Source organism: Lonchura striata, chromosome 3 (assembly GCF_046129695.1).
Source record: "Lonchura striata isolate bLonStr1 chromosome 3, bLonStr1.mat, whole genome shotgun sequence".
Classification (NCBI taxonomy): domain Eukaryota; kingdom Metazoa; phylum Chordata; class Aves; order Passeriformes; family Estrildidae; genus Lonchura; species Lonchura striata.
Genome location: NC_134605.1, coordinates 110637843 through 110708860, shown reverse-complemented (window position 1 = coordinate 110708860; position 71018 = coordinate 110637843). Strand labels below are relative to the sequence as shown.

The window sequence follows — 71018 nt, the reverse complement described above, 5'->3', positions numbered from 1 at the left end:
GGACTACTCCAAGTTTTCCCAGTGGAAATTCTAATTGGGCAAGATGAAAGTCTCTTCCAACCCTGATGATTCTGTGATTCTCACTCTGGTTTCCCCATCACCTTGATTTGCTGAGCCATTGCCTTACCCCAGTCAGAAGCTCTGAGACAGGAACAAGGGCTGTGTCCTGAAACCAGGAAGAAATCTCATAACTCTCATAAACCAGTAAGCAAGAAGGTGCCAGATCTCCCTTTGCAGTCCTTCCAGAACTGCTGAAGCAAATCCAGCTGGAATCTCCATCCATCAGAGCTCATCCCATCTCTTTTCAGCACTGAGTGTGATATTCAGGTGCAGCTCCTGCCTGTAACTCAGCAGCTTGCACCTGACTGAAACATTGCTTCAAGGAATGCATCTGCTCCCAATTTAAAGATATCCAAGGATGAAGAATCTGGGTTAACCAAGTGATTAATTTCCCATTGCAGTAACCACAAGACTGGGTGGTTTGGCTCTGCTTAGCAGCCAAGGAAGGCTAATTTTTGATAAAGACACTTTTATCACCAGGCATTTTTCTCCCCAATAAATTCTTCTCCAGTCACTTTTCATCTCCTTTTCCAGTAAGCCAACCAGACCAAGCTTTCTGAGCCTGCCATGCCAAGGTTTCCCCTTCACTCTTCAGATAATGTCTGCAGCCCTTTTTCCATGCCCTTTCTCATTTTTCAGGATCTTCTCTAAAGCAGCAATGTGACTCTCTCAGTGCCTAACCACAAATTAACTATCCCAGCACCCACTGACAGATGATCCTTCTGGTCTCAGCCACATGGCCTGGTTAGTAATGGCAGGAAAACAGTCAGGGTGTTTTATAAAGGTAAAGAAATACGGATGTTTTCATCTTTCTTTTCTACATTTTGAGATTTGGCCTCTTCTCCCAGGCAACAAGAGAGAGGACAAGGGGAAATGGCCTCAAGCTATGCCAGGAGATGTTCAGGTTGGTTATCAGGAAAAATTTCTTTGCTGAAAGAGAGGTAAAGCATTGGAACAGGCTGCTCAGGGAAGTGGTGGAATCACCATCCCTGGAAATGTTCAAAAAACAAGAAGACATGGCACTTCAGGACATAATTCAGTGGGCATAGTGGTGATGGGTGAAAGTTTGAACTTGGTGATGTTTGAGGTCTTTTCCAACCTTAATTATTTTAGGTTTTGTTCCTTTCTATTTACAGTGAAAACTGATAATAAAAAAATCACTGCAGAATCTGTATTTGGGGGAACTCATCTATCTGGGGTGTATGGGTGTGTCTTGTTTTTCACCTTCATTTTCTGAAAAGAGTGGGAAAGCTTCAGAACTGGGATCACTCCCTGCAGATTCTTGTCTATCCCCCAGTCACGGAAATGGGGTCAGGAACACCCACTGGCACTGACCCACATCACTCACACCAATGACATCAAAGTCTTTGCCACTGACCTTTACCCTTGGCCAACCTGCAGATGAGTTCCCCAAAAAGCAACTGAGCTTCCAAAGACCTGACTCCTACCTAGAAGATAAAACCAAGCCCACAGCAGTGCTGACCCTGGGCTGCAGGGATCTCTGAAAATCAGGCTCTTAAGAAAAGCTGACTAATTAACAGGAGAGCCAAATTGCAGCGCTGCTGGGTGGTGGGGAGAGGTGAAGGAGAGGGAAGGGGTGCTCAGATGAGGACTGGTGTGGGTGTTTCAGGGGAGCTTTCTTTACAGGTCCTCAGAACTTCTACCCTGACCAGATCCAAGGAGGACCACAACTATTTGTCTTAGAAGCAGAATCCCACTGATTGTTGGATGTGGGACCCAGTGTTGGTTTGGCACAGCAAATGTGAAACGTCACCAGAGGTTAAGGGGTGCTGAGCTTCACAGGCAGAGCTTTGCCCATCTGGTTCTAGAGCTGAAACACAACCCATGGAGTGCACAGAGGTGAGTGTCCCACCTCTCCTCCAGGAATGCTATGGAGAAATACAAAATGAGGGCAAGGACAGGGCAACGCTTCCCCAACACCCTCGTCCAGCCTTTAGCGCGTTTCTGCTGCGTGACATCCTGAGCTGGATAAGCTGATCTTATGTTTAATCGCCCTCCATAGAACATTTTCCCTCCACCCAACTGTCCAGTTGCTTTCCTGAACCCTCATGAACCTCCAGCTTGGCCTGGAGTTGATCCCATGCCCCGGTGTCAGGAGGCCAAGCTTCTTGCAGACGTTTGAGGACGCAGTGGGGGCCGGAGGAGCCCTATCAGCCTTACCCACCGCTGAACTCCCGCTGACTCCGAGAGGAGCCGGCCAGACTCCCCGGGATGCTGAGCACATCCCAAACAAACAGGAGGGAAAAGGCAGAAATTGGCCCGTGTGAAAAATGAGAGGGGGAAATAAGGGGCGAAGCAAGAAGGGAAACGTCTGATTCATTATGCACTTGTTTTGCTTTTGTCTTCTCCAAGGAGGAAGAGGATGGAGCGCCGTCGAAGACAGAGACAGAAGGATGTTTCCTGGCCTGGCCTGGGAGAGGATCAGATAATGGGCAGATAACAATAGAAATGATGACTGAGACGAAACCCTGGCCACTCGCTGTGCGGACAGAGCAGCCAGCCCACCTCGGGCAGGAGAGGCTGAAGAGGAAGAGGCAAGAGCAAAAAACAGCTTCAGTACATGAGCTAGCTGATCCAGGTAGGACCTCTGCAAGCTCAGACCCTCCAGGACTTGTTTACTCCATTGCATGAGCCTTTCCATACATTTATTTGAGGTATGAGGATGCAGCAGTCCCAGAAATGTGGGTGGGGATGGGCAGTAACCATTTACCATGACTCTGCCCACCCCAGTTTGTGTTTCTACTCTTGCTGTCCCTTCAACTGCACTTCAGAACTGTCACTCAAGAGCTCCAACTGAACTCTGTTGAGTCCCCATCACGTGGAATTCTCACTAATCTGATGGGTGCAGAGGAGAAGGAGCAGTAAATGAAGTAAATTATCTCTGAAGTTCTTCTCAGAAAGGCCTGTTTTAGTTTCTCTGCTGCAAATAAAACATGGTCTTCCCTCATCTCCAGGGCTCAGCATGCAAACAGTCACCCAGAATATGCAAACACAGATGGAAAAGTGCTGGAAGGCAAATGCCAAAGCCCAGGCTGAACCCTGTTGGGGATGGATGAAAAGTCCAATTGTTCCCCCAGCACTGCCAGGACTACCAGTAACCCATGTCCCCAAGTGCCACATCCACAGGGCTTTTAAATCCCTCCAGGAACGTGACTCCAGCACTGCCCTGGGCAGCACATGTAGGTACCACCCAGCCTCTCCTCTGGGGAGAGCAGAAAGGATGAACCTCACGTGTCTGCACAGGATTTTCCTGGGGCTCTTATTTGCAGTTCACTGTAAATTCCTCTGGTCTCAAGGATAAATTTTAAAGGGATGCAAATGGGTTCTGATTAGTTTTTTGGAGCTCCATGGACTCCAGAAAAGCCTGAAGTCTGACGGTTGCTATTAAACAGGAGTACAGGTGTGTACAGCAAGACATGTGATTGCTTGTTCTTTCACAGCAACAAACCTGCTGAGCTGACCAGAGCCATTGGAGTGATGGATTTGCAGCAGGCACCAGTCTAGAGTCACAAAACACAGCCCCTCACTCACAGTGAGCCACCCAGCAGCTGAACCCAAAGTCCAAAATCAATGCTATCCTCTGCTTGGTCACCCTGTGAACTGGGCACCAGTGAAACAGCAAAGTAGGAGGCAGACTGGGTTTTTATTAATGGCACATGTGCAAGGAGGAGGCTCTAGAGAGAGCTTTAAGGGGTTTATGAAAAGGAGAAAGAGGGCTTTTTTCTATGGGCATATAGTGATGGGCAAGAGGGAATGTGTTTATCTGAGAGAGGACAGGTTTAGATTAGAAGTCAGGAAGAAATTCTTTAATCAGAGTGTGGGGAAGCCCTGGCACAGGTTTTCCAGAGAAGCTGTGGCTGTCCCACCCCTGGAAGTGTTCAAGGACAGGGTGGGTGGACTTAAAGGAACCTGGGGTAGTGGAAGGTGTCCCTGTCCATGGCAGGGGGTTGGAACAAGATGATTTTAAAGATCCCTTCCCACCCAAACCATTCTGTGATTCTGTGATTCTGTGATTCTGTGATTCTGTGATTCTGTGATTCTAATTCATATATGGTTCCTACAAGTATGAGGGGGTATCATGGCAGCAGCATCTTTACCAGGCCTCTGGGCTTGAGTGAAGCAAAATAAGAAATTATTAACTTAATTAAGAGAAGATGAAACCTCAAAACATCTTCTGGTCCTACCTTCACACACAGAGACAGGAGGAAAGGACAAGCATGACATCCCACCAAGGAGGAAGCAGAGAGTACCTGATGAGGTCCACCCTCCTCACACCAGAGTCTGCTCCAAGAGGGAGTCACAGTGAGTTTGAAAACACTGATTTTGGTCAGTATTTGTTGCTGCTGACTTTGGCCAAAGCATGGGTGCCACATGGGCTGGGGGAGCTGAGTGAAAGCAGGCCATGATGGTAACAGATGATGCTCAGATGTGGCTCCAGATGTTCTGTGCCCTGCCTTGACAGCCTCATTGCTGCTCTTTCCACTGCTGAATAAGCCAGATCGAACATTTGATCCTACCTGGCTGTAAACCTCATGATGTTGCAGTAACAGAAATCCAGTGTGCTTCTTTCTTCCTGGGCAACAGCTGAAGTGACTCTGCCCCTGCTGTGTCATGGAGGGAGGTCCTGATGGTTTAAATTTAAAATATCCTCAGTTGGAAGGGACCCATAAGGATCATCAGGAAGCAAAGCTGATGAGGCCACACCATTATGTTATTATTTAATGCATTAGGATTCATTTGTCCTTTCCATTTAACCCCATTTTTTTTTTTAAGTCATTTTAAGGATGCTTAGTTGCTGGTAGGATTTTGAAAATAGATGTTTAGAGATGCAAAAAATCTGGGGGGGAAAAAGCCCCTGAGTGTAACAGCCAGTGAAAACCTGCCTAAGAAAATGCTGTTGGGGATGACCCATACTACAGGACATGACAGGGCTCAAGATGCCACCAGCAGCTGGGTCAGCCCTAATGCACAAAGCCAGGTCTGCACCTTCTGGGACTTGCAGAAGGACCCAGAGAGGACATTTATCCTGATGAGCAGACACCCCAATTAAAAATATTGTCTAGATGGGAGGAGCAGGAATTATGCTCATTATTATATTGCTGCTTGGAAAAAAAAAAAAAAGAAAAAAAAAAAGAAAAAAAAAAAAAAAGTCTGCTCAATTTGGGCTGGTAGCCCCCCTTCACCACCCAGCCAGCCCTCCCTCCCTGCTCCATGCAGGAGAAGGGCTCCTATCTCCTGAGAATCCCGATAAACCCTCCTCTCGCACCCTCCCCTTCCCCCCCCCCCGAAATAAAAGTGAGCTGTCTTAGTGCTAGGATGCAGAAACCACTTCCAAGCCAGCATTACATCAACATTGCAGCTGATAAAGGGATGCACAATGGAGTGTTAGACTAATAGAAAAACACAGCTCAGATAAGGCAGGCTCCTGATAGCCTGGGCTGATGTAAAATGCCATTGTCTCCCTTTCTGTCAGCTGAGTCACTGCAGCGATAGGGAATTCCAGTGGCAACGGGCAAGTCAGGGGTCAGAAACCACAAACCTGGGCAAGGCAAATCCCCCGGTGTGGCACTGCTGGGCAGATGGGGCTGGGGGTGCAGCTGGTGGCAAATTCCCTGTGGCTGAAGGGACAGGGAGGAGGATGAAGGATGGAAAGGGTCCAGCCTGCAGCACTGTGCCAGGCTCTGTGTGCAACAGAGATCCCTCAGCACCACCACTCCTGGCATGGGACCCACCGCTTTCCATGGCTTTTCCTTGCTGTTTCACCACCCTCCCACTGCCTCACCCATCTTCTGTGTTTTTCCCAGGTGTTCTGAAGTCGAGGAAGAGTGGGAAATCAGCTGGAGAATGCAGAGGAGGGGATGCTGGTGACCCTGCAGTCCCCTAAGTTCTTTTGGGTCCAGAACATCCCTTCCACATGACTTGAGCAGGCACAAGAGGAGCCAAATCCTGTCTCCAGCTGTTGTCCCACACTAGTCTGAAAGATAAAAGTGGGAGAGGCATGGAGAAGGACACCCAGCTGGTGCCAAGGGCCAGAGGATGTCTGTCTCCATCCCTCCTGTGAACAGGAACTCCCAGAGCCCGCCGAGGGCTGCGATAGTGCCCTGCCTGACGGGTGAGGGTGTTTTTCCCTCTGTGGGCTCCGCTCTCCTTTTCCTGTGCTGCCCTTTGATCTCGTCTCACACGGCCCCGGTGCGAGGCTGCCCCAGAGGAGGAACTCCAGATTATGTGGTGGGGTTATGTCATTTTTCCAGTGGACGTGCTGGCCTGGCTCGCAGTGCAGAGGCTTTTTTTAGTGCCAATGCTGCACTCGATGGGAAGGCAGGTCCTAGAGAAAGGAGTGGGGATGCTGCTAAGGCCTGGTGTCACAGGGAAGATCTGGGACCCAGCACAGGAACCAGCCTTGGTCATTGTGTGCTTGCTCACACCTCTGTGGGAATACGAAAACTTCAGAGCCTGCCACGAGACAGTGGGTGCAAAATCAGGCCTGGCTGAAAACTCAGTGTAAAAGCAGAAAATGGGTTTTATGCTGAGAAATGGGTGATGCTTTTACCCAAATGCTCAGAGGTGGAGCATATTTATGAGGACATGGCATATTATAGGGGTAGAAAGCACGGAATTCCACTGATGGAGAAGGAAATCTGGCTGAAAAGCTTCAAAGATTGCCCTTCTGCTTCATCAGAAGTAAAGACTTACAAATAAATAATATAAATAAAGTATTTTTTCGACACTGTTTTCTTACATGTTTTCCTTCTGAAAAACTTTTGACCTTTCTCTTTTCCCAAGCTAGTGGACTTTCTTACCCATCTGGTCAACTTGGGGACCATTTCCTTATTATCCAAAGATAGAAGCAAAACCCAAAATATTGAAGAGTAAAAATAAAAAAATTAAAAATAAAAAAAAAGAGGATGAAAGCCCATCATTTATGTTTGTGAAGAAGCTAAAATGCCCAGGGAAAGCTGCTGAAGGTGGAAGATTGTGGAGGAGACCCTGTCATGTAAAAAGCTCTGACTCTTTCATCTCCATCTCTATTCTCTTTGTTTCAATAAACTGATGCTGACCAGAAATACCCCATGACAATCCCAATGGACCTCTTGTGAGGAAGGAGATCCAGTCTGGATCTGGTTTCTAACACCAGCTAAATGGTTGGAGTGCAATTTCTTGTCGTAATGCCTGGATTTAGTGTTGAGGTGGACCAGGAAGGAGAGAAAGTCCTCTCTGTTTGAAAAGGGCAGGGTTGAAGGCTCAAATCCCCATGTTCATCAGGACTTCTGTGGGCACAGTTTGTGCCCTGGGTTTCATTGGTTTGTAGAGGTCTCTGGATCATAGAATCATCGAAAAGTTCAGGTTGGAAGAGACCTTAAAAAATCATCTCATTGCACCCCACTGATATGGATGGAGACTTTCTTCTAGACCAGATTGCTTCAAGCCCCATCCAGCCTGGCCTCAAGGTAATCAATATTTCAGAGGTTGACCTCTGTTTTCTCAAAAGTCAATATCCTGCCTGAGGGAATTGCCTGAGGCAGACATGGGCCACGCTCTGCACACATGGGCATGGGTGAGGGATTGCAGTCTGTCTGCACTGATCACCTCTGGGACAGAGCAGGAGAAGAGGGGTTTGCATGGAAACTCCAGCGAGATGCTCACAGGAGAAATTAATTATCTGATCTGGAACATCAATGAGCACTTCTGTTCCCATGGGGAATCTTTAATGACCACAGATTGGGAAATTTTCCAAGGAGAAAACACCATTCCACACAATGAAATGCATCACCCCTTCAGGAAAGAAGGAATCCCTGAAAAGCCACTCTCTTCCAGAAGAATCCATGATCCCTTTGACTCAAAACTACTTGAAGAAGGGCTCTGCAGTGTTGATGTGCAGTCCACAAGAGGAGGGCGATGAAAGCTGCTCAAGGATTAAAAATCCAGTTTGTACAACCTCAGTGCTGACCCATTTCCCTCCCCTGACCTCACTGGTTCTTAGATCTGGTTCTGAAATGTGGAAGCTGTGTTGTGGAACTGGAGAAGTGGTTGGGGAAGAGGCTTCAGAAGCTCAGGGAGAAGGGATGTGTGAGGAAGACTTGGGATTTCAGGGAGGAGAACAGCCTGGGTCTGGTCTAAAATTCCTGCAGATGTCCCATGGCTGTCTTTTTTCATGGAATCACAGAATCAGTAAGGTTTGGAAAAGACCTCCAAGATCAAAAAATCCCACCTTCCATTTTGGAAATGCTTTGGTGGGAATAGTTATGAAGCACAAGAGTCCCCAGACCAGATCCTCAAAGACCTTCTGACACCAGTGGGATTGATGTGGCTGTGGGAATATTGGGGTCTTCATGGAACACCCTTTGCCTCCCACAGTACAAAACCTCCAGGGAGATCCTTTAACTCAGCAAAGGCACAGCGTTTCTCATCCTGGGTTTATTACCCTAAAATATTGCGATGGGATTCAACTGCAAATTCCAGGAGCCTAAATTCAGGGTTTAAGATGGTTTTCTTCACTGAAGAGGCACCACAGCAGCCAAGATGCCCTCATGGGGCTGGAAGGCAAAGGGAACACGAGTAACTCACACTTTTCTGTCCAGCAACTGGAGATTGAGTGGAATATGGACTTAATGATCCCTGTCTCTTCCAACATGGAATATTCCATGATTCTATGATACCCTGAGGCTGGGAAATGTGTTGGGAGAGGAACTATGAGGATAAACTCTGGAGAGGGCAGCTGGGCTGCTGCAGATAATTTGGGTCTGGAGAGGCAGGATCCCACCCTTATGGGATCCTCATCCTTTTCCAGGAGAGACAGAGACTGCTGAGTTTCTGCCAGGGAAGAAAAATACAGTCTGGCACTGAACCCTTGAAAGGTTTCCGGCCCTTGGATTAGGTGACCTCAGTATGCCTTTCCCATATCTGCTACCACAGATATAAGGCTTACTGGAGTCTGCTGGGAATTCTTAGACAGAACTACTCTTTTTTTCTATTTTTTTTTTAACAGGGAAAACCTATTTGTTTTTTTATTATTATCATTATTACGGTTGTTACTCTTTCATATGCAAATGTACTCATTGCAGTGATTCCTGTAAAAATTATCAGTGCTAAATGGAATTTCTTCTCAAAATTATCACATTTCTCATGCAATAGTTTCGAAGACATTTACAGTCCCAATCAGGCATTTAATTCTCCATTTCTCAGTACAGGATCAGTTTTGATCTCATTTTACTGTTTCTCCGTGACAATCCAGGGCTAGGCACAAGGCTTGTGACTTGTTGCTTATAATCAAATCTTGTCAAATCAAATCAAATCTTGTCTCCCTTCTCCAAATCCTTTGTAGGTCCGTGGCATCCTGTGTACCACCACGACCTCTGAAGGAGATATGGGAAAGGAAGACAGCTGTGGTTTGGATCAAACTCTGGTGCAGTCCCAACTTCTCTCCTCAATTATTCAAACTTGAATCAGTTTTCTTCAGAGGAAAGTTGTTGTCACTTGCAGGTGGCTCCTTTCCATGAGTTCTGCCTGCTTAGGTGTGAATATAAATCTCTTGTGATGCTCTGTAATGCCAGAAGGTTTCCATAATATTTATGAAATCTGGAATTCAGTATGGAAAACAGGCTGCCTTAAAAAGCTGACTTTGTTTTGGAAGTGATCAGCTTGGCATGCCCTGAAAACACCTTATTTTCATACAGCACCAAACACATTAATGGAATCAGGGAATCATGGAATGGTTTGGGTTGGAAGGAAACTTAAAGCTCATCCAATTTCACCCCATGCCATGGGCAGGGACATCTTCCACTACCCCAGGTTGCTCCAAGCCCTGTCCAGCCTGGTTTTGAACACTTCCAGGGATCCAGGGGCAGCCACAGCTTCTCTGGGAACCCTGTGCCAGGGTCTCACCACCCTCATAATAAAATATTCTTTCTTATATGTACCCTACATCAACCCTCCTTTAGTTTAAAACCATTAACCCTGGTCCTACCTCCTGCTCTGAGATGGGAAAATTGTAAATTATGAAGTGGTCTGGAGTCCAATCTTCCCAAAACCATTACCAAATGTCTTGGCCCACCTCAAGAAACTGATTTTCCTGAAGGAGACACTTCCTGGTCTGATCATTGCCACCACCAGAGAACAGCTGTGGGGTTAGGAGAGATGTCAGCAACCAGAAACCTACTTTTTGCCCCCAAATTGTGGCACGGAGAAATTCTCCATGCGCCAATCACTGCCATTAAAAATACACCCTTGTAAAAGCAGGCGTGCAAGGATGCCAATATTCTACCTGAACACCAGCAAACTGAAAGGTTCAGGCTGATTCAGTTTGTTTTGCTTTTCAGGGAAGGGAAAGGAGTTTCTTTTTCAATCTGCATCTTCATGCCAAAGTTTGGACTTGTAATGATCACTTGTGGCTTGAATCAATTTGCAACTAAGGGAAAAGGAAATTTTTCACCCAAAGAAATTCTGAATCAGGTGTGTTTGTTTTATAAATGTATTTTGAAGAAAAGCAATGACTCTCGGAGCATGTCTTTCCATGGGAGCAGAAGGGTTTGTATGCTCTTGGGAAATATTACTGCTGAATTCTCCTTTTTTGGTCCCAAAAATTCCATCCCCACTGCAGAAAAAAAACAGGGGGGACACAGGATGGAACAGCTACAGCATCACTTTGGGTTGCTCCATCACCCTAATGGGAATATCATCCTCCCCTTCCCGTGCTGCCCATGGGAAAGGGTCCCAGAGCTGGAGGTCCTGGCATGGAAGGAGACCAGGGCAAGCACGCAAAAGGAGGGGGGATGAGGATGGAAAGGGCAAAAGAAAGGGGAATGAGGATGAAAAGGCCAAGGGGAGAGGTGAGCTGCATCGATTGGTGTGTGAAAGGCTTCCCGGGAGCCCCGTTGCTGAGAGACAGCCCTGGGAGATGCAAGGCTGGAATTAATAACTGCTCCATTGGGGCCCTGTTTGCTCTCCTTGCCCAGAGCCCGAGGACTTTGGTCGCAGCTTATCGCCCCGCCGAAAGCCCCAGGAATGCAGTCACAGGCAAATGTGCTCGTTCACACGACATCTATTAATCAAACGACTCCCCCACCCTTTAACCCTTCGCAGCTCAGGGAGGGGGAGGAGGTGAGCATGGCTCTGCTTTTTCTAAAATCAGGGTCCCAGGAGTCTCCTCAGAGATAGGTGTAAGTTACTCCAGTTAGGATACTGCTCCCTTACTCTACAGCCAGGGTTTTCCCGAATTCTTATGGAATGTTTTGGTACTTGCACCTGAAGACATCCTATTCCAGCTAGGGGCCAAACACCTAACCACTTTAAAATGCTTTGAAAGCCCCAAGTATTGTCACTGAAAAATTACCACGGACTTTTTTTCTTCCTCATGACTCTGTTTCACACTTCAGGCGCTGCTTGCGCTCACACCACGGTGGTTCTGCAGCTCCCCTGAGCTGAGGTTCCTCTGCAGCTGGGCACATCTGTACTGGGATTCTCTCTGCTCTGAGTGGCACAAAGCCCATCAGACACACCCTGGGGACACAAAACACCACAGGCAAACGTGTCTGCTGCTGCTTGGAGCAGGCAGGATTTACCCCAACTTCACAGAATCATAGAATATCCTGAGCTGGAACTTGGTGTCTCCATGGCAACACCAACAAACCCTAGAATTATGGAATCATGGAATCATTAAGGTTGGAGAAGATCTCTAAGATCATCGAGTCCAACCATTAACCCAGCAAGGCCAGGCCCACCTCTGAACCAGGTCCTGGAGTGCTTTGTCCCTCTTGTCTTGCTGCTGGGTGTTTCAGTCTTTGAAATGTGCAGAGAAATGTGTTCCTGCCTTCAGACTGAGGAAAATTTCCAGGCTCTTGACCTGTAAGCAGTTGTTTAGCCAGTAAAATTAACCAGAGAGGCTCTGTAGGCCCTCTATGGTGAGAGAAGAGACAGTGGCACCTCCTGAGGACAATTCAGCACACCAAAATTGGGCTCCTGCTCTGTAACCCCCCCTGGAAACCATCACTTACTGCATTAAGAGTTGTAAACTGGTCAGGATGGACATTGCTGCATCGGTTACCCTGAGATGTCACCTCATCCTTGTCCACACCCTGAAATCCATGGACTGGATCAACAAGTCAATCGAAAACACCCTTCAAGAAGGTAGCAGGGATACCCATAGGAGATGGCTCCTACAGAGGAGCCATCTGGAATGACATCCCAGGAGAAGCAGCTGCGACAAGAATACCACCCATCCTACCAATGGACTCTGAGCAGCCTCTGGTGTGGTGACCCAGAGTGGAGCTGATGCTGCTCCTCCCTGTCCTCTGCCCCCTGTTCCTGGATAAACAGTGCCCAGTGATAAGGTGACCATTTGTGAAAGGGGTGGGGACTCAGCAGCCTCAACAAGCATTCTCAGTTCCCCAACACCTCAAGTTTTCCACCCCACCTGCCATCTCCTCACCCAGTGCCACCCCAAGAGCCATGCTGGGTGATAGGGTGAGGCCCTGGCTTTTGCCCCAGGCCAGACCAGGCTGGAGGATGGGGTGGGTGACTTTTAGCCTTGCCACACCAGGAAGGAAGGATGGATTTTTGTGCGTCACGTCCTGAGAAGTTTTTAGCCCTGGGTCCCATCTTGTTGGCCTCGTGTCAAGAAGGAGGAGCATGAGCTCAGGGTTTCTGAAGGAAAGCAGAAAACACCATGCCAGAGGTGGGATCTGGGGCATTTTTACTGCTTTTGGGTTCTTTGCCTAATCAATTGAATCTCACAAGGCAAAGGTGCCAGGATCACAACCCCCTTCTTGTCAGGGCAGGTTTCACCTGTTCATGAGAGTAAAATAGAAAGGACATTTTTATTATCTGGCATTTTTAGGCATGCAAAGTTTGGGGGGTTTTCTAGCTGTCTAAGAATGAAGTATATCTTTTGGGATTGAACCAGTTCATTTCTCAAGCATCACCACAGTCCAACCTCTGTCTTGAGCCTTCAACATTTTCCATTTCAGATCCAACTGTGCCTAAAATCACAGATTTCTTTTGGATTAAATCAATCCAAAAGATGCACTACAGCTCCCCACGGGTCTGTTTTCTATGGGATCAGATTAAGCCCCTTCTGAACCCTCTGCAGTGGGGCCATCACATGCTCAAGACCAATATTTTGGCTGTTTTGTCCTACTCCTACATGGCCACCTTTCCTTCTGCTCTTCCACAAGTTATTGAGTAGGATTTGCCACGTGTCTGTGCATCAAAGGGACCTGGTGGGGTCCCTGCATGAAAGACAAGCACTAATCAAAACTAATTGATTCCTCATTCCATTCCTTATTTCTGATTGCTCAATGAACATAGAAAAAGAAATACAAGCAGGAAAAATAAAAGTATTATGAGTTCTGCAGCTCAAACAACCTCCAGCAAACCAGGTATTGACAGGGAAGAGGGAGAAAAAAATAGCACACAAAGCAATTGGACACTTTTACTTGTAAATAATTATTCATCCAAACTCCAGTGATAAGGGCATGACACTCTCCAAGTAGATTAGGACCTCACTGGAAAGGAAAACCCTTCTTGTTCCCCCTCTTCCCATATTGTTCCCAAAGAGTTAACAGCAAAGCAAGTCTGCAATTACCCGGGAATAATGGGGTGTGATTGGGGCACTAAAGAGGTGGAATTGATTTTTTTTTTTCCAGGCTTTCAGTTCTAGAAGCCCCTCCCTGACTTCCTGGTAACTCAGGACCAGCAGGGTCAATAGAGCAGAAATCCTTCTAAAGGGCCAATCTGTATTTGAATTATTTAAACAATGTAGTACAGCCAAGTTAAATGGGGCTTATCAAATGTTACACCTCTCCAGGCACAATAGGAGACAGAAGGATATTAACTGCTGAGCACTCCACCGATGGCATGGAGAGAGCTGGGGAAAAAGGGGGAGAAAAAAAGAAAAAAATGGGGGACAAAGGCTGATTTGGGCAAGGGGAGAAGCAGGTGCCTGCCCAGAGATGGTCTTTTCTCTCATTTCTCTCCATTCCTATCCTGGAGATTGGCTTTACCATCCTAATAAACCCCCCCCAGTTTGGGGTTTTTTAACTCCTTAATCTGCATCATCTCCTCCCCTTAGGATGAGAGCAGCTGGAGGGATCTGGAGGATCTTTCCTTCATCCTTCTGGAACGGAAAATAAGGAAGGAGCTGTTTCCATGTCACATAGGCTGGGGTTTATTATCCCCAAGTGTGCACTTTGCCCGGGGAGGGCTGGGACTTGGAGCTGCCTGCAGGGCACAATGGAAAAAGAAACAGAAAAATAGTAATAGTAATAATAATAATAGCAATAGTAATAATATTAGTAATAATAATAACAATAAATGTATACATTATATATTATACAAAATATCTTACATAGTATATAGTATCTATTACATATTATATAGATATTATTATTGTTGTTATTCTTTTTATTGTTATTATTATTGTTCGATTTTCCTTCAAATTTGTGAACCAGTCAACAAACTTTCATCAGGAACCAACTTAACAAACTTAACCTGAAAGAGGTTAAGGACCTTGCCCAGAAGCCCTAAAATGTGGATGAGAGTATTTTTCCCCCATAAAATCATAGTTTGCTTAGGTTTGGGAGCTGAGAATACATCCAGGAAAACAGCTCTTGATTATTTTATGAATGTGAAGGTAAACAAGAATCCACCTGGGTGTTTTCCTGGCCATTTATCCTTCTTTACTTCAAAATTTCTTGGTGTTTCAGGTGACCGGGTGTGCACTGGGAAGCTCAGGGGGTGCCAGGTGGGATGCAGGGGGTAAATAGTTCACAGGTAATTAATGCACTGACATTTTCACATGACTTATTTGACCTGGAGAGAAAACAAATGTGTTTGCAAGTAAGAAACAAACTGCAAACAGACCCCAAAGGAGCCTAAATTCACCAGATGATGTATGGATGGGTGAGAAATAATTTGCCCACATACAGCTCTGTGGTAAGGATAAAGGGGGAAAGGATTTGTAAGGATTCATGGATCAAAAATGCATAAATATTGGTTAAGTGAGCCACAAAGGTTTCAGCAGAAAGCCTCAAGTTTAAAGCAATTGAGAAAAGAAGGGGAAAAAAAGATTAATAACACTGGCTTAAGGATACACATCCTTTACTTACACAGCTACTGTGCTGCCTCTCAGCTAATTAACCCTGTTAATTAATGGAGGTGCAGGTATCAACCCCTGGGAGCTGATTTTTGTGGGGGTAGGGGATCTTTGCCCACCCTGATCTGAGCTGTCATGCCCAGGCTGGACCTTCAGCTGGAACGTGCAGCCAGAGCTGGCCAGGAAAACCCAGAGGGAAACATTTCCTGCTGGGAAAGGCTCTCCCATCCAAACTGGAACATTTCAGGAGACATTGCTGATTTCAGTGAGGTTGTTTTTTTTTTTTTTAAAGAAAAATAATGAGGGGAAGGAGAGGAAAGTTTTCCTGACTCTGTTCCATCCTTTTTATCAGAGTTAGGACTATAAGAAGGTGCCTCGCGGCTCAAATCCAGGCCGGTGCTATCTCAGTATTTGACATTATTTGTCATTTGGGGAAGAATTTCAAAATGTTTATATTTCGTTACGGTTCAAAATGAAGCCCCAAACTCAACTTTTCCTCCCCCCTCCTCACCAAGCAGTGTTTGCCACCCTTCCCCAGCCGCGTTTTCAGGGACTGCAAAAATCACCAAAATGGGTTTTTTGGGGACAAGGTCTGAAACAGACCCGGGCACTGCGTTTGCTCACTCGGCTCTGTCGGATCCAGCCCCAGGCAGCCTCTGCCTCCCCTCCACGGGCAAGTCCTGTCCCTGCCAGCTCTGGACGTCACATCTCCAGCGGGTTCTTCCACCTTGGATGTTTTGCTGAAGGTCGCGGTGGCCAGCAGCCCCAGCTTTCGCACGCTGCCTTCGCCGGGCAATGCCGGGAGGGGACGGGATGGTCAAAATATTGGGAAAGCTCAGCCCAAGCAAGAGCAGGGTTTATAAACTCCTGGCCTACCCTGCAGGCTTGCAAGGTCGCCCCTTATCTGAGTTTGCAGAGGGTTTGCAAAGTGCTGGCAGCCCTCCAAATATGTTTGGGAGTTTTTTACTCGAACCTAAGGCTGCCGGACTCCCACATTTGACATTTTCCAAGTGCCGCGGGACGGCGAGGGAACAATGTGTGATTATGGCAGCTGGCTGGGATCGGGAGAGACGCTGGCTGAGGCTTTCCAAGGGCTGGAGCAAGTGTGAAGGCTCGGCAGCCCTGCAGGAGCCACCTTCCTCAGGGATGCTGCAGGGTGGAGGGTGTGTTGGGCAAAGCCAGCGCTCATCCTTTGAGAGCCTTTGAATTGCAGATGGAATAATAAAGTTTTGCAAAGGGGGGAAATACCTGTATCTTTGCCTGCACCGTTGTGTTGTGAGACCCTGCAAGACCCCGTGTGCTGCTCAGCCCCATCTCACAAACAAGACAAAAAGTGGCCACGTGGATGATTTGGGGTCCTAAAGGAGCTCGTGGACATGAACCAGGGTTTCTCCAGGTCTACATTAACACCTGCATTGACACTTTTTCCCTTTCATGCCTTAATTAATCCATTAGTAGCAAGGCCTTACCATAATTAAAGAGCTGGATTCACTAATGTAGTGAATTTAAATGAGCTGAGGTGCCCTAATTCTCAGCTGGGACTATTTCCATTACTTGGGGGGAGGAAAGGGAAGAGTGGAAAACCACGCTGAAGTCAGATAAAAATACAAACTCACTCGTTGTTTTATTTCCCCTTTTTCTTCCTTTTATCTCACTGGAAAACTGAGTGTGCAGGACAGGGAGTGAAAGAAAACAAAAGAAAGAGGAAGGAAAACCAAAAAACAAAAGTGAGTGTTTCTCCTTCTTTCTCAAGAAAACAAGTCCAGTAAACTTCTTCCAAAACTGTTTTTCACCCAACAGCCGCCGGCACAGAAAAATAATTTTTTTTAGAGGAGGAATGAAAGGAGAGGAATGGCTGGGGAGAAATGGGATGTGCTTAAATACAAATTGCACTGGAAGTGCAAAGGGGGTTATTAGTCAGATAGGGAGGATTATTTTACATCTCGACCACCTCCACAACCACGTGTGCAAGCGCTGCATGAAATGTTGCCTTAATCATCCTGGTCAAAGTCCTTTGGCTACAAGCAAGGCCTTGTTGTACTGGGGATTAACAGTGGGGAAAAATAATAAGGGATTCTATATATACAATTTTCTGGCTTTGGTTGGAAACCCCAGGGTCAGAGCAAAGCTCTGATTTCAAACAACTGTATTTTGAGTGATCCTGTTTATTCCAAGTGTCTGCTGAGGCTTTGACTCCGAGCTATTAATACAAAATAAATAATTTTCGCACGAGCTATTTTTGCCTCCCTTGCCAGAAAAACGAAGCAGAAGTGACACGTGTGAATGGCAGAGAGGCAGAGAGGTGGGGCCGTGGGCTTCTGGGATTTTTTTTGGCTGCTGGATGACACATGGAGCACTGCTGGCTGAAGATGCTGAGAAAAAACATCAGCCAGCCCAGTTAAAGATGCTTCTGCAACACCCATGGGATGGTGGGGGCTTCCCAAGGTGTTTTATGGCATTTTAACTGCTGCTGTTTGAGAGAGGGTCTGACCCGCCCCTCTGTGTGCAGTGTGTGAGCCCAGATGATGCAGATGTGCTGGGACAAGATCCGGGGGTGTTGCAGCTGCATCCACAGGACTGTGCTTCTGTGGGGCTCAGTGAAAATGTGTTTTTTTGGGAAGCAGCATCCCTCCACAGGGATCCCCCGAAGAGTCTCATTACCTGTGGTGTGGGACCCATCGGGGCTGGCTGGAATGCACTTGGACCCAGAGTGTTTGGATGCTCAGGGCAGGGAGCAAGAGGTCAGGAGACAAAAGCAGTGAATCCCTGCTCAGCTGTGTTCCCAGCAGATGCCAGGGATGAGCTGTATTTGCACACCTGGGGCCGAGCCCCCTCCCATGCCAATGGCTGTGCAACCACAGCCCACTTCCCTTCTCCAGCAGCTGCTTCCCTGCTCCCCTTTGTGCAGGCTGATGTCATGAGCTCAACAGGTCTCTGCACCTGGATGCAGGATTTCAGGTCCAGTGATGGAGTGAAATGGCAGGGAAGTTCAAATGGTGCCATGCACTCCACGAATGAGGGCCTCAGGGACAGGAAATAATCCTGCAAAGCCTCTGCAGAGGCCACTTGGCTACTAAGGTGTACCTGAAGGGCACTCTCCTGCTGTTGTTCTCCAAAAAAACACTTAAAAGTCTATATCCATTTGTTGTGCACCTCGTAATGAAGAGGCTTCATGAGGGCTTAGGGGTTCAGAAATGAGGGTGGGCACCAGCAAGGTGAGGAGAAGGCAGCTGGTGAAAATGCCAAGGGATTGCCTTTCAAAATCCCAGCCCTCAGGAAGAAATTCTTCCCTGTGAGGATGGGGAGGCCCTGACACAGGGTGCCCAGAGAAGCTGTGGCTGCCCCTGGATCCCTGGAAGTGTCCAAGGCCAGGTTGGACAGGGCTTGGAGCAACCTGGGAGAGTGGAAGGTGACCCTGCCCATGGCAGGGGGTTGAAACTGGGTGAGCTTTAAGGTTCCTCCCAACCCAAACCATTCTGTGATTAACCTGTGTCCATGTCAGGAATTCCAATCAGCCTGGAAAAAGAGGGAATCCCTGCTCCCACCACAGTCCCTCCACCAAAACAAGCACCAGAGCTCTCCCACCTCTGCTGGATGTGGATCAGGGAGGGCTGCAGCTGACCCCGAGGTGTTTTCCACACTCAGACTCACACAGGTGCAAGGAAGGATTTCAAATCTGCTGTACAAGGACCTGGTGTCCAAGGCTCCCTCCAGAGCAGGCAGGGGAAGTGGCTGCTGCAGAGGCTGGGGAGGCACTCGCTGCAGTCTGGGAGTCTGCAGGGAGAGCAAGCAGCTGGAAAAGTGCCTGGCATTCATGTCTGGGTCCTGGCCTTTGGTGCTGGGTTTGAGGGATCTATTGAACTATGTGTTGATCAACAGAGAAAACTACTTTAAATTACCAGGTTATCGAAAAAAATATAATATTTTTTAAGCTGTAAGGTCTTCAAGACAGAACAGTGTCCCACAGTGGTGTAAAATCTCTCTTAAACTGCCAGGATGCTGAAGCAGACAAGGCTTTAGATACCCAGGTGAATCTGAAGGGGAAAAAAAATTGAAGGTAAGGATTTAAACACATCCATATTGATTCTGGTTCTGGATATCCATTGCTTGTAATCTTTTATATTCTTATATAAAAATATAAGTTTATAATTTTTTATATTCTTAGATATAAATGTATTACATTTATAAATCACTGCAGGATCAACTCCATCTCATCTTTTCCCACCAATATCTCTTTCCAGTTTGGAGGCAGGAAGTGTGAGCACAGTTCATCACTGTCACAAGATACACATTTCAGTTTTCCATGTTTGGCAAAGTCAGGGCTCAGTTTAACCCTAGTGCAAAGCACCAGCTTGATTTCATTGTCACCCTTGGAGATCCCAGCTGCCATGTTAAAAAGACCTGGATCTCAAACACAGCACCTGGACAGAAAATAATGTAACTAAACACCAGTAAAATCATGTGGATCCTGCCCATCATTCCTGACACAGCTCAGGATTTCCAAAGGAAACTTGGGAATAACCCAAATCTGGGGTCCCACCAGCGCCCAGGCAGGAGAGCAGAGGGGCCAGCTGGCTTTCCATGAGCCACAGGCATCTGTTAACAACCAGCTTTGGGCTCCTCTAAGTGTGCTGAGCCTGACTAGGTTTTATTGGCATCACCCATCTCCCAGTAAATGTGATAAGAGAGGCTGATTAGCCGTGGCCATCAGGCTGGGATGGAACAAGTCTCCAGCTGGGCTGTCTGAAGGCTCCTGGCCACATGTGCTTCCCCTGCCACGCTTCCAGGCCCAGGAGGCTCCAATGAAGATTGTCCCTGGACCTCATTGTTTACTTTTAGGCCAGCATCAGAATTAAGACCAATTTAGCTGCCCCTTCTTTTCCTTTTGTTTCTTCTCCCGGCTCAGTCTAAACAGGCATCTTCAGAAAGAGACTTTTTTATTGCCAAGACAACACGTGATAAGGAAAGATCATCTGTCTGCAAGAAAACGACTTCTGTAGGGTTCATAAAGTGGTCCCAAGGGGCTGATTCCAGCACAGGAACAGCCCCTGGGGAACATTAAGGAATTATAACCCTCACGATAAGGCACTTTTCTTTTATAGTTTTTTATTTCATAGCAATAGTCACAGCTTAAAGATAAGGGCAACATACATTTTGTTTAACTAGGCTCTTGTTCCTTGGTGTGGGGCTCAGAGTGAGCTGGCATCCATCAAACTCTTTTGTGATTTACATGAATACCTGATTCTTCTGATAAGGGAAAGTGTAAGTCAACACAGTTCTGTTGTAATTGGGTGTTACCTGTTCAGATACTGAGCTGCTATCTCGGCATCAGCTCAGGGGAGCTCCACTTCACCTTTCCTTGCTAGGTGCACAGAGAATGTCTCCTGCTTCTGCACTGGGCCCAGGTGTTGCAAGAAGCTGCTCTCAGCCTCGAGGAGGTGTCCACAGGATGCTGGTGTTGCTAAAAGTCCATGAGCATTTAAACAGTGACCAGAAAAAAAATGACAGTATTAAAATCCCCAGTTAAACCTCAAATCCTCACTTCTGGTTCAGCACAACCCTTGGCACCTCTCTATGTGTTCTACCAAAGATGTGCTACCATATTCATATTTTTCTGATATAATTGTTTATCTTAGTGATCAATATTTAATGTTTATAGTATAAAACAAACATTCCTAAAGTTTGCATGCCTGCAGCAATCTCTGCCCCTCAGCATACCAGGACTCCTTTGCAGTAGGTGATGGGAATACTAAGACAACTCAAAGCCTGAAAAGTTTTCAGCCTAAAATCAAACCAGAAACAGATCCCAATAAAGGATTTGATGAGTTTCAGAAACCAGGACTTCTCAGAGGAGAGATTGTGGCTCCTGCTACCTTTAATTAGATGTCACTGCCTCAGGAGAAAACTGCTTTACTTCTAAAAGCACCTGGACTTCCATAACAAGAATGACTTGAAATGAAAAATCAAGGAAGGGAAGACTACAATCAGCCTGAATCTCCCACCTAAAGACTCTGAGGGCCAGAGGATTGAAGAAATTAAATGTAAATCATTTATCAAACCCACTCATTTTGGACAAAGAATGACCCAGAGGCTTCCCAGGGTTTCCTTTCTGCCTGACATTTTCAGGAGAGCTGAGCTCAGGAACCTGAAATGAGAAACAGCATGGAATTTGGCCAGGTTTTAATACTAACCTGCCACAATTCTGATTTCCCTGGCTTAAGTAACACAAAGCTGCAGGGCCCTCTCAGCAGCTGCTGATGGAGGGATCAGGAGACCACATCCCTGTGAGATGCAGACTGGGAAGACCCCAAGGGCTGTGAATGGATATTTGGATGTATCTCCCTCCCCAAGTCCAAAAATGAATCGGAGTGATTTGCCAGCTGCGAGCTGGGACAATACAGGAACACCCAAAGGTCTTTTATTAAACCAAATTATCCTCTTGACGTGGCATCACCTCCTTGCCATGAATGGGCTGCTCATGGCAGATGTCCCCAAACCCCAGTGATATTCCTTGTGCTGTGCAGGATTTTATGGCAGTACTGAGAAAGGCAGATGTGTAGATAGGAATTTATATAAAATGCTGACTGTGCCAGCACAGGAGAGCTCAGGTTTAAGAGGCAACTTCCTGGCTTAGTCTAATTCTCCTATTAGATGTTTTCATCTTCACACTCCACCTTCATGGCAGATCTCTCCAAACCTCAGTGATGTCCCTGTGTCAATCCTACACCACTGCCCACATGGAAGGAACATTGTTTTCTGCCAGCAAACACCCAGGGCTGGATGAATGAGAGGAGTGGCAGAGCAGATGCAGCCTTCCCTTCCCTGATGTGGGATCCAGGTCTCCAACAAGAGTCAGACTCAAAGCCTGATCCCTCCTCAGCCTCCCCAAAAGCTTCAGCTCAGTGCAAAGCCTTGATGGTGCCTCCTCATTTGGGGTATGCATCACTTAAAAACCCATTGTGGCCCCACCTGGCCAAGGCCCCTCTCTGTGGAGCTCAATATGGGTTGGGTGGGCACCTCTGGGCAAGGGGAGATCATGGCTCTGTTGGCTTCAGGTGTCCTTTGGAAAGGCTGGAAATATTTGCCACTGGGAGAGACCTGGAAAAATGCTCCAGCCCATGTGGCTGGAAAATCAGCATTGGCTTGGGTTTATGAGTTTAAAAGAATTTCTCAGCCTCCTTGCTAAGAGCAGGATTTTATGGCGGTACTGAGAAAGGCAGATGTGTAGATATGTATTTATATAAAATGCTGACTGTGCCAGCACAGGAGAGCTCAGGTTTAAGAGGCAATTTCCTGGCTTAGTCTAATTCTCCTATTAGATGTTTTCCTTCACACTAAGTGAAATTCTGACTGAATTAAAGACCCGCTTTTCCTCTTATCTGCTGCTGCTCTTATCTAACTCTGAGGAAAGGCTGGGAGCAGAGACAGCCAGGGCTTGCCATTTACAGCTCTCCTTCCCACTTTTCCCCTGGGCTCACATCAAATGCCTGGAAGATTTGTTAAAAACCAGCCTGTTATGCTCAACACAACCATACAAATGGAACAGCAATGGAAAAGCCACAAAGTAGGCCCATTTCCTGAATATATATATTTTTTTTTCCTAGGGGTATCTCCCAAAATCTCCTACAAACACCAGTGAAATTATGTCCCTGAGCAGCGACCATCCTTTCCATTAAAATATGAGTGAATATACAGATATATTCACTAGTGTGAGTCTCCAAGGGTGTCATAAAAAGGGAAAGAGTAAAAAAAAAAAACAATCCTGCTCATTACTTATTGTCACTGCTCCTTTCTGGGTCCTGAGCCAAGAGACCTCAGCCCCCTCCCTGGCTCCACCATGGACTCACTGCTGAGCCCTGGGCATGTCCCTTCACTTATTTTCATAAAAATCACAAAATAACATGGGTTGGAAGGACTTTTTGAAGGTTTTACTTCTTTGTCAGCAAAGTCTCTGTCTGGATTGTAGAGTTTGCCAGTTTTAAGGAAGCAGGATTTGTTGGTCCAGCACCAAACTCAACTCATCACCTCCTACTTCCAGCTGATCCTCTTCATGCCATTGTGAATGCTTGCTCCTAATTAGCGTAGCCCTTAACTAAGAACCATCTTTTACCCTTGGGTTTTTCTCTAGAGTCTTGTCCCACTGTTATTCAGTTTTATCCAGTTTTCCTCTAAGTCCTCCCTCGTCCCAGGCCTCTGCCACCCTCTGTGCTTGAGTGTCCCAGATTTTGCAATGGAGTTGGCTCTGCCAAGAGCTGCACTTCTCACTCAGCCCAGCTTTATCAGGGCTGCATTTCCACCGTGTGACATCTCTGTTCCCTAAATTCCCAACACACTTCCATGCACAGAGGCGTTTAGAGCCCTTGAAACCAAATTAGCCACTCTCCATTTTGCTCACATGAAGGTTTTTTTATATTTATCCATAATTCAGGGCTCTGGCAGCCCAACTCCTTGCAGCACTCTGCTCTCTCTGGCAACATCAAACCAAAAACAACCCCAAAATGGGTCATTCCTCACTGGATGTGGACATCCTCCCAGGAAGGGCCCTGCTCTGTGGTCAGCTGGGAATTGCAGCAATCTTTAGAAAAGAAGGCCCTGGGGAGAGCTCAGAGCCCCTTCCAGTGTCTAAAGGGGCTCCAGGAGAGCTGGAGAGGGACTTGGGAAAAGGGATGGAGGGACAGGAGAAGGGGAAATGGCTTCCCACTGCCAGAGGGCAGGGAATGATTGGATATTCTGCTTGTCCTCACAGCCTCTTCCCTCACCTCCTGACAAATTTTAGGAAAATATCCTGCTTTAATTTCCCCCCGCTATCAAACCCAAGAGAAATCTGCTTGCCCTGAGACCGTAGTGAAAAGGGATGTACAGCATGATAAAATGATGGCTCCTGGATGGACATGCCTCTTCCCACTTGGGACAGATACAGATCTGGCCCAAAATTTAAAAAAAAAAAAAAAAAAAAAAAAAAAAAAAAAAAAAGTGTATAAGTCTGAATAATACACTGATCTGATTTAAAAAGAAACAGAAACCTGGAGTAAAAAGCAGGTGGGTTTTATCACCTCTTTCATTATATAATTTGGCAGGAATGTCCTTTTAAGATGAATGAACCTTCTTGCTGACAGCAACTCCCTTATTTTTTGCTTACAAACTAAAACTGATGGGATTTTAGCAGATTTCCTGCTAGGAAAAAATAAAACACCTTCCTCATTGGAAAGTCTGCTCACCTGTGGTTATGAAAAGCTCTGGAAAACCAGAATAGCCTTCTGGGGTAGTTACACCATTTCAAATAGAATCATGGAATGGGTTGGGCTGGAAAAGAGCTTAAAGTTCATCTTGTTCCAATCTCCTGCCATGGGCAAGAACACCTTCAACACTCCCACCTTCTAGGTTGCTCAGAGCTCCACCCAAAATGGCCTTGAGCACTTCCAGGGATGGGGCATCCACAGCCCAGGACATTCCTGGTGTCTCCTGCCAGGTTTGGACAGCCAGTCCCTATAAATTGGGCCATGACAAGGACAGTTTTAGGGGTCCTGGGATCAGGTGAGCAGCCCTGCAGCTACATCAGTGCTTGGACCTCTTCAAAGTTCAGATGGATCAGATTTTGGGTACTTTGGTCAGTGCCATCCAAGTGTGCATGAGCCCCATGTTGGATCACCACAAACATCACCTCAGTGACAGCTGAGCACGGATAAACCTCTGGATTCCTGGTATTTGCTTAGTAAAGTTCTTTTTTAGCAGGAAATTTGTGGCTTAGCCTCTCCACAAATATCCTTCCAAGAACAGCTATGAGGGCTCAAAGTCCTCTATCCAGCACAGCATAAACTGGAGATCTTCAGAACTTTCTTGAACAACCTTAGATTCTTTTATTAGAAACTGAAATTTGCATTTCTTCTGGTTCATCAAATGGGCCTGAATAAAAAATACAGAAGCCAGCTACATATTTTCTTTAGTCAAGGCTTATCCCAGACAGCTGGAACCTGGGCTTTGCTTCTTCCCATCCTGTGGATTATGAAGGTTTTTTCTTTCTTAATCAATAGCCTGTGCTCACTAGAAGCCACCTCTGCATTTCCAGGGCTCTGCCAAGTGGACAGGAAATTAATGAAGTTTAAATGAAGAGCTGCTCCCTCTTCCAGCCATTTGATCCTTTCTTTTGATTCAGTAAAACTCTGGCAGAGGACTCCTGATCTAATCACGGGAGCTTGCACTTGGTGATCCAATTACTGCCAAGTTTTTGGATGTTTGCTTCTCCTCTGATGAGAACATTTAAAGGTGTGAAGTTTTCAGGGGCTTAGCTCTGCGATCTCATTTGGGAAAGGCAGGAATAAAACACTGGATTTTCTACAGATTTGAGCTGTCTTCAGCCAGTCTGTGAATCCTGATAGCCGGTGCTTATTTCTGCTCTTACCTCCAGCTCTCCACCCCTCTGCCAAGCCCAGCTTGAATGAATCAGTCAATGCAAGTGTCATCTGGAGGGACGTGCAGCCAGCACATGCACCCAACCTCATTCTTAAAGGGGAGGCTACGGACACAACACAGAGACTCTTTTCCAACAGCCTTCTCCAGCCCAGGTGTGCACAAATTTACAAAAAGCAGTGGCCAAAAACTAAAAGTAAGTTTAAAACACAAGAAGTTCCACCTCAAGAGGAGAAAGAAATTATTCATGTTGAGGGTGGGAGAGCATGGAAACATATGCCTAAGGAGGGTGTGGGGTGTGGACTCTCCCTCTCTGGATATGATCCTATGTTGCCTGCTCCAGGTGACCCTGCCCTGGATGGATGCTGGACTAATGATCACCAGAGGCCCCTTCCAACCCTAAAAATTCCGTGATTCTGTGGAAGTTGGGCTGAAAACTGATGATTTCACTTCATGAGAGAGTGCAGGACTTCTGCTCTGCCCACTGATTTTCCAGCATTGTTGCCCAAACACCGTCACGTTGTACCCGCAGTCTTTCATGTCTGAAGGTTGCCGCAGTCACTGATCCTACCATGTAGGAGAAAGAGGCTCCCAGGGTCTGCCCTGTGAGATAACATCACCCCAGTGACTCCCAGAGCCTTTCTTGAGGTGCCGCTGGCCAGTGTTTGCTCCTGTCCTCGCATTGTCCCCAGCCCTGATAACTCCTCTGGTCAAGGCTATCAAACCCATCAGCGCAGCAGCATCTGCCCCACGTTTGCAGGGAGGACACCAAACACTCTCTGCTGATAGACTTATCCCTAATCCCATTCAGGACTGTTTTGATCAATGGATAAATCTCTGTTTGTGAGGCCAAATCCCTCCTGCCTTGTCTGTGGGCTGGTTGTGGGGGTAAATGTCCTCAATGTCCCCCTGGGATCGTGCCATCCCAGATCCTAACGATGTGGAGAGCACGTCGCAGTCAAGGCTTAGCCCCATGAAGCTTTATTACCTTTATTTGAGCAGATGGACAGCTGAGCTCCCAAAAAGGCCATGGCCTCTGCAGAATCCCAGGACAATTTAAAATTGAGCTCGGAATTCCCAAAGTTTAAGGACATTATTCTCTTCCAACAGCACCGCACCAGCTCAGAGTGTTTTTGTGCTGGCAGCTGAACACAGAAGCCTTGGCCAGAGACACTTTTCTGTCTAAATTCCCAATATCTTTTTAAAGACGTGACCATTTGCTTTATTCACCCAGCAACCCTCTTCCAGTCACTGGGGAGGAGATAAGGACATAGGAGGAGACCTTGATCAGATCAGGACCCACCTGACAGGACAACAATGGGATGGAAAAGAAGAAAGAACAAAAAGTAAAAATAAAATCTCTTGATGATCCAGGCTCAAAGAGAGGCCAAATCTGAAGGGAAGAGCTCTCCCCTAAATAATTGTCTTCTATTTCTTTCACAAGTATCAGTACAAGGCATTTGGGTTTCAGCACCAAACCAGCAGCAGAGAGAAAAATGTTAGAGAGGGGACAAAGAGAAATCAGGAAAAAAAATTAAAAGTGGGGGGAGAGAAAAATAGGAAAAAGCTATATACATTTTCCTTCTTTTTTTTTTTTTTTTCTTTTTTTTTCCCAAAATGAAATTGGCTTAGAATTATGAAAAATAAAAATTCAGTGACCAACAGAAGATGTTTTCACCACATGGTCAATATTGGTGGTCAAGTACAAGGGAAGGAGACAAAGAGCATTCCACAAAAGGTTCTGCCCTGGACGCCCAGCTGGACCCTCTTCAGATGCTTCCCAGTGGTGTCCAAATCATTGTCAGTAACTGGTGGAGAGGGACAATCCTTGGAGGTTTCCAAGGAATGTTTGGAAACTCAGTGCTCTGGGCTGGGTGACAAGAGAGGGATTGGTCACAGGTTGGACTCGATGGTCTTGGAGGTCATTTCCAACCTCAGTGACTCTATGATTCCATGATTCTCTGATGTGAACTCATGGCATCTTAACTCCCATCACCTCTGATCTGGTGATGAAATCCCAAGGACGGACAAAAGGCAGGAAATGAGGCAGGTGCAGATGAGGCCGAAAGACGTTCTTCACACAACCAACCATGGGGAAATGGAAGATTCTGGGGTGTCTTCAAAAAATTCCTTGATTTAATACAAATAGGATATGAAATGTGGAAATCAAAGAACCATAGAACGATGAAATCAGAGAATGGTCTGGATTGAAGGGACCTCAAAGTTCATCCAGTCCCACTCCCAGCCATGGGCAGGGACACCTTCCACAATCCCAGGCTGCTCAAATCCAGCCTGGCCTTGGACACTTCTAGGGAGCAAATCCTCTGTTCTTCCTAAAAGTTCTTTGCCTACAGCCTCAAGGACAAGAACAATGAGACCCCTCTGTGATGCTGGAATTTGCTCAAAGAAGAGGTGAGTACAAGAAACATCTGCAAGGGGTGATGGTAGAAACAATAATCTAATACGAAAATAAAAAAAAGCATTGGGGACTTCTTAAATATCCTGGTATTTGTGATGGAGATCTGTGGTTCTCATATTTTTAATTTTCCATGTAAGAGGAAAAGTGAGGAAGAAAGAGTTAAATACAAACATCCCCATTGTTTTTTTGGCTTTTTTTTTCATCCTTTGTATATTTTGGTTTTGCTTGAAATTATATAAAATGTAACAACTTCTTCCCCTGCTGTGGCTTTCCCACTGTGCACTGTGCACAGTCAATGCTTTTTTACTGCAATAAGCAGGCTGAATTCTGAAAATGTTCTTTATTCTCTATACTAACCACCCTCCCCCAAAACAAGAAGGAGAAGAATTCAGATTTTTTCATCTTTGATTAGTAAAATTATTAGAAACATTTAAACTTCTTGCTTAGAGCAGTTCAAGCCCAGCTTTTCTTTTTATTGAATTTAAACAGTAATTCATCTAGAAAGGTCTTAGAATTTTATATAAAACAAGCAAACCAACCAAAACCAAACAAAAAAGCCCAAAGTGAGAGTAAAATCCAATCAAATTTAAAAGACAATTAAAAAAAAACCCCAACTATTAAACTTTGGAGCTTTGTCCAGCCAGAAACAGCAACTATTGAATGTTCCAGTTTGCTGTTTTTGTATTTCCACCCCTTCTAGATGGAACAGAAATAACATTTTCCTTTATTTTGGGAGGATTTTCCACTGAAAAAAACAAAAAAAAGAAATGTGTTCCTTAATGGGTTTTACTTCTTTCATGGGTGTTTTCCTGGAATGAACATTACACGTGTGGTTTTACCACAGACCTGATGGAAAGGTGCTAAAAATGAACCTTTTTTCATTGTCAGAAAAAGACAGTTCATCAAGAGCAGATATTTTGGGAAGGTGCCCTCTGTGGGGTGCCTGCAACCACTTATCCATGCTGGTTCAGGTATCTTTGGGTGTTAACAACTGGAATATGCTCCAATGCCTCCAGTGTCCTGCTGGAATTACAGTGAGATTTCACAGCTGTTCTGCCAAAACTCCATAATCCTGTGAAAAGGCAGGGGACTAAGTGCTTGGGTCCTGTCCTGGATCTGCTGTCCCCCACAAGGCCTTTAATCCCCCTTCCCCTTGTCTTCCCAGATAATAAGATCCACCTACCCTGCAGTGCTGTTGGGAGGCTTAAGGTAGTAATCTTTATAAGGTGCCATGGGATCTTTTGGAAAAGAGAAAAGAAAAAGAAAGGGGAAAAAAACAAAAAACAAACAAAAAAAAACCAAACAAAAAAAAAAAAAGTAGGACCCAGCCTGATTGTGTCACATGGGCAAGGAGTGATTCCCAGGGAGATACAGATGATCTATAAGTTCCCTTCCAGCCCAAACCATTCTGTGATTTCAGGATTTTGTGCAGACAAGCTCAGATCAGCTGTCTCTGCCCGAGTTATCACTGCAGAACCCAGCAGCCACCCTTCACTTACGCCCCTGGCTGCCAGTGAGGGTGACACTGCAGGGACATTTTTCCAGCCCATGGAAAGAGCTGCACCTTTGAGATGTCTTTGTCTTTCTGTACTGAACTAAATCTGATTTGTCCACCTTGTCCCTGGTGGGTAGGACAGGATGGAGCCGAGCCTGAGCTGCTCTGTCACACCAGCCAAAAGGCAATTTCTGGAGCAGGGAATTGTCTGGGGAGATCTTAGAACACCTTTCAGGGCCTAAAAAGGCTCCAGGAGAGCTGGAGAAGGACTTAGGACAAGGATGGAGGAACAGAACACGGGGAATGTCTTCCCACTACCAGAGGGCAGGGATGGATGGGAATTTGGCAAGGAATTCTTGTCTGTGAGGGTGGGGAGGCCCTGGCACAGGTTGCCCAGAGAAGCTGTGTCTGCCCCTGGATCCCTGGAAGTGTCCAAGGCCAGGCTGGACAGGGCTTGGAGCAACCTGGGATAGTGGAAAGTGTCCCTGCCCATGGCAGGGGGTGGAACTGGATGATCTTTAAGGTCCCTCCTAACCCAAACCTTTCATGATTCCCTGATTCTGTACAACAGCCAGAACTACACATTCAAGTCCAGAATTCTCCTGTCTCTGACTGGTTTGGTGGGATTTTTGTTCATTTCAACTAAAACCCTCCAAAACTTAAACCATTGTCCAGGATTCCTAGCTCTCTCCTGCTACACTGAAAGTCTTGGGAATCACATAATTCCTGATTTGTCCACTGCATGAAAACTCAGAGATGCATCAGCTGCCCAACTGATACCACAGCTTATTAATAATATCAACACTGCAATAATGATCTAAGAATGAGGCCTAATTACACATAAATTTGGCAACATACCTGAGTATTCTTTCCACATGCACTGCACTGGAGTTTTGCCCGATAATAATATAATTCCTGATAAAATGAACTTTCATGTCATTGTGCCTTTTACAATTACGGTCTGTGGTGTATTTTCTCACTTTTCCCCATGGATGACAAAATGTCACCTTCACCCAGGGTTTCCCATCCTGGACAGCATTCCTAGGTGGGTGTGAAGCTGTGGGAAGGGTCCAAAAGCCAAAGGCAGACTGGATTTCAGCAGATTTAAGGGAGCATCAACTCTGCTTCTCTTTGGTAACACTGGTGCATCAAAAATATTACACCAGTGATATTTTTCTTTGCAAACCCAGAAGAGGAGAAGAAGGAGGACCAGGATATTCCTGATGGTAGAAGGAAACTGGGATCTTTATTTGTGCAGCCATAGGAATCTCAGTGGCATAGTCTGAATTCCTGCTGCTCTGAGAGATGCTGGGGAGGGCTGCAATGTTCACTTGGCTGGAGAAAGCAGTGCAAGGGGGATTTTGGTGGGATATTTCTGGAAAACTGGGTGGATGTTAATTAGGAAATGAAAACATATCCCACGTTGCTGCCTCAGCTCCAGAAATTGTTGTGTAGATGACATGGATATTAATCTGAAGGAACTCTGGCAGCACCTAATAGAACCATGGAGTTGTTTAGGTCGGAAAAGTCCTCTAAGATCACTGAGTCCAACCATTCCCCCAAAACTGCCAAGGCCACCACTGAACCCTGCCCCAGAGTTCCACACCCACACACCTTTTAAATCTCTCCAGAGATGGAGATGCCACCACTGTCCTGGGAAGCCCTTTGAGTCCTCTTTTCCTTTGCAAAATTGAGGCCAGGGGATCTGGGAGAGGCTGAGTTCCAGCCTAAAGTTCAGGGAATTCATCTTCTCAGGGAATTCAACCCTTTGCAAATCTAGGTGAAGAAGGAAGATTACCAAAAATTCCCATCTGCCCCCAGTGTCTCTCACTGGGGGATATTGCCAACCTCAGGTCACAAATTTACCCTGCACCAGGGAGGTTTTTCCTTTTTGGAAAAGACCAGAGAATTTTTTACCTTTTTTTCCCCCAAGTTTTCATTTCTATAATTGTCAGTATTTTGTGGTTTTTTGACTGGCATTTTGTCCAAGGTCAAACCATCCTCCTGCATTACCACTCAGTCCCGCCAGCACTGCCTGCACATGAAACCCTGCCTGTCCTTTGCTTATGTGAGGGCATTTCATGTGGATTTTGGCTTGGAAAGTCAGTGCTTGGACTTTTGCATGAAAAATTATTTTGGCTTCATGGTTTAGTTTTATGTGAAATGTACCTCTTTTCTTTTTTGCTTTCCTCTCCAGAATAAGTGGATTCATTCAACCACTCATACATCAGTGCAGGGACAGAAACAATTTTTTCATCCCAGAAGGAACTCCACCACAAAACCTCTGTCCTGACCCTGCATCTCCGCAGGGGCGGAGAGGATTTGGGTCAGGACTGGTTTTTTTTTTTTCATCACCACATCCAACCTCGGCGCTGCATCTCCCAGCACCCGGTGCGGGAAGCTCGGAGGGAGCTCGGGGGCATCGCCTGGGGCTCCGGCCCCGCAGCCCTTCCCTTCCCGGCGGCGGCGGGGCCGCCGGGGCGCTGACCCCAGCGCCGGGGAGTCTGGAGCGGAGCCGGCGGCCGCCGTCAGCCCACACCTCATCAATAGGGGCTGACAGCCCCGGCCCCGCCGCCCCGACGGCACCGCCGCCGGCACGGCACGGCTTGGCACGGCCCGGATCCCCCGAAGGTGCGCTTGGAGGCAGCGCCGTCCAGCCGGGATGTGTCCCGGGAGAGAAGCGGCCAAGGCGGGGTGCAGAGAACCCCGTGGGGGTCAGGCTGCGGGTAACCCCACAGGGAACCCGGCATTCCCGCAGGCAGCAGCCCCGGGGGTCTGGGATAGGCGCAGCATCATTGAGAGGGGCTACCAACATCCCAGAGGGGGTCAAGGGGGCTGGAAGGGGGGTACAGTGACAAGGACACTCAGTGAGTGGTACAAGCGAGTAGGAAAGTAGACACGTTGGTGAGAGAGATACAGACACGCGGATAAATAGATGGATAAATAAATCGATATTCTGGCAAAATAGACTGGGACAAAAAAGCAAATAAGGCATAGAAATGAGTAGGGAGTTACAGAGATGTATGGATATAGGATATATGGCTAGATGATGGATATATGGATATAAGGATAGATGATGGATAAATATATATATATGGATAGGTTATGGATAAATATTTATATGGATAGATGATGGATAAATGGATGTATGGACAGATGATGGATATAAGGATATAGGGCTACATAATGGATACAGGGATATATAGGTAAATGATGGATAAATGGATATATGGATAGATTGTAGATAAATATATATATGGATAGATGATAGATAAATGGATGTATGGACAGATGATGGATATAAGGATATATGGCTACATAATGGATACAGGGATATATAGGTAAATGATGGATAAATGGATATATGGATAGATTGTGGATAAATATATATATGGATAGATGATAGATAAATGGATGTATGGACAGATGATGGATATAAGGATATATGGCTACATAATGGATACAGGGATATATAGATAAATGATGGATAAATGGATATATAGACATGGGTGGTGATACTGACTGAGGTTCCGCATTCCCAGGGCTCCATCCCAGGCATTTCCAGGGAGAGCAGCCTTCCCCGCCTGATGCACGAGGTTTTTCCAGCCTCTCCAAGAATGGGAAGGGGTTTTCCATCACCGCTGCTGTTCCCACCAGCCCCGCGGGGCTCTGCCGGGGCCGGTCAGCCCGGGATGCCGCCGCAGGTGCGTCCCACGCGGGTGGTTTCACTGTCACTGCGCCAAAGGGCGGTGACAATGACGACAGCAGAACCACACGTGTGCAGGGCGCTGCGAGTGGGCGACAAGAGCCCGGCGGGTGACGCTCCCCCTTCGTCCCCAGCGGTTCCCCCACTCCGCAGGTGAAGTTCTCCCGCTCGTCCCCGTGCTGGTGGCCCCGGGGGATCCCCCATCCACGGGTGACCTGTGCCCACAGATGTCACGCAGACTTTCGTCACACAGCCGTGACACAGCCCCAGTCCCCCGGGGAAGATCCCTCTGAGCCGGGCTTTCACGTCTCCGCACCGATCCAGAGAATCCCAGCCCGGGAAATTCAGAGCCCTGAAGTTTTAGGCTCAGTTCACTCGATTTTGGCAGTGAAGGTGACAGGAATGCAGCGCATTGATCCACGCTGTATTTCCAGTGTTCTCTGGGACGCATCTGTCCCCGCCACGCACACACAGTGGCACAGACACGCAGGGCACCACATGTCCCGTGCTCCCCGTTTCCTAAAAACCCCCGTTCCGGGTGGGTTTTCGATTTTGCCTGTCCTCAGATTTCCACGGCACTGACCCTCACTTCTCAGCCTCTCCTCTCCTGCGGCACCAGAGCACGGATCGCTGCTCCACGCACCGCCGCATCCCGCGGATTTGTCCCTGAGGAAGTCACTTGTGCTTATTTCCACTGGGGGTAAAAAAGGGTGGAAAAAAAAAAAAAAAAAAAACAAGAAAAAGCAATAATATAGTATTTGGGGGTAGAGGGGGTGGTCAGAAAGGATTTAGAAATCCCCCCGAAGCTCCGCTGAGCCGTGATGATGCTTGGCCACCCTTCTGCGAAGGGCAGTACCTGGCCTTTGGGATGGGGGAGGAGGCGGGGGGCTGGTGGCATTTTAGGACCACTGGCGTCCTGTAAACAGACGTGACGTTTGTTTGGGAAAGTGCCTCTGAAAGGCGTGACAGGAGCTTTGGATAAGCCGGGGCGGGGGTGGCAGCCACAGCGGGGTCCCCTGTGAGTGGCTCACGGTCCCTCTGCGTGGGGCTGTCCCTGCCAGCTGTGTTCTCCACAGCGTCCCGTGGGTTTTCCTTGTGCTGGGGTGTCCCGAGAGGTGTTTGAGGGCAGAGGGGTCCCCGAGCGGGGACTCCAAGGCTCCGCAGAGAGGAGGGTCCAGGATTTGCTCCCCAGGAGGGCTGGGGGCTCATCCCTTTCCCCGCATGGCTCCAGGAGGGGTTGGCGCTCGGGATTTCCCCCTTTTGCTGGGCCAGGGGAGGGCTGGGGAGGCAGCACCCCCCTGCCCGTGCCCAGCCGCCCAGACGGGTGGGAAGGGGGCGGGAGGAGGCGATGCCGTCCCGAGACGTCTCCTGGCTCGCAGGGAGGTTCGTCCCCCACTCCCGGCCATGCCCCGCTCCCAAACCACCCCGGTCCTGCAGCGCAGCCCCAGAAAATCCGGGGTGCAGCCGTGCCCTGCCCCCGGTTTGGGACCCCCCTTTCCCTCCCCAGTTGCACCGGCTGCTCTAACACAAGCCAGGGACAGCCTAGAGATACCCATAGATAGATACCTATCGATAGATACCTATAGATACCTATAGCTAGATACCCACAGCTGATCCATACCGCCCGCAGATGCCGCCCAGCCGTAGGCACCGGGTTTTTTTGGAGCCGATTTCTCCCCTCTCCGCTGTCCCGGGGAGGCCGATCCCCTCCCACAGTCTGTAACTCTCAGATTCTCCCCAGCCCCCTCCTCCAGACCCTTCCCGGCTGTAGCCAAAGCAAGGAATAAATAAAAGAATTAAGGCAATGCTAATAAAAACCCCAAATACTCCCAAATGCCCAATACGCAGCAGCGCCGGCCGCATTTATCCCTTTTGCTCTGCTGAAACCATATATCCCCCGCTGGTTTTTACCTCCATATTTTTAACCACTTTTCTTCATTATTGTTTTAAAAATTCAATTTTTAGCACAGATCAAAAATTAAATTCACTTTCTCCCCTCATCCCCTCTGCCTCTCGCCCCACTTCAGTTCCTAAAGTGTTTTTGAGTGATGTTTTTCTTTCTTTCTTTTTTTTTTTTTTTTTTTTTTGGAGGGGAAGTTTGGGGGTTTTTCCCGTGCATGCATCAACACCCGGATCTTTAACTCTAAAACCACCGTGGAACTAAGTTCGATACGGGGAAATTAAAAAAAAAAGAAAAAAAAAAACAAAAACAAAAACCAAAAAAACCCCCCTAAGAAATAGGCATCGTGCCGATATTTTTCCTGCCTGGGGCAGAAGTGGAGGCAGTAAAGGAGAGAGGCAAGGCCAAAGTTTGTCCCCCTGGATTATTTTCACACAGATTTCGTTAATCGCAAGGAAATAAAAAGCTCCACCGCGTGCAGAACACAGTTTTGGGTTTGGTTTGGGGTTTTTTTGTCGCTGCGATTTGCTGTGTCCCATCTGCTTTTTCCGGGAGAAATTGTGTCCTAAATCCATCCTCTCCCTGCCGGCTGTTGGGTCACGCCGGGCTGGGCTCGGTGCGGTTCCTCACCTCTCCGATTTTCGGGATGCGCGTCCCCGCAATTCCCGGCTCCGACAATTCCCGCAGGAAGAGGCTGGATCCAACCACACGCACGGGAAACAATCCACGGGAATTGCTTTTGCACCTTTTTTTCCTGCAAGTAGCAAAGCCAAAACAGGTCCTTGAAATCTTCTCTGATCCTCGTATTGCTGCTTTGCTGCTTGGGCGGGTTTAATCAGTTTAAATTGCATTTTCGCTTTTTGTGACTTTTAAAAAAATTTGTGTTACTTTTTTTTTTTTTTTTTAGTAAGGAAAGAACTGCTTTTCTGTAGGGATTCAACGAATCTTTAGGAAATCGTTGCTTTGGGAGAGAAAACCGTCAGGGATTTTGCAAAGGAAGGAAAGATGAGCGTCCCGAACCTGGCACATCTGGATAGGCAGCTGCTTCGAAGAAGGGATATCAAAAGAGACATGGATGTCTTTAATTCTCCTTTCTTTCCCTGTGTGCTGCTAGCCCCGTGTTCATAAGTGTATTTTTATATATACCTGTATTCATACATACTTTTAAATATACGCATTTACATGTTTACATATTATATATTAATTATTAAACATTATAGTTTATATGTTATATGTCTATTCCATATATTTCATAATTTACATATATACAAAAAGAATACCACAGGGCGTTATAAATTATTAGCAGTAAATTATTTCGTTATGACAGTACATCTATGTTTGCATGTAACACACGTTCCTGTGAATTATACATTAAGTCCCATCTAAACTTAATTTTTGTATCGAATACACACTTTTTATTAATTACATATTTCCCCCCGTGCGCTGAAATTACAAATACGCAAAGAGGTACCGTTGCTGTTTATTTCTTATATATTTCTGTGCCTATTATTTTATTTTATTTTATTTTATTTTATTTTATTTTATTTTATTTTATTTTATTTCTAGATGGGGTTATAAATACTTTCATCCCGATATTTGGGGTTATCTCCAACTGCGTTTTCACAGTTTTTGGGGTTTGGGGAGTTCCTGCGCCCCTTGGGTATTCCAGAATAACGTGAAGGCAGAGGATGAGGTGATCCCACATCCCCGGGGATTCATTCCCAACCCTGGAGTACCCCCCAAGTGCTCTCCTCACCCTCCATCCCCCTTCAATAAATCGCTTTTCCCATCCCTTCTTCCTCCTCCACCTTGTCTCTTTTAAACGGAGATTTGAAATTTTAATTCAATATTTTTATTTACAGGTAGCAAAATCCGTTGACATCTCCCCTGCTTCCCACAGACTTAGAGTAGGAACCCCAGATTTCCACGGGAAGCTCCAGAGTGTGGGAAGTGTTAATGGCGCGAGAGTTATTCCCGGGAAACAGGGCAGGGGGACACCCCGATGTCTGGAGAGACTCCAGGGTGAAATGAGCCCCTGGGGAGGGGGGGCTGTGGATGTGGGGCTGAACCCCACGTGCGACTGGGACCCCAAATTGCAGAGGGGTGCAGCACCCCCGCTGCACTTCATCCTTAACCTTTAAAGCCATCAGAGCATGGGGGGACAGGAAATGGGCGTCCAGTTAGGGGGGAGCACCCCAAAACTGGCTGGGACAGAGAGGAGACCAGCTGCCACCTACTCACTCTGTAATTTGGGATCACGATTTAGGGCAGAAGCACGGAAAAATCTCCCTTGTGCAATATCGCCAAGGAAAGGGGCTGACTCCAGCGGGATTGGGGGACCGGGGGGTGTCTGTACCCCTCAGAAAATCCCTCTGATTTTTTTTCTGGGAGCCGGGCACGGGCATCCCTGGGGTGCGCAGGCACGCCAGGGTGCCCTGCTGGTGGGGCCATGCCCGAAGGGCTGGTTTGACTTTATTCTTTTATTTTATCCCTTTTTTATTGTATTTCCCCCACTCTTCTCCACAGCCACGAAACCTGGCGCCCGGCTGATGGTGCAACAGATACCGGCCACCCCCTCACCCCCCTCCCCTCCCATCGCCGCCCACTTCCACGTGACGTGGGCAAACCAGTCAGCGAGTGGGACTGGGCAGCCTGGCCATACTGGGGAGACAGGAGGGGGGCAGCGCTGCCCCTAATCCCCCCCAAAGAAGCAGGAGCCGGGCATCTCTGAGCCCTCTTCCTTCCCCACAGCGAGGGGGGGGGTTCCTGCCCCACGGCCTCGCCCCACTCCACCCCCGTGCCCCTCCAGCACTGAAGGTGGGTAGCGCTTCTCTGTCCCCTCGCTCCTCTTCCTCGCTGTCACGCCGGGACCCCTGAGAGCCCCTTTCTAGAGGCCTCCCCAAAAACTTCCTCCTCTTATCTCTGCGGGCTTAAAAAGTAACTCGATTTCCCCCTTTTTTTAGTTAGCTTTTTTATTATCACCACTACTATTTGTAGGGTAAGAGGGGAACTCGCTCCTTGTTCCCGCCCTGTGAATCCTGCTCCTCTTTAGGGAATGCTGTGGAAACGCTCCGTCCTAGGCCGGTTACACGCCAGCCATTCCCGGGGGTCTGGGGGACACAAGACCTCCCTTAAAGCCCCTTCCCGGCTCGCTTCCATCCTTACCCCTTCCTTCCCAGCGCTGCCTCCGGCTCCTCTCCCTTTCCTCGGCCGCCTACCAGTCTCCCGCTGTCCTCCCAGGGTATCAGTCCTTATCTGCTGGTTATCTCTTCTGCTGCTAAATTCAGCCCAGCGGAGGGGTTCAGCCGGGGGAATCTGTTGGTTAAACCTAGAGCAGTACCAAGAGCGAACTCTCCGGCCGTAATTCCCCCCCAGCGCCCTATCCAGCTCTTCTGCCGGTGTGAAGTGGCTTCCATGGAATCCTATAATTCCAGAATGGTTTGGCTTAGAAAATACCTAAAGGCTCATCCAGTTCCGACACCCCTGCCCTGGGGAGGGACACCTTCCCACCAGACCCGGTTGTTCCAAGCACTGTCCAAGAGGCTCTCTCCATGATTTGCAGAGGAACCAGGACCTCAGCTCACCTCACCTCTTTCCCAGATCCTCCCTGGGAAAGGGGTTTCACCCTGACCCCTTTCCACAAGTGGGTTTTGGGGTCTTGCCATTGCAAGCCACGCACAAGGCCCCAGTGGCATCCCAAGGCCCAAATCCTCTCCAAATTCCCACAAAATCCTCCAAATTCGAAACCAACCTAACATAAGGCAAAGCACGCCTTTCCCCCACCCTGTCCCACGACTCTGGGACATTCCTCCCTATCCAGACCTACAGCATTCCCAGTACCCAACGGGTCACCCCACTGTGCTTCCAGCTTCTCCCAGTTCCCCACACGGCAAAAACGGGGGAGAGGGATAAAAAGCACCAGGGAGAGGGAGTTTTGGGGGCGCTGTTTGGGGTCTGCTCCTCACTTTGGGCAGCACTAAAGGGACTGCAGTGGGTTATGTCCCCCTGCCCTCTCCTTTAAGCCCCCTCGGTCATGCGTGGCCGGGGTTTAGAGGGTGCGGACACGCTTGGGGCAGGCGCGGGGTGGGAGGGTCGAGCCATCCTTCCTCCTTTCCCTCTTTCCCCCCCTACTTTTCCCTAATTTAACCCCCCCCCCACCCCAGCCCTCCTCAGCCGCCTCCCGCCGCCCACATCAAACGCCGGCCCCGGGAGCCATTAGCAACTTAAAGCACCGATCGTACCTGCGGGACAAAGGTTTTTGCTCCGGGCCAGAGGAGAGAGCATCGCTGTCTCTCACCTTCCCGGCTGTGTCCCCCTTTCTTTCACCTCCCCCCTTCTCTAACCTCCTTATCTCCCCGCCCGGGGGGGTCCCGGCCCGGCCGCCGCCGCATCCCGCATCCCGGCAGCATCTCCCCCTGCTCCCCCGGGGGTGTTGGAAGGGGCGGGCGGGGGGGAGGAGGAGGAGACTGACCGAGGGTTTTAAACAGCCCAACCTCATGGTGGAGGGCGGGGGGGAGGGGGGGGGCGGGAGGTGATGGATGGAGCCCGGTGGGAGCAGCTAAATCCAGGCGGGAGCTAAATTTCCCCTCCGGAGGGACCTGGACTTCTTGCTTGGGGTCTGCAAGAGGCGGCGGGACCTGCTGAAGGTGGGGAAGGTGGGCGGTGGGGAAGGGGGGAGGGGGTCGGAGGAAAATCGCATCGCTGGTGGTGTTTTGGTTTTGGCTGGAAGGCTGCGCCCACGCGAGACCGCTCCGGGGAAAAGTGGAGCCGAGGGTCTTCCACGCGCTCCCCATCGCTCTGGATCGCGGCCGGGGAGCCGGCTGGGCTGTGGGGAGGCCCCGCACGAGATGTACCAGAGCTTAGCCATGGCAGCCAACCCCGGCCCTCCGGCGTACGAGGGGGCAGGTGGCTTCATGCACAGCGCGGCCGCAGCGTCCCCGGTCTATGTGCCCACCACGAGGGTCACCTCCATGCTCCCCAGCCTGCCCTACCTGCAGAGCAGCGGCTCTTCCCAGCAAGGCAGCCCCGTCTCCAGCCACTCCATCTGGACTCAGCCCGGAGCCGAAAGCGCCGCTTACAACCCTGGATCTTCTCACCCTCCCGTGTCACCTCGGTTCTCCTTCTCCACCAGCACCCCCATCCCGGCCACCTCTTCCCGGGAAGCGGCGGCGGCTTACAGCAGCTCCTTGAACCTTTCTGCTAACGGGAGGGAGCAGTACAGCAGGGGCTTCGGCAGCTCCTATTCCAGCCCCTACCCGGCCTACATGAGCCCCGAAATGGCCACGACCTGGACTTCCTCGCCCTTTGACAGCCCCATGCTGCACAACCTGCAGAGCCGAGGGACGCCCGCGGCCGCCCGCCACGCCAACATCGGTGAGCACGGGGCTGGGAGATGGGAGGGGAGGTTTCACCCCGTTACCCCCCAGATTTTGGGGCACGCACCCCTCTGTGCGTAGGCACAACGGGCATGTAGTGGTTTTGGTTTTTGGAGGGAGGTTTTTGGAGCGTTGGTGTTTGCGCTGAGTGGCCTCTCTGTCTGGAAAACATTGGGGTCCTTATTCTTACTTATTCTGCAAAGTCACCATTCCAGAACAGCCTCAAAGGCCACGGTTTCCAAAAAGTAAATGAAATTTAGGGCAGACCCAGAGCGGCAAGGAGTGATGAGCCGAGCTCTGGAGCGAGGGCCTGCTGGTTCCCGAATAGCTCAGAGGGGATTTAGGGGCTCTGATGGGGTGACTGTGGGGTGCAGGAACACGATGTTCCATGGACACACAGGCGGCCCCTTCCTGAGCTGGCCTTAGGTGCAAAACTGGGAGCATTAAGAAATCAAACTTGGGTTCATGAATTCCAAAGCTTTCTTTCAGGCAGTTTCCGTTCTGGTCTTCTAAAAATTCTTTTGGAAAGGTCATTTGGGCTACAAAAAGGGAGAGCAAAGAGAAATTTAGAGCTAAGGTGGGAGAGATGATGGAGAAGGATTAAAAAGAAATGCATCCACATTTATAATGGTGTTTTTTGGGGAACTCAAGCACATCTGAACAACGAGTCTCCTTACCCCAAAAACCTCACCCTGATCTCTTGTGCTCAGAGCCTTTAATTTAATTAAATTCTTCTGGTTCCTACAATGAAGAATTGGTCCAAATGGCTTAAAATACTGCTTTTATATTTCATGGGGTGGAAGGGGGATAAAAGGAGAGAGAAATGCAGGCACATCTTTGCATTGTGGTTTCAGAAACCCTTTTTTCCTTCCCGTCTCCTCTCCATGAAGGTATTTCTGTCAGCTTTGGGTCGGGGTTAACAAAGAAAACACCTCAAATTTGTCTTCAGATCTATTTTACGATTGTGTTCTCTGACCCGAATTTTGGAGAGTGATTTTTCCATCGTGTCCAGCAGGATTTGCGTTGTCTTTAGCATTATTTTAAGATGTTAAAAGAAGGAAAGCTGGGCGCCAGTGAAGGCTTGGCCTTGCCAACATCTTGTGCTTTTCTTTGCGTGCTAGAAAATTTCTCAAAATGAAGAACAGATTAAGGATAAAATTTTAGCCAATCAGGCAATGTTTTCTTGGAAGCCATGAGAAGGTAGATCATAGAGGAAAAAAATCAGGATGAATTAAACAATCAAATATTAATTGAATATCAGTATGCACTTATGAATATTTGCATTTTACCATGGTACCATCTCTTTTGGAAAAAAAATCACATTTTTGCGGTGGTTTCAGAAGGGTTCTTAATAATAAAAAACCCAAAATAATGCAAATTAAGAACTGCAGTTGCAGAAACACCCAAACACCCATCAGCTTTTAAATTGCTAGGGGCTGAGCGTGGGGATTTGGGAGTTTTGAGCCGGGTGGTTTGTGCTGCAGCCCCGCATTTTGATGGCAAAAAAAAAAAAAAAAAAAAAAAAAAAAGAGCTTAAAATAGCACTGGAAAGAAGGAATGAGTTGAGCCAGTGCAGAAAATGGTTTTTAATGAAGGAGGAAAGAGCCCCCACTCCTCTTCACGGCCAGGTCCTGACTCGAGTGCCGGATTCTCGGCAGCGCGGCCGAATCCGCGGGATTCATTAGCACGGGGCTAATTACGCCTCTGCCTTGGATATGGAAAAACGTTCGAATTTTAAAACAAAAGTTCTTGGGTTTTGGTTTAAAACAAGACAATACAAAACAAAAAAACCCCATGCCTAAGAGCTGGTGAGTTTTAGATGGAGTTTTGGAAGGCAGCTCCTCCGGGAAGTGGTTTTCGGTCCAGACCTGCCCCGTTCCCACTTCTCCCTGAGCCGGGACCGCTGCCGGGTCTCTCCTTGAAGCCGAGCGATGCTTTGGGCATCGAGGGGGTTAAGAAAAGCACGTAGAAGCTGTCTGTGGGATTATGAGCTGGGAAAGGGTTTTGTTTTTTAATGATTTTTAGGGTAAAAAAACCTAAAATCTGAAGGCACTGAAAGATGTAGTAGGGGAGACACCGTTGTGGATTATTGCCATCACAGACTTTAATTCCACTTTAATTCCACATCCGAGCCTGGTCAGCACCTAAGAAATCCCTGGAACGGTAGAGTTGACTCTTTCTTTGCCTTTTCTTAGGGCTAAAAGTAGTTTTATTCTCTGCACAGCAAGGAATCTCAAGGTGGAAACGCAATCCTTTTAAATGTGTGAGTGGTATTTGCAGGGCTCTCATTTTCTTTTCCCAGAGAAAAAACCACCACCTTCGTGTAGAGCTAAATGCAGAGCACCCTTGGGGCCATTAAAATTTTAATTAATATAATTTTTTAAAAATACAGATCAAGTATCGGCAGCTACATCTGAATATGCAGACATGAATACAGTTTATACAATTGGGCATGACGTTTTCCTCCCTGTTTTATATAAATATATCCCTGTAGCAATAAAGCAACACACAGTGAGAAGAAGATTAGTGAAAATGTATTTGAAGAAAATAACACTAAAAGAAATACAAATCTTCTTGTTTTTCTCTAAATTGATGAATTTTTGCTTGGTATAAGGCACTGGGAGGGATGGGTAAAACGCACGGTCCCGTTTGGAAAACTTTCCCTGGTGTGAGTTCAAAATGCCAAATTTGGCCTTTTCGGGGTAAGTTTGGTGACTGATTTAATTGCCCTGAAGAGCAGGATCAGACCCTGTGGTCGAGGCAGTGAACTTGCCCCAGGCATTGCCTGGGATGGAGTTGCTGTGAATTCCCGACTTAATGAGGCATGGAAAGGACCAGCTGCAGAATCGCCTCTCAAAAGAGTTCCCCGACAGCACCAAAAATCTCTTGAAACCGCTCCCAAAATTACCCTGGATGGGCAGATTGGCTCTTGCCTCTTCCACAGGCAGAGGGGAGCGGGGATGGAGCGCGGAACGGGGTCCGAGCGCATCCATCCCGCAGCTCCGCGCTGCCTCCTGGATCTTTCCAGGCTGGGCAATGAGCCTCCGATCCCAGATTGCCACCCCCTTTTATTTGGCTCGCTGCGGGAACTTTACTTTTGCTGTGGCATCGAGGAGGTATTGCTGTGGTTGAGGATAAATCTGGGCTGGGGGCATTCCTGGTGGGTGCTTTTTGGGTATTTTGGGTTTTTTTGTTTGTTTGTTTGTTTTTTGTTTTTTTTTTTTTTTTTTTCCTAAATCGAAGTCAGGGCTCCTCAAACAAGCGCTGCTGGAACACAGCAGCAGCATCTGGGAAGATCAAAGCCTGGAGCAGACACTGGGTTGGAAAATGTCCTTTCTGCTGCTGGTGGGGGAGAGATTGAGAACCAGATCTTAAGCTTTCCCACAGGGATGCTAAGAGATTTGCCCTGTCGCATCCCGGGGCTGACATTTCCAGTGATTCATTGGCATTTGTTGCAACCCTCTGCCCTACAAGCAGCCCCTGACCTTCCCCACGCACCAAAGCACAAGGTGGCTGGTCCCTTGTGGGGTGGCAGGCGATGAGGGGTGCCCAGAATTGTCCTGTCCTTGATCCTGGAGGGATGGGACCTCAGGACGCAGGGATGGGGCCATAGGACAGAGGGATGCGAGCGTAGGATGGCAGAAAAGTCTGTGGGACAGCGAGAAGGGGATGTGGGACAGCGGGATGGGGCAGTGGGACATCGGGATGGGGCTTGGGACATCGGGATGGGGCTGTGGGACATCGGGATGGGCTGTAGGACATCGGGATGGGCTGTAGGACATTGGGATGGGGCTTGGGACATCTTGATGGGGCTGTTGGACATGTCTGCCTTTTCCTCCATCCCCCGTTTCGCAAGCGGCCGCATTTCTCACCCCAGCCCCGCCGGCGGGGAAGGTTCTCCCAGGGCTTTGTTCCCCCCCTCTGGGTTTGAATTCACCTTCTGCTCTCCCTCCTAATTTAATTGTCACCCGCCGGTCTGGGATTTGGGATGAAACCCACAGAAATCAGGGTTTCTAATCTCCGAGCAAGATCAAGCTTGGATATACAAGTGTTTATTCCCCCCTCCAAGCCCCCAAGCAGTAGAATTTAAATTGCAAATAAATCAATGGTAATAATAAAAATAACACCATCACGGGCACTCTGTCACCCCTATTAATAATTCAATTCTTTACTTAAAAATTGCACTTTTGTGAGCAATTTTTGTGTTACCAAGTGCAGCTTATTTTGCACAGAACAGCCATGGGGTACTATATAAAATAAGTGTTCACAAATTTTTGTAGAGCAGTAAAATTAAGGCTGTGGATGATGGTGCTTAATCTAAGACTTTATTAAACTAGGATTAATTATTTTTCACCCATCCATGTGCATTTCTTTATCCCTGTAACAATAACAGATTTTTTTTTATGAGACAACTTATATTTTACACTCTACATATTTTTTTTTGCCAGAAATTTTAAAGGAAAGAGGTGAAATTCTTGGACATAGATGAGGGTTTATCAGGCAGAGTATTCCAAAGGAAACTAGGCCCAATCCTAACACTTCTGTGCTCTTCTGATGATGGGAAAACCTCGGATTGGCCAGCAGAAAGGGGCTCCCCAAAAATGCTTCTGCCAAATGCAGAGGGGTATTTTGAATGGGCAAACCATTTTTCTCTGAAAATTTAAGGGTGCATGGAAAAAAACACCAACAAAGCACCAAACAGCAAATAAAATTCCAAACTGGGTGAAAAAGTGGCATTTTATGTGCCTGAAGGTTGGCAGCCTGTTGTTTCTGAGGGAAGATATTAAAATAAAGGTGAAATTTTAAGGAAAATTAAATTTAAAAAATTGATTGTGCTGTCCCAAACCCTTCAGAAGTTTTGTTTCTCATTGGTGCAGGGCTCTGGGCTGAAACTTTTGCTTCTTGAGCCCTGTGGAGCTTTGCAAGCATATGGAAAAAAAAGAATGCAAATATATCAACTTTGAGAGGTTTTACTCCCAAATCTGCACACCAGCCTGTTGCGTCCTTCCCTCTCTGTAATTTCTTTATTGAAAAGGAGGTGCAGAAATGGGATTTTTGGGGATCTCTCCCTGCTCGGTGATGGTCCTAGGGATTCACGGGGAAGAAGAAGCCAAAATCTTGGGTTCTTCAATGCTTTTGCAACCAAACTATAAAAAACAAAGAGTCTGCTTCTCCTTTGGGGCTCATTGTGGCTGCAAAACCAGGTGGGGATCTACCTCATGAGCTAGAGAAGCAAGTTTTGCTGATGCTGGAAGGGAAAGGCAGAAATGCAGATTTTTGCTGCACCAGCCGCACGTTTCAGGGACGAGGGATCCCAAAAAATGTCATTATGCTGCCCAAACACTTCAGTTGTAATGGCCAGGTTGGGTTGTTACAGGTCTGAATTGCTTTGGAGTGGGGAATGTGTGATATTATGCCTGCAGGATTGCAAAAAGGGAGATGGGAATATCTGGAAATGCCAAATATTCACCTTGTTGGCGGGTCAGAATCCGCGCTGCCGTCTGGCAGGAAGGTGTAAATTCGTGTTTGGTGTGTGAGTGTGAAACGCTGCTTAAATAACCAGGGAAATAGGTGAGAATTTCCTCTGACCTCTGAAATTAACCCAAATTATAGAAGCAAATTTCATTATAAGGTCGGATTGAGGGTTTTTTTTTTTTAAAAAGCAAACTGGTCTTTCCCTTCATGGGACAGAATTCTTGCAGCTGTCTATGATCACATCCCACATTATGGCAAAATATGAAAACTTCTCCTGCCTTTCCAAGGCTTCCCCACATCATGGGTCACGGTGACCGGGCCCGAGCTGTAAATACATCTGTAATGACAAATTAAACCAAATTATCTGCCAGGCCTGAGCCCTGAGGTCTTCCCACACACGGGTGCTTGCACTTGTGTGACAGCGCTCGAGAATAATTCCAGCACCGTTGGCACGAGTGGCATTAAAGGCCCTTCTGAAAATGCCTGTGGTTTCAAACCTACCCAAAAATGTTAGGCTTTTTCCATTTTTTCCCCTTTTTTTCCCTTTTTTCCCCTTTTTTTCCTTTTCTCCAGGAGCTCCTTGCTGCGGGGTATGTTGAGTTCGCAGCATTCCCCGCGCTCTTGCACCTTTCTAAACGCTCGCGGCGCTCGGCAGTGATTTCTTTTTCAATACGATAAGCTCGGGCTGGATTTTCTCATCCCCCAAAAAAAGAACTGGCGGGTGCTGGGTGTGCTCCAAAAGAAGAGCCAGGCAGAGATTTTCCAAGTTGGATGCAGATCTGACCCCGTCATCAGCGCTGAAATGTTTCAGCTTTGGGGTTTTGGCAAGACCTGGATTTTAAAGCCAAATTTGGGGCAGCGTCAACTGGAAGTGAAAATAATTTTTTCTTTTCCAAGAAGTGCCCAGTGATTAATTTTTTTTTCAATTATTTGCTTGCACAGAGGGGTTTTTTTTTGCTTAATGAGGTGAATACCTAATTGTAGAATGAAGTCTTTGTTTGTGGGGAGCAAGTTGGGTATTTCCAATCTCTTTTTGCTTTCACTGTCTTTTCAAGGCCAAACCTGCTCAGGTTTGAGGATCAGCCGTCCCCTAAAAAAAACAGAAAAAACAATGACCAAAAAAAAAAAAAACAACCTCAAAAATATCCATGTTCCTTGCTCAGAGCTGAAGCCACCCCTGAATTAAAGCACAGGGCACTTAATCGGGAGCTGATGCAGGATCAGGCCCATGCAAATAGATTCCATAGGGAAAACACTCAGCCCACTGCAAATTACATGGGAATTTGCATGTGTTCTCAGCGAGGTGAAACCCCAAAATCCAGTGGGACCTTCCTTTTTTTCTTGAGAAGCAGTGACTTAATTTATATGCTGCAGCATGAAGGAATTCATGATGTTTTTTTAATTATTTTTAGTCACCCCTAAAGCTTGTGAGACCCTTATCGGAGCCAGCTGGGCTCGAACCACTCACACCAGACTTGGGAGAGACTTGGAAATTGATTTTGTTTGTGAAAGAGGAAAAGAAATAACTCCTGGAAAGCCAAAATTTAATAATTTTTCCAGCAGAGGTGGGGTGAGGGCAGCCGGATGAGGGATCCCGCAGGGCTCATCTCCCTTCTCCACCAGGGACTGGTACTGGATTGCTTCTGAATCTGGGATAACAAAATCGCTGCCTGGAAATGCTCCCTCTTAATCCCTGGGAATTAAGTTGGTGTCTGCCGGGGGAGCATTTTGGGAGAGGTCCCGTGGTGGGACGCCGCTCCCCGCTCCTGCTCTCCTCCCCAGAGCTCAGCCCTTTGCTGCTGGACAATGCTTCCAGCACGGTGGATTTACAGGGAGCAGGGATGGGGCTGGGCTCCCATTGCCATCGGGCTCTCCTAAAAAGTTAAAACCCAAATTTGGGGGCAGAGCTGAACCAGGGAGGGAGAAGGAGGCCACACCAGTCCCTCCGAGCAAGATTTTGCCAATTCTTCCTGGCTTTTCCACATGGAGCTCCCTGTGTCCATAATACTTAAACAAATTTCAGGCTGTGCTCTGACCTCGAGGGTATCCTTTGTCTCTGCAAACACCTCCAGACAGTTCAGGAGATATCTCCCTCTTGCTGGATTCCCACCCCTGGCTGTTGCAGCCCTCATGCTTTGGTTCACCTCAATTTTCCTTCAAGCTCCAGCTTCTGGAGTCCTGTTATCATATGTCAGGCTCTGCTCTTTCAGAAAGGGAAAGAACAGCTTTCCTGGACAAGGGAGAGGCTGGAAAACCCTGATTCCTTCATGCTGAAATTTTAGATGAGACAAAAAAAAAAAAAAGAAAAAAAACCCCTAATATTTATTATTCAAACTCCTATGACTTTCCAAGCCAGACTCTTGGATTTGCAAGCCAGGGAGCCACTATTATTCAACATCCAGGGCTCACAGTGCTGGAGCTGTAAAAAAAAAAAAAATCAGTGAGGCCCTGAGCCCCAGACATCAGGACTCCTCCAAATGACGTGTGGTCCCAGATGTCTGAGATTATTTTGGGAAGGGAGTGCTGGCCCCAGGGGCTGCCTGCCTGGGGGGATGGCTGCTGGGAAGGACTCTGGGTTGGGACATGCCTGGGTGGTGTGGAGCATGAGAGGAGCAGCTGGTTTGGGGGCAGGAGGTCTCTTCCTCACTCTCTCCTGGGCTGGGATGATGCTCTGGATCCTGGGTATGACTTTTCCCATGTTTCAGCTCTTCATGATTGCCCTGGGACAGATGAGTGATGCTGTAATTTATCCTGCCCCTCTGGACATGAAGATCTGGGTTTAGGGGTCCTTTCACTTCCCAAAATAAGTATGGCTACAAGCAGAAGGGTGAAATCCCCCTTGCATCCCGTTCCCTTTGCCTCGAGCCAGGGAAGGGTCTCACTGCTGCCTTCTCTCCCTGAGCACCTCTCTTCCCAAACCCACATCCCAGTCAGTCTTTGGCACCTCCCTCCACACAAATCAATAACAACGGGTGAGCAGGTTAATTATAATCACAGAATAAACGCCGCGGTCTCAAAGTTCACCCAACTTCAGCAGCGTTTCAAAACGAGCGGACGGCGCCAAGAAACTTTCATTGATTCCTCTGGGGCAGGTGTGGGAGTTTGAACCTGTCCCCAGGCTGATCTTGATTCGAGGCTACTCAATTTTCCTCCTTATCTTGACTTTCGCCTATCTTATAATGCCTGTTATTTTAGATAAAAAGTCCAATCAATTGAGTTAGAAAAACTGCAAGTTATATGTGGCCCTGATAAGTTCAGTACCTGCCGTTTTATTGGCCTGGGCTGCGAAGTGACCTTTGCAGATGCTTTATCATCCCCTCCTCCCGCCCCGCTCGGGGGTTGAGTTGACTTAACATCCAGAATAACTAATAAAAGAGGAAAAGAGAAGGGCCAGGGGTTAGACAAACTCACTGTCCCCTCTAACGTGATGAGCCCTAGTAAACACCTTTTTGTTTGTCCCTGGCTGGAGTCCCGCTGGGAGGCCGGGATCTGGCCTGGCTTGTGCTGGTGCAGCTCCTCTGAGGGGGATTTATCAATGGAGCAGCTCCACACTGGAGGCAGAGCCCATGTCTAAATCAGTGAAATTAGAACAAAACCGGGACAGGGGTTTGGATATGTCATTATTGGTTGGTGCTGTCATGCCCAGGGAGGGATTGGACATGTGGGGCAGTCCTACATATTCTATATATTCCTACACATGGTATAGACCTGTTTTATATGTATAAAGTTTTAGAATATCATATGTGTTTTACACATATAATGTTTAAAATATATATATTTGTGCATTTGTGCACACATATATATGCACACAACATTCTGTATAACTAAGTTCTATATGGTCACAGAATAATAATAATTTTAATAGCAAATCCAGAAAGAATTGATTAGAGATGATTCCTAACTTGCTACAATGGCATTCTCAAGGACATCCCAGGCATCCCTGTCTGTGGTAGAGGGTCTGGAACTAAATGATGTTTAAGATCTTTCCAACCAGGAAAACTGTTTTGTGATTCTAGGACATACTATGTGCATATATACAAATATATATGTTTATATATATGTATACCACATGCCCACAAATATAATAACAATAATACAGTTGAATTCTTTTATTCCTACAGGAAAGATTTTGCCCATTTGCTGCAGATAAATGTCTGTCCTTCTGATGTGGGAAAAAAAAAAAACCAAACCCCAAACTTGGAGTTCCTGGAGTTGTAGGACTGTAGAAATGCATGTTTTAAGATTCCTAGCAGGACAACCAATTCAGTAGTGGCTGAGGGCATGTGGATGAGGCTTTGGAATGCCCAAGGATGGTCATTCTCCCATCTCCTGATGAAAACCCAACAGACCATAATCCTCAGTCACCATCTTGGGATGTGTCCTGTGCAGAGGCAGGAGCTGGACTCAATGCTCCTCATGGATCCCTTCTAGCTCGGGATATCCTGTGATTCTGTGATAATTGTTAGCCCCTGGCATGGTCCAAGCACAGACCATCTCAGCCTGAGCCCAGCAGCTCCTGGTGCAGCTCCTGAGAAGAAGTTTGGATGTGATTGTGGTCTCAGAACATTTGAACTCTGCTGGCTGGGCTTAGGGTCAGGCTTCACCACCCAGCCAGTAGCTGGCCCTGGCTCACAGGTTACCCCGTAGCCATAAGGCCAATTCCCATGGCTCAGGCATGGAGCAGCAGCTTGGCAGGACTCCACAGCACACCTGCTTGTGATCCCCTGTGGGGCACCAAGAATGGCTGCACATGATCCATTACCTGAGTCCCCAACTCAGAAATAGCTGCCCAGGAGGGATCATGGCACTGTAAATCCCAAGCTTTTCTGATCTTCTTCATTTTTTCACCCACTGTCCCTTCCCTGAGGCTGTCAAAGAAGAGTCTCTTGATGGGCACATCCACTTGGAGACGGGCCAGCTTTCAAGGAGGGCAAGGCTGTGGCTCTTTTTTCTTTGTCAAAAGAGACAAAGACCATTTCCAGGTGCCTCCTGCCAAGCAGACCCCAGGCTGTGGCTGACCCCATCTTGCCCATTCCCTGGGCTCTCCACGCTAATCTGAGATTTGTTAAAAAATATTTGGACAGTCGATAAGCAGAGGAATCTTCTGTTTATCAGAGGAGCCTCAGATATTTACAAGTGTAAGAACTGCAAGGAGGAGTAAGGAAGGGGAGGGTCACCTTGGTGGGTGGGAGTTCACTCAGGCACAACTTGACAGTCAGCAGAAGCTGCTGTTGGACACCAGGTCGGTCTCAAAGAGGTGGCCAAAAGGCTCCCACCAAAAGACCCTCAGGGATGTCTGCATTCCTGTCTCCTTCAGAGCAGGCTATGCACCTCTGGGATGTGGGACGTGGTCCTTCAGTGTGTGTGTGGACTGTCTCTCCACTCAGCTCTGGGACAACCACGGGGCTGGATGGTTTGGGCTCTGGTGGTTTTTGTGTGCTGGAGAGCCGTCAGTGCTTTTCCAAGCTACCAGGTTGGCCATTCCCCCAGCTCCTGCCCCTTCCCAAAGTACTGTTTAGAGCTGATTTAGAGGAATCCATCTTGTTTCCACCCACCCTTCTTCCATCCATTTCTTATCTCCAGCTGTGGCTTTTGAAAGTTGTCCTCGTGGTCCCCTCCAGTGTCACTCCTTGCCATGGGGAAAGGACAGTGTCACAACAAGATGAAAAGCCTTGCTCAAGGGCATCCTATTGCAGAGCCAAGACTCAGCTCCAAGCCAGGCCCAGAATTTGCCCAACATTCCCATCGTGGCCCTCCTGCACATGATTTCAGCTGGTCCTTTGGCTGCTTCCACCTCCACCGTCCTTCAAAGTGCAGAAAACATATCCACGAAGGAAAAGGAGTATTCCTGGCTGCTGGCAATGGTGTGTGCCACAGACCTTGGCTTGCTGCAGGCAGAGCAGGGAGTGCTGCAAGGGAGGGACACAATGTTCCTTTTGCCTTGATGTGAAACATTTGGCCTGGGAAGGCTTGCACGGGAAATGTCTCGCCGTGGTGTTTTGCGAAGCTGGGGAAAAAGCAGATTTCTTTGCCTTCTGGAAAGCCAGACTGCAGGGTGAATGTTTCCTCAGCAATAAGTAGGGTCTTTATGTTTTCAGAGGGAAAACTGTTTGGCCCAGGCAGTTAACTGGGTACACAGCCATTTTCTCCACCATAGATGTGTCAGATAAACCCTAAAACTTTCTGAGATGGCACCACGCCATTTCTGTGAGGCTGCACAATGATGCTTTTTGCTCCGAACCATGTTTCTGGCTATGTGTGGGGAACTTAACTGGTTCCCCACTCCCTGCAGATCCTCAATCACAAGGGGTTGCCTTCTGTTAACCCAGTCCAGGGGAGAGCAGGGAGCCACATTCCCACAGCACCCAGCCCAGTGATGGGCACTGCTCAGTCAGGCACTGTCCTGATCTCTCTGTTTAGATCCCATTAATCTCTAAAACCCTAGGTGAATTGTCCCCAGATTCTGTCTGAGAGGAAACAGGAAGAGAAGAGGAAGTAGAAGGGAAAAAGTCAGTGAGCAAAACCTGTTTTTATAGAAACACCCTTGGCTCCCTTAGCTCCATCCTCACTTTCTGATCTCAGCCTGTGTGCCAAGATGGTGATGTCCCCATGGACAAAGGATCCCTGACAGCTTCCCTTTGGCTACAGAGCTCCCCCATGCATAAATTTGGGGTTTTAAAATTTGCCCAGCCACTCCCTGCCCATTCCCCTTTTGTCTCTCCTCTTGTTTTTTTCCTTCTCTGCCACAATCCTGGACCAACCAGCACTTTTAGTTGGGATGTGATCTGACCAGAAACCTTTTGGTGGGTTTTTCCCCTTGAAACTTCAGCTTCTGGAATCATGCAATTCATGGAAACACCTCAACCCATTCCAAAGAAATAGAAGATGCAACTTTCAGCTGCAGCAAAATGCTGTTTTAAAGGACCCCAAAAGACTTGAAGAATAGGAAGGATTTCTAAGCTGCCATTTTTTAATGGGAACAATTTTGGTATTTGGGACAGAGTGGGTGGGAATGGTAAATTCTGTTTCCCCTGCCATGCTGTTGTGGCTGTCCCTTGAAGCAGATGAGGGTGTCCTGGGTGGGATTCCAGGGTGTCCATGTCCTTTGCCTCAGCTGCGAGTGCCCCTGAGAGTCCATTTGGGGTTTGTGTATACACAGGATCGTGGCTCTCACCTCTTATCATAACAAATTGTTTTAGGAAACTGCTTCTCTGCTGGGAAAACTGCTCTCAGGCTGTGTTTAGAGCCTCTAAGTGGCCTGGCTGTGTTTGAAGGACAGTTCCTCCTTTACTGAGTTGCTTCATTGAGTTGAGAAGACACTTCTGCAGCAGGAACTGTTGATATCAAATATCTCTCTGGCTGTAAACAAAACTCCAGTGCTATATTAATGGAAGTCTCTTTCCATCCAGAGAGGGTGAGAGCAGGAGGGGGCTGGAGGGAAATAGAAGACAACCTTGTTGTTTCTCATGCAGGAGGGTCTGATCCAAACCAGGGCAAGGAGGGCTCTTTGTTCCCTTCCACAGGATCCTTTGGGAAGAGAAATTCATAACCTGGATGCTGACTCTGAACTGAAGGATTCAAAATCCTTTCTTTTTTTTGTCATCATTCCTTAGGGTCCTGATCCATCAGGTTTATACATTGTCTCCTGTGCAAACAGATTTAATCACAGAATCACAGAAGGATTGGGGTTGGAAAGGACATTAAAGCTCATCCAGTTCCACCCCCTGCCATGGGCAGGGATACCTTCCACTATCCCAGGTTGCTCCAAGCCCCATCCAACCTGGCCTGGACCTCTTCCAGGGATGGGTTCCTAAAGAAAGCCCAAAGGTCTGGACTCAGGAATGGATGTAGTGCCAGGCTGGCAGAGTTGGGGTTTGCAGAGATGGTAGAAAGAAGTCATTTCAAGCCACTCTCCAGGCTCAAGCCTTGGGTTGAGTTGCAAGTGAGTATCTGGTTCTCCTGTTTGGGAAGGCAAAATTCCTCAGACTTTTGGTGAGCCAGAGGTGTTGGAGGTGTGTGCTGGCAGTGCCAGCTCCAATCTGCTTTTCTGATGACCTCAGCATTGTCTGTACAGGCTGATCTCAGTGGATGTGAAGGACCCCTCCCAACCACCAAGTGTCATGAAGGGCCACATCCAAGAATTCTTCTTCCCTACCAGACCCCGTGCCCCACTCAGGAGTCACTCCTGGCACCCTGGGGACTGGATATCCCATTGTGAAAAGTATTTCTGACATGAGCGCACTCAAGGCCTCACCCAAGATTAGCAGGCTGTTGTGCAACACACAAGTGACATTTCCTGCCTTGGGGACCTTGCAGTGCTCATAAACAGTAGATGTGAGGGGGAAAAATCTCATTTTACACAGCAAGTTGATGACCAGGATAGGGATGGGATACCATCCTCTCCACTGGTCATTCAGTGAGATTTCATGATCTGCTTTCATGTGAGAAGCTCCTTCATTGACTAAACACAGTGTTTTATGAAGAATTAAGTAGAAGGCCATCAGGATTAGCCAACACCAGGGACCCAGCCCATAAAAAGGACTGAATGATCCCAAGATACAAGATAAGGGCTTGGCAAAGGCACGTGGGGAAGCTGAACATTCAAAGAGGAAGGTGAGGCCACTCAGCACACATGAGGCGTCCTGCTCAGCCCGATCAGCAAATCCTTTCCTCAACCCTGTCCCAGTGCTGGCTGTACCTGACTTTGGGAGAGGGAGTAAATCTTTCCAGCAGAAAGGCCATTACAGAGGTCACCGGATGGACCCATAAATCTCCATTATCAGGCAGCAGCTCCTGTGCCACAGAACGGAAATTATTGCCCTGAGTGCGACTGGGGGAGCCTTTCCTTCCCCCCTCATTGTTCAGGGCCCTCCGGGAGCCGCTCGGGCCATTTGCTGCCTGAATAAACGTTTCCTTTCCCGGCTGCAAAGTACAAGGAATAAGTGTCAGGGGATCTCATAATGCCAGGATTTAGAGCTCCAGCCCTGAGCCAGAAGCCAAGGAAACACTTTGCTGCTTTTTCCTGGGGAGTCTCCTTAATCCCCATTATTAATAACAGTGACAAATTAAACAATTAGTGCATTTGAAGCCCAGTGACCTCCATGCCAAATTTAGCTCAGCCTGGTGGCAGATCCCAGTTCCTGTGGGCTCTGAGCCCTGGGAACATTTTGGTTTCCTGGGTCCTGAACACCCACCCACAAAAAACTGCACAGGCTTCAGGTCTTCAGGTGACTTGTTCTCATTATTTTGTAGATCTTCAGGGTTCTTCAGAGCAGGGGGGGATATGTAGCCAGAAGGACAGCTCAGAAAGCTCCCCTCGGCAACTTCATCCTGGAGTTCAGTGAGGCTGTGAAATTATGTATATAATTGTATATATACAAAATAACAATTATGTAGATATAATATTTTCTAGAAAGAAATTCAGTCCCTTGTTTCCCACTTCCTTAGGGCCCAAATACCCTTTGTTCAATAAATGACACACACCAAGCCCACACCATCATCTCTAAACCAACTTCCAGCAGTGTTCAAGACACCTCCTGTGCCATCCCAAAGCATTCTTTGAAGCAGGTGAGGCTATCTCTCCTCCAGGTGATATCTCACTCCGTCGGGGCTGCAGGAATATTTTTAATGAGTTTGCACTCTGCGGGTGTCATCTGACTCAGCACTGGGTGGTGCCTGGAGGAGACACACCCATCTGATAGAGGCTGTGATTAGAGACAGCCTGAGTGTCCCCTGGGAACAAAGTCTGTTCCTTCCCTGTCTCAAACACCACTGATTCCTGTTTATGAATGTTCACAAGGATCTTTGCCTGCAGCTGAGAGAGGAAAGTCTCACAAATGTTGTTGCCACAGAAGCAGAAGGGGACTTTTGGAAACTTCAACTAGTGAAAGTTTGGATGGAGCTTGGAGCAACCTGGGATGGTTTAAGGTGTCCCTACCCGTGGCAGGGGGTTGGAATGAGATGGTTTAAGGTCTTTTCCTACCCAAACTATTCCGTGATTCCATGGAAGTCCCTTGAGAGAGATGTTCCAAACCAAATCCCATGGAAACTGGGGGAAAACCCCAAAACTCAACCCAAAGGCACCAAAGAAATAGGGAAGAATATCAGTCAAATGAAGATGGAAAAGAAGAGCAGGTGTCAAGGCAGGTTTGCATTGGTCTTTTGGACGCCAATGAGAAACCAACACTGAAAATAACATGACACTGGAGCTGGGTGTCCCACTCTTGGGAAATAACACTCAACACTTGGCAACAAATTATTTATTGCCAGAAGAGAGGAGACTTACGTTTTTATAAAAGCAGACATATATCCATACTTGACATTGTTTGAGGGACCTTCTTATTCAAGAACTAGTCCAATTCTTAACATTTCTGAGGGACTCTTAGGAATTTTCTCCTTTGATTAAAAAATTTTATATTTTGGCTTCCTGGTGGAAAAATCTCCAAGAAAGACTATATTTTGTAATCAGTCACAGGCACAACTCAAATCACTCAAGTTTTAACTGTTACTTTTGATTACCTTTCCTGGATTATGTCCACAACTCTGTACTGAATCATTTTCAAAAAAGAAGGCATTTCATACAGGAAAAAAATTACTGTGAAAATACTTTGGCTTTTTCTTTGGAAAATTATAATCAAAAACCTCAACAACTTCTAAGATGAAAAAAAAAAGTGAAATGTTTTCCTTTCTTGAGATTTTTCAAGGAAATTAGTTCTTTCCTGACCAGCTGTTCCAATCCCTTCTCTTTTCAAAGGAAGTTTATTTGATCTAGATTTTGGCTGTGACTCGATTGTCATTTTAAGGGGGAAAGTGAGGGTTATGGTATCACTGAATTCATGCAGACAAAAATTGCCTGGGGGGGATTCCCATCTTTTTGAAACCACCAGAACTGCCCCAGGGTAATGAGATTTTCCTAAACTGCTGGGAAGATACTGGATTCCTGCTTTTCTGGCTCCAGAGCTGCTTAGGTACAATAAATTACTCCTCTCTACCATTTCCCCATGGGCACACAGTGTAATCTCCTGCCATTTTTAGTCAGATTTTCTAGGGAGAATTAGGCTCACGTGAATATTTGTCTCTGTTAACTGGCGCCACTTCATTAATTTTTTTTTTGTCCTTTGGCCGCTTCACGGTTATGCAGTTTCCTGCAGATTTTCCAAAAATAGTCTGGGGAAAAGAGAAAATAAGGCCACGTCTGAACATAACCCTCGGTTGACATCAGAGAATCCACATGGAATTGAGGCACAACTCAGCCAGAAGCCAAATTTTGTTGGTTTGCTCCTTGAGGAGCAATTGTCTTCCAGCAGGAAGCTGAGATTTTTGGGTAAAAAGCAGGTGGACAAGAAAAAAATACAGTGAAGTTCTTGGTTTCTGGAAGGGTTTGTGTGGAACGGGGAGGGAGCTGTGTTTTCCAAAGGATGATGCAGTCGAGCTGTGCTGTGCTGACCTTTGAATCTGCTGGGCCTGCCACAGCCAGAGGGACTGGACTGGCCCAGCCCAGAGCAGTTCAGAGAATGACAGAACAGTTTGGGCTGGGAGGGGTCTTGGAGTTCATCTCATTCCACGCCCCTGCCGTGGCAGGGACAGCTTCCACCTTCCCAGGTTGCTCCAAGCCCCTGTTCAGGCCTTGGACACTTCCAGGGATGGAAGAGCCACAGCTTCTCTGGGCAGGCTGTGCCAGGGCTTCACCACTCTCGCAGGGAAGAATTTCTTCCTAAGATCTGACCTAACCCTGCCCTCTGTCAGTTTAAATGCATTCCCCCTTCTCCCATCACTCCATGCCCAGTTGTCCCTCACATCCCAGCTGAGCCCCAGTGCAGGGTGTACCAGGAATGCAGTGTGAGAATGCAGCAAGCCCTGGAGCGTGGCATCAAGCAAATAGAGATTTCCATCAAAAGCTGAGCCTCCAACACACATAAATTCCCAAAAATCCCTGCTAGCTGTCAGCCTGAGCTGGGGTTTGAATCCCAGAACCATGGAATGGTTTCGGTTGGAAGGGACCTTAAAGACCATCCATTTCCAACCCCCTTCCATGGACGGGAATCTTCATGTTGTACATGCGGATTCCTGCAACTCAGGAGATGTTTTCCATGCAGAGAGTGGGGTGAAGGTACAGGAACCTCCCCTTGGCTCCCTGCAGCCATTCCCCCAGGAGAGGGGCTGGGTGAGGAGCATTCCAACGGGGAACAGGGTGCATGGAATGGTTTTCCCTGCCCAGCTGAGATGCAGCTGCCTGATCTCTGGGCAGTTCTGCTCTGTGGGGTTTGTGTTTTTCCATGGTCTCTGCCTTGATTGTAACCAGGGTTGTTCACCTGCCCCGATCTGCTTGCCCTGGCTGTGGCCAATCTCGAAAATTGGATAACATCAGAGCAGAAGGGAAAGGTTTCTATTTCTGTCTCCTGGTATCTGTGTCCCAGCACATCCCTGCAGCCATGACAAGGAAACGAATCCCTCTTCCCAGTAATCCTGGGGGGGTTTCCTTGGGGAAGGAAGAGCTGTTTCTTGCAAAAGATTTCTATAAAATCTGTTCCTTGCAGAAAATTTCTATTAAATCTGAATTCTGATTTCTTGAAATATCCCTCCTGGGCTAAACTGAGAAGCAGAGCAGCAATTCAAGGTACAGCCACCTAATTAACGGAGTCTTTTCCTTTCTCTCCCATCCTGGCAGCAGAATTTTTTGATGATTATTCCGAGGGGCGAGAATGTGTCAACTGTGGGGCCATGTCCACCCCGCTGTGGAGGAGGGACGGCACGGGGCACTACCTCTGCAACGCCTGCGGGCTCTACCACAAGATGAACGGCATCAACCGGCCCCTGTTCAAACCCCAGAGGAGGCTGGTAAGTCAAGATCACACACACGGGGTGAGGAGGAGGCAAAGAAATCTCGGCCAGCTGGAGATGCCAAGGGTGTTTCAACTCCCATCTGCTCAGCTGAGGTCCAGACTTTCAAAACAAGCCAGATTTTCTCATGCTTGGGATACTCCAAGCCCTTGTACTGCCCAGAGCAGTACTCCAGACACTCAGCCAGGGAGTGGAAGGGGCTGTAGGACACAGGGTGATTTGGAATTTGTGGTGTCTTTGCTTTAGTACCACTGCAGGTATATTTGGAGGAATGGCAACTCTTTCCAGATCCAGCACAGTACCAGTCCATCTTCTCTTATTCCCTGATCACTGCTGGGTGAGCCCCTCACTTCATGGTGACTTTTCTGGGTACTTTTTTTGGATACTCTGCTCCTAGACTCATTGGGTGAGGTGAAGCCATCATTCTAGGGCAGATCAGGGCATCCCAAAGCCTCTGGAGTCAGGGTTGGGCATGCACAGGGAACCTGGAGGACAGGAACAGGATTGTTCAGCCTGGAAAAGAGAAAGTTTTGGGTTGACCTAACTGCAGCTTTCCTGAAGGAAGCCTATAAGAAAGATGGAGATATACTATTTACAAGGATGACAGGGCAAGGGGGAAGGGTTTCAAACCGACAAGAGCAGGTTTAGATGGGATATCAGGAAGAAATTTTTCCCTCTGAGTGCTGAGACCCTGACACAGGGTACCCAGAGAAGCTGTGGCTGCCCCTGGATCCCCAGAAGTGCCCAAGGCAAGTTTGGATGGGGCTTGGAGCAACCTGGGATAGTGGAAGGTGTCCCAGCCCATGGCACAGGGTGGAACCTGATGATCTTTAAGGTCCCTCCCAACCCAAACCATTCCATGAATCTGTGAGCTCAGTGTTGATAATCTGCTGCTCCCTGGATGTTTTGGTGAGGGGCTTTGGGAAGATCTCTGTGTCCCCAATGACATAAGTCCATCATGACAGGCTGAGAAGGTTGTGACTGTTCAGCCTGGAGAAGAGAAGGTCTTGTGGAGACCTCACAGCCCCCTCCAGTATCTGAAGGGTCCTACAGGGAAGCCGTGACTCTTCATCAGGAACTGGAGTGACAGAAAAGGAGCAATGGGTACCACTTTAAAGAGAGGAAATTTAGGTTAGGTATTAGGAAGATTTTTTTCTCTAGGAGGGTGGTGAGACTCTGGAATAGGTTACCCAGGGAGGCTGTGAATGCTCCAACCCTGAGTGTTCAAAGCCAGACTGGATAAGGCCTTGAGCTACCTGGTCTAGTGAAGGTGTCCCTGCCCATGGCAGGGGAGTGGGGCTAGGTGAGCTTTAAGATCCCTTCTAACCCCTTAAAATTCTATGATCCTACAACATTCTACGATTCCATAACATAACCCCTTAAAATTCTATGATCCTACAACATTCTACGATTCCATAAAATTCTATGATCACGAACCCAAGCTAAAAGCAGCCGCCGGAAAGCCAGATTTCCACACTCCTTGTTTTCCACGAGGCTCCATCCCCACACCGCCCTGCCCTTTGCATGGCTCAGCCCTGTCTGTGCCCAAAGAGTGACGCAAGTGACACGGGCGGCCGGAGCGCTGCCAGCAGCCGCAGGCACCGAGCGCCCTCTTGTGAAACGCCTTTCCAGAGAGCGGCTGATCCCGGCGGGATCAGGATCTCGCCCGGCACCCAGGACCTCCCTTCTCTCCTTTACTGGCCTCCAAGGCCTGAGCTTTGAAGGATGATGGCAAGAGTCAGGCAGGTCTGGAGAATGTGGCTTTTTCTTCCTCCACCTCCCACTGTTTCCCAGCTCAAAACTTGGATTTTATACAGCTTCAAGCCCGTTGCTTTCTCCTGTTGCTTTCTGAGCCTGACTAAACCAGTTCACCCAGAAAAGGAACTTTGGGTCTGCTCCCTGCAGTAATTCATTAGTGAGACTTCCTATTAATTATCCCTCTTTATCAAGAGGAGGAAAATGCTGCTGGAAGCTTCTCTTTTTTTTTATCTTTCCCTTGAGCTCTATAAACAACCTAGCACAAAGCAAGCAAGGAATATGTAACATTTATGGTATTGAAAACATTTTCTTAGGATAGCTACGATGCCTGGAAGGGCTTGGGAGCTGGAAAAGGGATCCAGACACCTTAGTGTAGGTGTGTACACGTGCAGGGGGTCTCTAGGCTGCCACTAAAGCTGCTGGAGATCTTGGGGCTCTGTTCAGGTGATGTGGGATTCTGGAGAAAGGAGGCTCAGGGGGGACCTTCTGGCTCTCCACAACTCCCTGGCAGGAGGGTGCAGCTGGGTGGGGCTTGGGCTCTGCTGCCGAGAAACAGGGACAGGATGAGAGAGCAGAACCTCGAGCTGTGCCAGGAGAGGTTCATGTTGGACATTTCTTCATTGAAACAGTGGTCAGGCATTGGAAGGGGCTCCTCAGGGAGGTGGTGGAGTCCCCATCCCTGGGGGTGTCCAAGGAACAACTGGATGTGGCCCTCAGTGCTCTGGGCAGGGTGACAGGGTGTGGGTCAGTCACAGGTTGGACTCAATGGCCTTGGAGGTCTTTTCCAATGATTTTATTTCATGTCTCTGTTGCCATCTGGGATGGGCTAGGAGAGCTGAGACCTCCTGGAGCCAGTGGAAAGGCAAGAGGGGCAGAAAGAGGCAGCCGGACAACTGCAAAGGGGCAAAAAGATAAAAAGCCAGAGAAATACATGAGGCAAGAGGAGAGGGAGCCCTGAGGCATGGTGGAGCGAGCTGGTTGGGATGTGGGATGCTGCTGGAGAGGGCATTGCAGGGCTGACTGTCTCCTCGCTCTGCTGTCCCCACAGTCAGCATCCCGCCGTGTCGGGCTCTCCTGTGCCAACTGCCACACGACGACCACCACGCTCTGGCGCAGGAACGCCGAGGGGGAGCCCGTCTGCAACGCCTGCGGGCTCTACATGAAGCTCCACGGGGTAAATCCTTGCTGTGGTAGGGTGTTCATGGCACCGGGCTGGGGGCTGGGTTCTTTACATTAGCTCCATGTTCTCCTGGAGCTGTTTTGTCTGCTGTCCTTTTGGGTTTAGTCCCCCCCTAAAGTGTTTATACCTGCAAAGGCGTGTGCACGCTGGCTATTTATCATTTATTAATTAGGTCCCCTTTGCAAATAAGTCTTAAAACCTAATAAAACCAGGCCCAGATTCTTCCCACATAAATTCAGGCACTATAGTAAAAAAAGCCAAGTCAAAAGCACAAATACATGAGCTGTAGTTCGCTTCTGGCCCTAAACCACACAATACCATGGTGTGATCTGCCTTCTTATTCCCATTTGGATGCACATCTTGAATCTACCTTGGCCAGGGAATTTGAGCTCCATATTCTTGTTTTCAATTAATTAAATTAAATTAAATTTTCAATTAAACCAGCTCGACCACAAGTTAGAACTGGATTCATGTTCTCTTAGATGACCTTAAGGACATTCAGAAACAAATGTGCTGTTCTATTTGGATCTACAGGTCCCAAGGCCTTTAGCCATGAGAAAAGAGGGAATTCAGACGAGGAAACGCAAGCCTAAGAACCTTAACAAAACAAAGGCACCAGCAGGTAAGTATTGAATGAAGGAATTTATTTTATTATGCATTTTTGTGTGTGCACTTGTATTTCTAACCACATTGCCCTTGAATTAGAGAAATCCAATGACAAAACAGGCCAATTTTTTTAAAAATGGGGGATGTCTAAATACCTGAATGCCCTCCCAACGATTTTAAAATTTATTTTTACCACATTAACTTCTGGATGAGTGGGCACAGCTCTGTGGTGAAAGGTCTTTGGGAAGAGCCTGGTTTACCCTCTGGTTTCTCCCAGGCCCATCCAGCAGCGAGAGTCATACCCCGACCACCAGCTCCACCAGCAGCAGCAGCAGCAGCACCACGACCACCGAGGAAATGCGCCCCATCAAAACAGAACCTGGCCTCTCATCTCACTACGGGCACCCCAGCCCCGTTTCTCAGGTACTGAGGGGAGGTGTTGGCAGTGGGGAAAACAAACAGGGAAATAGCATGGTACACATGGGGAGAACATCCTCATAACTTTACTTAGGTACTTAAAGACAAACACCTGAAGGGAGGCTGCAGGAAAAGATGGAGAGAGAGTATTTACAAGGGTATGGAGTGATAGGACAAAGGGGAATGGCTTCAAACTGAGAGGTTTAGATTGAATATTGGGAAGTAATTCTTTCCTGTGAGGGTGGGGAGGCCCTGGCACAGGGTGCCCAGAGAAGCTGTGGCTGACCCTGGACCTCTGGAAGTGTCTAAGGTCAGGCTGGACAGGGCTTGGAGCAACCTGGAAAGGTGGAAGGTGTCCCTGCCCATGGCAGGGGGTGGGAAGGAGATGATCATTAAGGTCTCTTCAAACCCAAATCGTTCTCTGTTTCTAGAATTAGAAAGAAAGGGAGACAGGAAGAAAGAGCCTGCCCAAGGTATCCCACATAGGCTGCAATCTCCAGCCCTGCAGCAAACCCAGACACATTTTTACGACAGCACCAGCCCACACTAAATGGATTCACATGGTCCTCTAAGGTTTGAAGCTTTTTTCCACAGCATTCTCCTTTTTCCATAGGCATTCTCAGTCTCTGCCATGTCCGGACATGGATCGTCCATTCACCCTGCGATCTCAGCTCTGAAGCTTTCCCCCCAAGCTTACCAGTCAGCCATGAGCCAGTCTCCCCAAACCAGCTCCAAACAGGACTCCTGGAACAGCCTGGTGCTGGCTGAGAACCATGGGGACATCATTACTGCATAACCTGGCCCCTTCCCTATGAACTCCAGGCTGATCCGCTTGAGAGACGAAGAAGACGCCACGTAATCATCAAGTCAATGTTGTCTCCACCTCCCCTGCTCTCCTGCCTTCTCTCCCCTTGTGAGATGTTCCAGCAAAGAAGCAAAAAGAACTTATCTGAGGTGTAGGGGAGATCTTATGAAATGAACAGGGAAGACTCAAATCTCAGAGTAACTCAAGGATTTGAAGCCTTTTTTCCCCACTTTAAATGAGCATCTCTATTTGTCTGTCACCACTTACTTCGAAACAGCCAGAAACATGGAGACAGACACAGTTCTTGAGTTTTATTTAACAGTATCTGGCATTTTTAGACTCAGACAATGGTGGAACAGAGACATTTCTTCTTTCACCACCCATTCTTTTCCTGAACAGAAGAAAATGTCATTGTCTTCTCATGACCCAGATTCAGTGATCTTCCACCAAACGGAGCCAGTTCCAGGACAGTTTGCTGAACAGACTTCACTTGAGATTCTTTAGTGGCTTTAATGGATTTGATATGATGTAGGACAGAGAAAAAAAGAGATATCTCCCTCTTCAGCTCACACGTGTAGAGCATTTTGTTCATTTTTCTAGATGGTCTGGAAAGCTCATGAATGTCTGTATTTAATAGAAACTCCTTTCCTATTTATCACTACGAAATCATGGGACAGTGTTTCCAGAAGGTTGTTGGATGAGCCTGGAGTAGGTCGGTCCAAAGTCAAAGGAGGATTTTGGAAGAAGGTAGATGAGACCCATGCTGGTCATCAGATCCTGGAGGAAATGGCTGGGCTCTTCCCTGATGGATAGCAACAAGCCAGGTTTAGAGATTATTCAAGAGCACAGCAAGTGAAAGATGCTCTTCTAACACTGCTGGGCCACTTCTTTTCAGACAGATAATTTAATTATTTTACCTATTTTTATGCTGGTTTGAATGCCACTGATGAAATCTGACTGTCACTTATTTTTGGCTGTACTGTGAGTGCCCACTTTCCCCCTAACAGCTGGCTCGTGACCATTTCCCACATCTAATCCTTTAGGATTTCACTTTTTGCAACAAGCAGTGGCTTCAGCCCCTACTGGAGGTGGCAGGGGTCGTTTTCCTTATCAAGCATGTACACAGACTTGCTTGCCTGCAAGAGAAGCACAACTCCATTAAACAAGACTCGACAGTTTGCTTGCCCATAAGGCTCTCAGCTACCAGGGAATCCTGGCAAATGGAGTCGGAAGAGATGCTAATAGCAGGACTCATTCCCTTTTCCTAAAGGGATCAGTCCCACCTAATCCAGCCCTGACTGTTCTGCCTCTGGTTTAACAAACTCAAACTCCAGCAGGGCAGACACCACAGCTCCCCTGGGAAGTCCAAGTGCTTCACCAGATGCTTCCCATGGCGTTTGCATCCATATTTCCAAGGAAGGACAGCTTTGCCTGTCCATGCAGAGAGTTCCTGGGAGACCTCATCCTGCAAGATTCTTCACTCTGGTTCCTGTCTGCTCCCAAGCTCTGTTACCCTCCTTGCCTTCCCAGCTCCTCTCTTTTCCTCCCCGCATCCAGAACTCGAGTACAGAACTACCAAGTGAAAAATCTCTAAAGGGGATTGTGCAACCCTCCCAAATGTGCCACCCTCTGCCTCCCACTCCACAAGGAGTGTTCTTCCATGCAAACTAAGCCACATGGCTTGGTAAAGAGGAGAGCCACGGACAGGTTTGAAGCAAAAGAATGGCATTGTGTTGTCTTTGTTTGAACTCACCCTGTTCCTCCCTGTGTTGTAAAAGCTTCTCTAAGGAGAAGGATTCAACTGAACTGGTCATGACTGGAGAGTTCTGGACCTTCCTGCATTCCTCGTTCTCTCCATAGCTCAGATTTGCAGGGTTTCGTAGGGGTGACAGATCCTCCACACTCCCTAAAGAAAAACACCATGGCAATGCTGCCATGGGAACAGCTGGGTGGTGTTTGCACCAGTTCCCACTGTTTTGTGGAGCTAATGCAGTGTTTAGCCTCATTAGTGCTAATTACAGATGAGGGAAAGATATTAATGAAACATGAATAGAAAGAAATTAAATTCTATGATTTTGTTCAGACCTGCTAGGCTTTAGAGAAGAAGCCAGAAACAGCACTGAAAAATATTAATTTGAGGTGAAAACACAAAGGTGTTTCTCCATTGGCAGGAAGATCTTTAGCCAAACTCCTCCTTGAAGTAAATCCCTTTGTAAATGGCAGTCGAGCTCTCCTGGGATCTGGCTGTGAATTCCTGGTCATAACACAGCAGCCTGCACCACAAAATGCTACGTGGCTCATGCCAACTTTTGAGATATCCAGAAATACCCTGGAAAGCCCAAGAGGGAGTGGAGCCTCCTGATGAGGATTAAAAGTCCAGACCAACCACATCCCCACTTCTCCTTGCATCTGGAGGCTCACACTGGTTCTACCTTCCCTTCCCTATTGCTGTGCTCCTCCTCCTTCCCACAAAACCAAATTCCCCAGTGGAATTTTTCTCCTGCTCTTAAAACCCATTCAGAAACAACTCTGCTTATAATGCCAGGAGGAAAAATCCCTGCAGAACATATCTGCCTATGTCTCCTTGGTAGAGATTTATGAACTGGATTTTAGCCTTCCTCAAAGCCTGAAAAACAATTCTTGAAACAGAGTGAGGAGTGTTTACAAGTCCCTGATAACAGAACAAGATATCTGCTTTCAAAAGGTGAAGCTCTGGGGTCTGTGAGGACAGCTTTAGAGGTAGAGGACAACTCTTTAGGGCTAGAAATTAGCTCTTTTGTCCCCCTTTCTGTACCAGAAGCAGAAGTTTGGATACACCAGGTTCTATGGTTCTTTTCAATGATCCAAAAATGTTGTAGAGCTGCTGTTGGCCCAAGAGATTTTGTTTTTCTCAGGCCAGTGCTGATATCAGGATGGTGAGAGACTGATCTCAGATGCAGCATCACCATTTCTGGTAGGGTACAAACACACTATAATTGATGGGCCCCCTTCTTCAGAGCTTCTAATGATCAGATTACAAAATAATTAACTTAGAAGGGATGAGATCAGGTCTCTCAAATCCCTGTTCAGGCAACTTTTGAATATTGTCAAGGATGAAAATCCCACCATTTCTCTGGGTTCCTGTTCCAGTGTTTGACCACCCTCATGCTGGAAATGTTTTCCCAAGAATCACTGGCAAATTAATTACTCACATTTGGGGATTCCCATGTAAATAGTCATTGTGGGAGGCTGAAGCCCAGGAATCCCTCAGAGCCACGTCTTGCAGGCAGGAGCTGGGATGGCCCCTGCAGGATGGCAAATTCCAGAAGTAACAGACCAAGGGATACTCACAGGACAAGAGGATTAAAGTGCCACCATTTTCAGGACACTCGGCTCCTTCCAGCAAGAGGAACCAATTACAAAATTCCAGGTTCTACCTGAGCTCTGCTTTCCTGCCTGTGATGGGGAAGGCAATTAGAGCCTGTTTTGGTAATGAATTAGATACAATTATTAGAGACCCATTAAGGTAAAATAATTATTGGTTTTATTATTTCTTTTATTGCTGGAGAACCTAATGAGATTCATACCAGGTCCTACACAACTACAGCACCGAGAACTATCCCTTCCCTGAGGAGCAAGAGGGAAGGGCCCACTCCTGCAAAACACCTCAGCACATTTAAAACTGCATTTGTGGGATTTGTTCCCCTTAATACCATCCCTAATCAGGAAAATTTTGATGCTGAAGGGTTTACAGCTAGGATTTACAGAAGGGTTACAGTTTGGTTGTGTCAAATCAGACCTTGGCACTGGCAGTGGCCACCGAAGTGAGATGGGCAGATGAGAACCAGGATCGGGAGCCAAGAAAGGTCATTTAACCACTTCTAAATGTCTTTGCTCTTTGTGGAAGTGCAGTATCTTGATCCACTTCAGTTATTCTTTGTAAATTGATCAGACAAGATCCACAGACCACCTGCAATCTTTTGGGCTTGGATAGAGAGTGTGCAATCAGGAGGAGCTCAGGAATATTGCAAGGGAGCTTTGAACCAATCAACAACTCTCAATGTAATATTGAAGCTGTGGCTATGTCAGGGGTGGTGTTTTGTTTTGCCTTTTTTTTTCTCTCCCTGTATAAAGTTTGAAGCTTCCCAGGTCATTTGGGAAGGTCTCATGGAAACAGACACTTATTTGTAAGGGGGAGAGGGAAACCAACCAACTGAACAAGCTGTAATTATTTAAAGATGTAAAAAAATATCTATTATTAAGTAGTATGGCTACCAATCCATGTAACTTCTACACCTTTAGAACTAATGGAAATAAAACAATGACAATAAAACCAGAAGGTTTCTGCTTGATTCTGTCTTCCCTTGTAGGCTTCTTGGAGAGGGCAGGGGGTGAATGATGAAATACTGAAAACATGAAACGCACCTGGAAAAGAAATGAAGTGGGTCCTGTCCCAGAGGGCTCACAATGAAAAAATTACAGGGAAAGTCAGAAAAGATGAGATCAGGTTCCTCAGAGACCTGTTCAGTCAAGTTTTGAACATACCCCAGGATGGAAATCTCACCACCTCTCTGGGTTCCTGTTCAGTGTCTGAAAACACTCCTCATGGTGGAAATGTTTTCCCAAATCATAGAATGTTAAGGGGTTGGAAGGGACCTTAAAGCTCATCTAGTCCTAACTCCTGCCATGGGCAGGGCCACCTTCCCCTAGACCAGGTTGTTCAAGGCCTTATTGAACCTGGCCTTTGACACTTCCAGGGATGGGGCAGCCACAGCCACCTTTGGTAACCTGTTCCAGTGTCTCACCACCCTCAAAGTTAATAATTTCTTCTTAATATCTAATCTAAATTTCCCCTCCTTCAACTTGTACCTATTACTCCTTGTCCTATATAAAATTCCTATTTAATAAATATTAGGTTATTAAAGATAATCAAAATATTTGGTAAATTAATTGCCTAGACCTGGGAATTCCCAAGCAATGAGTCATTGCAGGAAAACCAGTGTTGTTCTCAAGCCCCAGAGTCACACACAGCCCCCTCCCATACACAGGATTTGGGATTGCCAACACAGCATGAAAACCTCAGCAGTGACACAGGGCTTGGAGCCACTTGGTCTAGAAAAAATGTCCCTGCCCATGGCAGAGAGGCACAACTGGATGATCTCTAAGGTCCCTTCCAACCCAAACCAGACTGTGACTATGATTTTAATATAAATAAGGAAAATCTCCAATACTGGTAACACCCGAACACAGCAGAGAGGGGAAAAAGCCCTTGGGGGCGCTTAAAAACCATCACGACTTAGCTTTTTTATCTCCTCACTGAGTTTTACTCGGTAGATCTTGTTCAGCCTGAATGCTTCCAGCTGAACTCGGGGACAACAACAGCCTCGAGCAGAAATGAGGCTGCCAGCAAGGGCTGTGCTCAGCCACCTCCCACTCTGCAGGGGCACAGCCTCCTTGAGCACCCAAGCGCCCTGCCGGGTGCTGCCCAGCTTCCTTTCCAGTCCGGCCGGTTTGCAGAGCCCTACCGCTGCCGGGGTGAGTGCAGGCAGCACCTGGAGCCCGCCCATCCCTCCCCCGGCAGCCAGCTGCGGAGCTCTCCTGATTTTTTTGGGGGAAGGGGGAGGGAGGATCTTCCCTTATATAAAGAAGTGGGTGAAAGGTGTTTGGCTGTGCGAGGTCCTGTTGAGGTGCAGGTGCTGTGGGATGTGGCTGGGGGTAGAGGGAGGAGTAGAGGGGAGGTAATGAAGTAGTGGGGAAGGCTGCCCAGCCTGGGGAGAGCAGTGGATGAGAGCTGGATGCAGGAATGTGGGGCCTGGGAGAAAAGCAGTGTGTGCCTTCACTGCCCTGGCACGATGTGAGTGAGAACTCAGGGCCTGTTTTTTGGGGATGGCTGCAAATTGATGCTTGGCTGAATGTGAGAAGATGGAGAGCTCTGTACCCCCACTGGCTGCACGTGGAGGGTCAGAGCTGTGCCTTGAAGTCCCTGCAGGAGCCTTGCCCAGGGGTGTAAGGTCACTGGGAGCCTTCCTGCAATCCTGCCTTGTCCTTGCTCTGTTCTGCTCTGGGTGCTGGGCTTTTTGTCTGGGCACAAGGACTGGGAATGAGCCCATACAGGGGGAGGATTTGTCCTGGAGCCTGTCTCCCTGCCCCAGACCTGCAGAGGTACCAGCTCAGGTGGTCATGCTCATGATGAGATGGGTGCCATGCCCTGCAGAGGGCTGGGGATGGTTTTCTTCCTCTTCCTCCTTAGAGGGGGGAGTGCTGTGGGTGAGACTGAAGCGGGTCTAGAGTAAAAATGTGAAATAAGGAGGTACATGGAGATAAGGGAATCAGGTACATGGGATAAGGATGGCAGATGCTGGTGGTTCTGATGTGCTGGGGAGTAGGGCAGTCTTCCCTTCTGAGGAGTCCATTGCTGTCAGACTACAGCTGGGGCAGTGTGAGCATTAATACCTTAGAGAGCTCCAAGCACTTCCAGTCTCTCACAAGGAGCTGTGGAGAGCTGACTTAGCAGCAGTCAGAGTTCTGCAGGTGATGAACTTCCCTGGGATATGAGCTTTGGGCTAACAGGGCTGTCCTGGTGCTCAATCCATGCTGCCTGATGTGAAGCCAGTGCCTGGATAGTCAGGGTAGACTCCTTGGGTGACCTGTGCTCAGCTGTTTCCAGGGATCCAAACTGCTGCTGGTGCCTTTGGCAGCAGAAGCATCTCTTTAGCTGTCTCTTGATCAACATAATATGCAGATTTTTTGGATTAAACTAGAGGAGCCTGTGAGTAATCACCATGTGCCCTTGAAGGCAGAGGACTAAAGCTCAGTCTTTTACCCATGCTAAATCTAGTTTTGATGACTACTTAATATCTGTATGTGCATCTAAGACATTAAATAAATGTTCCCTAACATGTTTTCCTCTTGAGCCCTTCCAAAAGGGATTTGGTTTGTGCTGCAGCACAGGAATGTCTGGCATGAGGTGGGAATGGCTCTTCTGGTGGCCAACCCCTAGGATTGCTGTTGATTTTCTCATCAGACTGTCTCAGAGCTGTCCCAGGTGCCTCAGAGCCCTGTACTGAGTGCTGTGGAGCTTGAAGCTGAGCCTCTGATCAGTGCTGGTCTCTGGGATTAGTCTGCAGGAAGAACTGGTGCTGTGGGATGAAAGCCAAGCTGAGCTTTCCTTGTACACCCACAGCCAGCAGAAATCCTCAGAATTAATGCCAATGACAGGGGCTTCATGCCAGAAATAACTCCTTATGTATTTGTGTGACTTCCTGGAAGGAGCTGCAGGATGGTGCTGCTTCATCTCCCCCTCACCCAGAGCCTTCTGCTCCCAGATGCTGCTAGCAGAGTGTAGGAATGCTCCCCAACTGGTTCCATGCCATTGCAGTCAATGGGGCAAGCAATGGGTAAAGCAAGGGGTGGGGATGCTCTAATTCCAGGGCTGATCTTTCCATGGGAGAAGCACTTCCCATGGTGTATTTGGAAAAAGATGGGTC

At 47.7% G+C, this 71018-nt stretch overlaps 1 protein-coding gene across 3 annotated transcripts; it reads left to right on the top strand.

The window, feature by feature from the left end:
- The first annotated feature begins 37743 nt into the window (after positions 1-37743).
- Positions 37744-63543, top strand: GATA4 (GATA binding protein 4). Of its 3 annotated transcripts, none has more exons than XM_021540518.2 (7): positions 37744-37913; positions 39826-40469; positions 58614-58783; positions 61593-61718; positions 62259-62346; positions 62608-62753; positions 63361-63543. In XM_021540518.2, exons 2-7 carry the CDS (start codon positions 39944-39946, stop codon positions 63541-63543), a joined length of 1239 nt encoding a protein of 412 aa, XP_021396193.1. In that variant the 5' UTR covers positions 37744-37913; positions 39826-39943. The 3 variants fall into 3 exon arrangements, with proteins under 3 accessions (XP_021396193.1, XP_021396195.1, XP_021396194.1); XM_021540520.2 differs by lacking the exon at positions 37744-37913 and adding an exon at positions 39673-39742 and having other exon boundaries at positions 40228-40469; XM_021540519.2 differs by lacking the exon at positions 37744-37913 and having other exon boundaries at positions 39753-40469; positions 58617-58783.
- The last annotated feature ends 7475 nt before the right edge of the window (positions 63544-71018 follow it).

What these genes read in the sequence shown, in the direction of transcription:
- GATA4 (XM_021540518.2), top strand. Translation starts at nt 39,944, where the DNA reads ATGTACCAGAGCTTAGCCATGGCAGCCAACCCCGGCCCTCCGGCGTAC. An exon ending in CGCCCGCCACGCCAACATCG is followed by an intron (nt 40,470 to 58,613) that starts GTGAGCACGGGG and finishes CCATCCTGGCAG; the next exon opens with CAGAATTTTTTGATGATTAT. An exon ending in ACCCCAGCCCCGTTTCTCAG is followed by an intron (nt 62,754 to 63,360) that starts GTACTGAGGGGA and finishes CTTTTTCCATAG; the next exon opens with GCATTCTCAGTCTCTGCCAT.